The sequence below is a fragment of the Misgurnus anguillicaudatus genome, unplaced genomic scaffold, assembly GCF_027580225.2.
Source record: "Misgurnus anguillicaudatus unplaced genomic scaffold, ASM2758022v2 HiC_scaffold_29, whole genome shotgun sequence".
NCBI lineage: Eukaryota > Metazoa > Chordata > Actinopteri > Cypriniformes > Cobitidae > Misgurnus > Misgurnus anguillicaudatus.
The window spans coordinates 111,400-183,488 of NW_027395279.1; the positions used below are offsets into that span (position 1 = coordinate 111,400).

The window sequence follows — 72,089 nt, forward strand, 5'->3', positions numbered from 1 at the left end:
CCATGGCAACGCGTCAAACTTTACTTTCATTTTAAAGGCATATTTAAGCCTTTCAGTTCCATACAGTTAACTTTTAAATACTCCTTCTAGGATTTTCATGCGATTTACACGAGAAGTGGTCAACATGATGCCGAGACATTGTAGATGATAAATTGCGAAGGGATTTTTGATATCTCGAACGCGGCTCCCATGGCAACGGGTCAAACTTTACGTTAATTTTAAAGGCATATTTAAGCCTTACAGTTGCATGCAGTGAACTTTTAAATACTTCTTCCAGGAAATTGATGTGCTTGACTCCAGAAGTGGTCAACATGATGCTGAGACATTGTAGATGATAAATTGCGAAAGGATTTTTGATATCTCAACCGCTGTTGCCATGGCAACGCGTCAAACTTTACTTTGATTTCAGGCTTATTTAAGGCTCTTGGCGTGCTTAGATTAACTTTAAATTTGGCACACACATCAGATTTGTCGGCTGTTAAGTGTGCATAAAAAGGTCAGACATAGGCGTGTCTCTTAAGTGGCTCACTAGCGCCCCCGTTTGTCTAAAATATGGGGTTTCTTTTACCTACAGTCCCCAAATGGGTCAGTAACAACATAAAATAGTCCTCTGATATTTACCCACTTGATGCCCTTGCCCGCCGTGCATCGTTTTCTTGGACGCACAGTGTAGCGGTAAAAAAACGTGCGAGGGCCCGCCATTGCTGCTTGCAGCTATATTTTTTCTTCTTTTTCTTCTTCTTCTTTTTCTCCGAAATGGATTGCATTTTTGAGGGCCTAAACATACCCGAAAACTCATGAAAATTTGCACACGCGTCAGAAGTGGCGAAACTTTACATGTAGTATAGGCGTCAAAAGTGGGCGTGTAAAAATGGCTCGATAGCGCCACCTGCAAAATTTCAAGAGAACAGCCCCCAATACGAAAAACTTACAGATACGAAATTTGGTAGGATCATCTATTACTCCAAGACCTACAAAAAAGTCTCTTGGAGCTAAGCTCTAAACCCCACAGGAAGTCAGCCATTTTTAATTTTCTCTGTCATTTTTTACATTTCCAAGCGTTGTACTTTAACGAACTCCTCCCAGATATGTAATCCGATCATCATCATATTTGGTCAGTATCATCTAAAGGCCTTTGTGATGCTAAATTGCGGAGCTTTTGACTTTTCGTTGGAGGGCGTGTCCGTGGCGGCCTGGCAAAATGTAATGTTTTGCCATGAAACAGGAAGCTGATGTAATTCAGGTATACATTGTCCGATCTGCTCCTGACTTCACACATTTGATAAGGGTCCAGGCCTGAACAAATCCACATGGCATAATTCAGTAACACTCATAGCGCCACCTAGAGGCAGCAGGAAATACCATGTTTTACGCTGTGACTTACTGCTCTTAGATATTTAACCATATCAACATCATATTTTACCAGTGTAATTTCAAGACCTTGTGTGATGATAAAAAGCAACGACCTTGACTTTTCATTAAAGGGCTTGTCCGTTGCGGCCTCGCAAAGTATCGCTAAATGAATCGCATTTTTGACAGGCTAAACAAGCTCAAAAAGTCATAAAACGTTGCACAAACATCAGAAGTGGCGAAAATTTACATGTGGCATAGGCGCCAGAAGTGGGCATGTAGAAATGGCTCGATAGCGCCACCTGCAAAATTTCAAGAGAACAGCCCCGCCGCTATGAAAAACCTACAGATATATGAAATTTGGTCAGACTGATCTTAAGCCCTTTGCGATGATAAATTGCGAAGATCTTGACTTTTCGTTGAAGGGCGTGTCCGACTGGCAAAGTGTGATGTTTCACCATGAAACAATAAGCTGTTGTAATTCAGGCATACATTGTTTGATCTGCTCTAGACTTCACACGTTTGATAAGGGTCCCGGCCTGAACACGTCAATATAACAATAATCAGGCACCGTCATAGCGCCACCTGCTGCACACAGGCGTTGTGGCACATCAATTTTTCTTTGAATATCCACCTATATTTACCCACTTTAATTCATATCCCCCTGGTTCACTGCTTTACTAATGCCATAGGGTAGCGGTGCACATGCGTGCGAGGGCCATTCCATCGCTGCTTGCAGCTTTAATTCTGGTTTGTTTTTCCTTCTTACAATTAATTAGGTGCCACTAGGTAATGATGACTCCATCAGAGTGTCTGCCCATTGTTGGGAGACTGCTAAAGCACAACCTACAGCGAAAGGAATGGCCCGCACCCTCCTGCTGGGCCTGTTCAGCATTGATGTCCTACTGAAGTCCAACCTGACGGGAGGGGTCAACAAGGTTGATCCATCTGCTGAGAGACGCCAGCCTCTGGACCCCAAGAAGCTAACAGCTTTACTCAGTAAGACAATAATAATTTATTTTGAATGGATTAATTTATTTTGCAAAGTGATTGTAAATGGTAACAAACACTTTAGGACTGAAATGTACACAACTAATAGTGAAACAGATGGACAAATAAAAAGCTTTAACAGCTTTGATATTCTTTTATATAAAGCAATGTCTCTATATAGTCAGAATACTTCAAAAAAAATTTTAGCATTACAATAGATCCCATGTAGCAGCTTTAAAATCCCAGCACCAATTCACCTCCCATAGGCATACGCTTGGATACAAAGTACAGTTACTTTCACTGACCACAATACTTCCTAGAAAACAAAGTGGATACAGTAGTATAACCTCCTCACTCTAAAAACCCCTTGGAGAACCTTCCTTTCAGACTGAACTATTTACAGGCACTGAAGAGCGAGGACTAGGCATATAAGAAACCAGTATTAGGATCCACCTTATCTTTTGCAACAATCAACATTATGGATGTCTTTTTTATTGTTTTTTTTCCTTTTACAGATGCAGTTGTTCAGCAACACCCAGGGGTGAAGATTCCAGACATACGAACCGCCATAAACAAAAGGATCTGTGAGTTAAGACACCAAGAGAAGAAAAAGTCTATGGACAACTTGCCAAGGCTGGCCAATCAGAGTGGGTCTGGATAAGTTAACATGCTTGATCCATCAGACTGCACTGAAGGATTGCTATCCTGTTTTTTCCACTGAGGGATTGTTCAGTTTTTGTTGCACTGAAGGCTGTTTTATGTTATTACAATGAAGAACAGTTGTCCTTTAGGATATGTTTTATTAAGTATTTTTGTTCATTTGTAGTTGTTGTTGCCATCTATTGGATCACATAGAAATATAACATGTTTAAAAGACAAAAAAATATTTTATAGCCTTGAACTAATTATGATATGGCACATCCCTACCAGCATACCAGCCCTACCAGCGTTGCCGAGCAAATTATGTACATTATGTGTACATAAGCTTTAGATGGAACCATGGTGACATCCCTTTCATTTTGTTTGTTTTCTGGTCACTGTCCCTTCAGCTGCTGCTTTTGAAATAAAGCTCATTCAGTTACTGTAAAGTATATTGATGTCTTATTCAATATATTATATTTTAAATTATATGGCAGACACTGTACATTACCTTATTTCATATTTACCATGTATACAATGTATAATCTGATAATCATATATAATATATTATGTAATATAAATCAATATATTTTAGACATATCTTCCCATATAAATCTGATTATATTATCTTGAACATTGAGGTATATTATCTTATATAATCACACACACAATGCCTCTTCCAATATATATTTTCATATAATGTGGGACAATTCAACATACATAACAATAACTGAAATAGTATACTAATATGTATTTATTTAATATATGCAAACGGCAATAACAGCATATTGTCCCATATATTGCAATGTATTACTATTTAATATATTATGTAATGTAAATCAATATATTTTGGACATTTATTCCCATATTAATCTGATTATATTGTCTTGTACATTGAGGTATATTATGTCATATAATTTTACATATATATTTACATATATATATACAATGCATCTTCTAATATATAATTTCATATAATGTGGGACATATTTCAATATACAGATCTATATATTAAATAGTATACTTAAAAGTGTTTATTCAATATATGAAAACGGGAAAAATAGCAGTAGTGTCCCATATATTGCAATATATCACATATACATTATTTTATAGTATATCATGTAATATAAATCAATATATTTTGCACATATATTCCCATATAAATCAGAATACATTATCTTGTACATTGAGGTATATTATGTCATATAATTTTGCATATATATTTACATATATATACAATGCATCTTCTAATATATAATTTCATATAATGTGGGACATATTTCAATATACAGAACTATATATTAAATAGTATACTTAAAAGTATTTATTCAATATATGAAAACGGCAATAATTGCAGTATTGTTCCATATATTGCAATATATCACATACATTATTTTATAGCATATCATGTAATATAAATCAATATATTTTGCACATATATTCCCATATAAATCAGAATACATTATCTTGTACATTGAGGTATATTATGTCATATAATTTATCATATATTTTTACATATATATACAATGCCTCTTCTAATATATAATTTCATATAATGTGGGACATATTTCAAAATACATAACAATATATTAAGTAGTATACTAAATGTATTTATTCAATATATGAAAACGGCAATAATGGCAGTATTGTTCCATATATTGCAATATATCACATACATTATTTTATAGCATATCATGTAATATAAATCAATATATTTTGCACATATATTCCCATATAAATCAGAATACATTATCTTGTACATTGAGGTATATTATGTCATATAATTTTGCATATATATTTACATATAAATACAATGCCTCTTCTAATATATAATTTCATATAATGTGGGACATATTTCAAAATACATAACAATATATTAAGTAGTATACTAAATGTATTTATTCAATATATGAAAACGGAAATAATTGCAGTATTGTTCCATATATCGCAATATATCACATACATTATTTTATAGTATATCATGTAATGTAAATCAATATATTTTGCACATATATTCCCATATAAATAAGAATACATTATCTTGTACATTGAGATATATTATCTCATATAATTTAGCATATATATTTACATATATATACAATGCCTCTTCTAATATATAATTTCATATAATGTGGGACATATTTCAAAATACATAACAATATATTAAGTGGTATACTAAATGTATTTATTCAATATATGAAAACGGCAATAATTGCAGTATTGTACAATATATCGCAATATATCACGTACATATATATTACTTTATAGTATATTATGGAATATAAATCAATATATTTGCACATATATTCCCATATAAATATCTTCTACATTGAGGTATATTATCTCATATAATTTTGTATATATATTTACATATATATACAATGCCTCTTTTAATATATAATTTCATATAATGTCGGACATATTTCTAAATACATAACAATATATTAAGAAGTATACTAAAATGTATTTATTCAATATATGAAAGTGACAATAATTGCAGTATTGTTCAATATATGGTAATATATCACTTACATACATATAATATATTATTATATAATACATCATATGATATATTACTATGTAGATATCACAATATATGGAGACACATGAAATATATTGTCACGTAATATATTTAGAAATATATTTTTGTTGCGTAAGGGAAACACCATGTAAATAGATGATCGAGCATAGGACAGCAAACAAAAGGGCATTAAATAGGGGAGCAAATCAAGAGGGGAACAGGTGACCATAATTAAACAAAGAGGAGGATGACAAGGGAGCGGAGTAAAAGTGACAAGAACACATGGTCTAGTAAAACCAATACTGAGCCCACGTGATCCTGTCACACAGGTCGGAGCGGACCACTGACTTTGTGTGTCACGCCCCTCCCTAGGTTCCACCTCGAGGAGGTTCCAAAAGCACCCCAATGACCAGACACACGAGAAGATAAGTAAAATATAATATAATCTTTATTAAATCATTTAAAAGGAAGTGGGAAGTGGGGAAAGGGAAATCTAAAATCTAAAAGGCAAGAACCAACTACCTGGATCCGGCGTCCACGTTTCCTCTCGGGCCCGGCTCCCCTACTCTCCTGGTCCCTATGTGCGTGGGTAGGGCAACAAAGGTGGATTAGTTGTGGATCGGTACAAGGTAAGTAGCACACTTCCACAGGGTCTCGCTGGGCTTACGAGTCTTTACAGAGTGGAATTGGCTTAAGCTCGGTTCAAGGTAAGTATCACACTTTTGCAGGGTCTCTCTGGGCTTGCGAGTCTTCGTAGAGTGGACTTAGCTTTAGCTCGGTTCAAGGTAAGTATTACACTTTTACAGGGTCTCTCTGGGCTTACGAGTCTTTGCAGAGTGAAGTTAGCTTCAGCTCGGTTCAAGGTAAGTATTACACTTTCACAGGGTCTCTCGGGCTTGGGGGTCTTGGCAGAGTGGGTCTAGCTTTAGCTCAGTATGTGGGGCCAACAATGATGAATACAAAACCAAACGTCACCTCTAGCTCCTCCCGGACCGACACGTCCTCTTCCCTTCCTCCTGTGGACAGCTCGACATATACCACCAAAGACCAATGTAGAAGATGTTCGATTAATTTTGAGGGTATAATTGAAAAAACTAAAAGAATTTTGAACCATTGGCTTATAAGGGATCTTTCCTTAAGGGGTCGAATACTGATAACTAAGGCAGAGGCTATTTCTCATTTAACTTATGCAGCATTGGCTTTACATCTTGGTAAAAAAGAATGCAAAGAGATTGACAAAATGTTGTATAACTTTGTTTGGAAAAACAAAACGCATTATATAAAGAAAACTGTTATTATGAATAGTTATGAAAAGGGTGGCCTAAATTTTTTGGACTTTGCAACATTAAATAATACATTCAAAGTTAATTGGCTTAGACAGATTATCAGAAATCCCAATTCCATCTGGAATTTTATTCCCTCCTATATTTTTTCCACCTTGGGTGGCCTTCAGTTTTTCCTTGGTTGCAATTATGATATTGATAAAATACCAGTAAAACTAGCTGAGTTTCATCGCCAGGCTTTTCTTTCATGGTCTTTAATCTTCAAGCACAATTTCTCACCGCATAGGTATTATATCTGGAATAACAAGGACATTGTGTATAAGCGTAAATCTCTTTTTCTTGAGTATTGGTTTAAGAATGGCATAATTCTGGTAGATCAATTGTTTAATTCTAATGGTTTTCTTTTCACTTTTGGCGAATTTTTGGCTTATTACAAAATCCCTGTAACACCAAAGGATTATGCCAAAGTTTTTGATGCCATATCTCCTAAAATCTGTACTTTATTTAAATATACAACAAGAATAAATACTACACTTTGGTCCCTACCTAATATTGTAAATACCTATGAAGGTAGGATATGTTTGTCGTTTAAATCTCATAACAGTTGTATAAGAACTTTATTTCAAAGAAATATTGTATCCTTGCCTTATGTTCATTCGTTCTGGAACCGGTTTTCAGATGATATTGTTTGGAAAAAGGTTTGGTTACTTCCTAATCAATATTTAATAACAAATAAAATAAAGGAAGTTTCATTTAAACTAATTCATAGAATCTACCCAACAAAACATTTTCTTGTGAAATTTAAAAGCGATATAGATACAAATTTTACTTTTTGCAATAACAGCTTAGAAACTATGGTTCACTTATACTGGTACTGCCCACATGTAAAACCCTTTTGGGAAAATGTTTGTGAATTTATTTGTAAGAATATTGATGCTGATTTTATGTTATTTTGAAAAAAAAAAAATACCACCACACACAAAGTATACACAGCCGTTAAGAGTATCACAACACTCTCCACATCTCCTCTGACATAACGTTTTGAATACAATATTGCCACAGTACCTCACTCGATGAGTCCGTTTCACTTCCTCTGGCTATGGTCGTGTCGCGTAGTTGAAGAGTTTGGCGTCCACCGTCTCGGCAGCTCCTGTTGGTTTCCACAGAGGCCTGACCTTTCCTGGGGCGAGTACACACAACAGAGACACTGCACAACACTGCAAAAAGCTTCAGGTGTACTCACATCAAATAGGTAACTCACACGCTGCACAGCACACACTCCAGTGAATAATAGGGTCCATACTCTTCGCCTGGCTGGATTGGCTCTGGGGGGGGGGTTCTTTGAGTCGCTACACCGAGAGATGTCCGGCCCAGTCGCAGCCGCTTCACAACACAATGCCAGTCCAATTTCCAATGCTCCGGCTCGCCCACCCATCACACACACAAGGTGGGGCCCGCTATCAACAGGTAACAGTTTCACGCTGTTATATGAATTCATCACAGTAGTTATCTTTTAATGGTACTCACGGCTTGCCGTATTATTGACCAGTGTTTCTCTTGTTCTTCTCCCTCCAGGGAACCCACAGAACATCCAATTCTAATGTTGTGTTTCGTCCAGACTTTCTGTAAAGCACATGCAGTCAGTACGTATCAACTCACTCAAATGCTGCTATTCTCACCCTCATTTGGGTCCTTGCTCTCTTCTTCTTCCTCCTTGTCACAAGCGAATTCACAATGATTCAAAACAGTACCTTTCTCCACACTCGTATTTCAGCCCTCTGTTCACTCGCAATGTTCTTCCCAACACAACCGCACACTTCCTGCAAACAACCACCACGCGGTCCTTTCATCCGGACCAGCCACGCACTCTTTCCGCCTGCTTCCCAGCGGTCGTCGAAACAACGGGGCCTGCGGACTCTTCAGAGGCTGGTGTTGTTGCTCTGCCCAAGGCGGAAGTGAATTCGCCCGAAATCGACCTCCCTCCGGCATCTTCAAGCCTTCTTTTATGCTCCCCTCAATCATATGGGCCGCCCAATCAGTAATTGCTACGTCATTTGCACACCTGCGACGAATTTGGCTGGATTTAGTTGCCATGGAGAACCAGGAAGTAAAACAGGTGTTTTAAAATTTTGGTCCGGGCGGAACCTCTCCTCTCACTTATGGTTCCGCCCTAAAAGTCACTCTGTGACGATCCCACACAAAACATGAGTCACTAGACACGGGACATGACAGACTGACTGACAGATAGACAAACACCACGAAAACATGACAAAGAAAATCAAGGGCAGACAAGAATACAATATATAGGGGCTAGGATGACATAATAAAAATAACAAACAAGGGAGGGGGGGCGGGGGAACAAAAAAGTTCATATGAGGAGGTCCAGGCAGGGTGGAAGAGGGCGGGGGAACAAACAAGTTTGTAGGAGGTGGTCCAGGGCAAGGTTTGGGGTGGGGAGTCCAGACAGGTGGCGCTGCACCCGGCAGCGGAGGCAAGACAGGGGTTGAAACAGAGGGCGCTGCAGCTGGCTGTGGCAAAGGCTGCGCTGGTTGGGCAGACGGCTTAAGGGGCTGCGGTGAGGGCAGCGGTGGCTGGGCTGGCTGCGTTGAGGGTAGCGGCGGCTGGGCTGGCTGGGTTGAGGGCAGTGGCGGCTGGGATGGCTGCGTTGAGGGCAGTGGCGGCTGGGCTGGCTGCGTTGAGGGCAGCGGCAGCTGGGCTGGCTGGGTTGAGGGCAGTGGCGGCTGGGATGGCTGCGTTGAGGGCAGCGGCGGCTGGGCTGGCTGCGTTGAGGGCAGCGGCGGCTGGGCTGGCTGCGTTAAGGGCAGCGGCGGCTGGGCTGGCTACGTTGAGGGCAGCGGTGGCTGGCTGCTCTCCGGTGCCAGAGTGGCGACCACCAGGTCCTCAAACATCAGAACCCCTACCGCAAGACCCTCCGGAATAGGAGGCAAGGGTGGAGGAGGTGCAGCCTTGGCCGAGACCCTGGACTTCGGCCGGTTTCCGACGAAGCGGATCATGTCCTCCAGTTCCAGGGGTTTCAGCATCCTCATCTCACTCGGCTTAAGTGGCTCGACGAGACATCGATTGAGGATGACCTTCAGCTCATCTTGGGTGAAGAGAGTGTCTGCCACAAGATTAGATTAAACAAAGGACAAGATGGCAGAACCATGACAACTTTCACAATAAGCATTAACAGATCAGCACAAAGCTGTTTTGCCATGCTTAAATGACTTGTTAAACTGGAATATTATCCTGTATTAAACGCAGTATTCATATTTAATGTGAAACTTGTTCTTGTTTTGATGAGCACAAATGATATACTTGCTGGAATTGATGACAGTGACACACCCAGCTCAACAATCTGGTAATTAGCCTCGAGCACTTTTTCAAACACTGTGGCAGTGTTCTTTTTCCACAGCACATCAAACAAGTGGTCACAGCACACTAGTGTACCGCGGCACAGTGTTTGGGAAACACTGTCTTACAGTCTTATCATAAAAAAACATCTGGCAACCTCACCAAGTCAGCTTTTTGTCTTTCGTTTGTACACCAGAGAAATCAACACCACAGTGCATGTAAATAATTCATCAAGGACCCGTGTAGAAACCCCTTTGCAAAAGGTAAGAAAAAGTGAAAATGTTTATTAATTAACTGGGCTAATAAAATTATTTTGTACATTGATGTTAACTACATTGTAAAGCCAAAACAAAAGTTTGTTTAAAAAGTTTGAGACTTTTATTGTTGATTCAGACTGACATTGATGACGACAAAACATTAAATGACTCTGTCATACCTTTGACTACTACTCGATGTCTTTACACTTAAATGTTCTGATACCATATTTCATTGTATTTTAACTTAAGAGCCTGAGATTACACCAGCAAGATTTTTTATTCCATTATGGCAACCTCACAACAGGTAAGTAACATGGCAAGTGTTTTTTTATTTGCTATGCTTCATATTGGGATTCTATAGCAGCTTTTATTAATTAACACTTTGTCCCAAATCACAAGCTATCCATCTTAAAGGCATAGTTCACCCAAAAATAAAAATAATTTTTCCTACTAAGTGAATGGAAGTGAATAAATTTGGTTACAAACATTCCTCAAAATATCAGCCCATAGAAATGTATACAGGTTTGTAACAACATGAAAGTAAGAAAATGATGACAGTATTTGAACTATCCCTTAGTATTCTAGTAAGACAGGTAAAACAGGTAAACATGACGGAACATGGTAACCAAACCATTACATCGACAACAACTTACCATGAACAATAAACAGGCAGGGTATATACACTGAACAAAATTATAAATGCAACACTTCTGTTTTTGCCCCAATTTTTCATGAGCTAAACTCAAAGATCTAAGGCACATGGTATTAAAGGGATAGTTCACCCAAAAATGCTGTCATGATTTTCTCACTCCCACGTTGGTAGAAACCTGCATTTCTTTGTTTTGATGAACACACAGGAAGATATTTTGAGGAATGTTTTGAGTGTTAATGTAAATGCATTCCAGCCATTGTACCTGCATTTACAGGTCAATGTCACACAAAACTCCACCCTCTATTATTATTCCTCTCACTGACAGCTGTCAAAAAGAAAGGACGTTAGGTTATGGAGCAGGTGAGATGCACAAATTTATATTTGTGAAGCAATGCTAAGCTAAAAAGTATCTTAACACTTTCATCTTTTAAGAGAAAACGCTCTCTGCCAATGACGATAATTTCCGGCTTTCCGCAATATACAACCCGGAAGTAGCGCCTCATATGAAAGAGAAAGAACTCTGTGTATGCTCTGCATCTGATCTCAATCAATCAATCAATCAACAAAATTTATTTCAGTCCTCACACATAATTTCCGAAACAAAGAAAATGTATACATACATATCAATCGAAAAAGGTGCAGGCTGAAGTATTCATATACTCTTTCTATTTCCGTCTAACAAATCATAATTTTAGCTTTGATATTACTTGGTCGATTGCTGAATATTATGAACTTCGTTTGTCATATTCAATGAAAGTTGATTATCATCAAACCAACTTTTTAAAGCCATCAATTCAATTTCAACTGTTTTCAGGAGATGCTCCAAATTTTTCCCCGAACAGTATCAATTTGTGTCATCAGCAAACAATACCATTTTTGATTTTTTTTAGACACTTTACAAATATCATCTATATACAATACAAACAATTTGGGACCTAACACCGAACCTTGTGGAACACCAGATGTAACTTTCATTAGATCAGATTTAATATTCTTTATTTGTACAAACTGATATCTATCCTCAAGGTAACTGCTTAACCAAGAAAAGGCTTATACCATATCTCTCCAATTTCCTCATTAATAAACTGTGATCAATAATGTCGAAAGCTTTTTTTAAATCTAGGAACACCCCCACAGTATATTCATTGTTATCCATAGAAGTGGAAATCTCCTCTACCAGTTCCATCACTGCCATTGTGGTCGACCTATTTGCTCTAAAGCCATACTGATGTTCACTCAATAGTTTATTTTTGTCTATAAAATTATCAAGCCTGCACACAAATAATTTCTCTAAGATTTTGGAAAATTGGGAGAGCAGAGAAATGGGTCTATAATTGGAAAAAAGATGTCTATCACCATTTTTAAAAATAGGGATCACCTTGGCTATTTTCATGTTACTTGGAAATATGCCTGTTAAAAATGACTGATTGCAAATATATGTAAATGGTTTTACTATATATAATATAATATTTTTTAATAATGACATGTCAATATCATTACAATCAGTAGATTTTTTGTTTTTATAGTTATTGACAATGTCTATTATTTCCATCTTATCAGTTCCCCTAATAAATATTGAACATTTATTACTAGAAATATTTACTTCATATACCCTGTCTCCAGTTTGCTGTTCCACAATCTCTTTTGCTAATTTATATCCAATATTTACATAATACTCATTAAATTGATTGACAATATCCTTCACTTCATTTGTAATTATTGACTCATCATTTACAAAATAATTTGGATAATCTACCTTTACAGTTTTCTTTTTATACTGTTGAGTACTTTCCATGTTGCTTGAGTATTACTCTTATACCTTTCCAATATTTGTTGATAATAATCTTTTTTACTAAATCTTATAATGCTTATTAATTTATTTTTATATGTCTTATATTTATCTTCAGCTTGTTTGGTTCTAGTTATTATAAATTTCCTATATAAAGCATTTTTCTTTTTACATGCCTTCTCTATTCCCTTAGTAATCCAAGGTTTATCATCATTTTTGCACTTCTTTACAATTCTCTTAGACAACATAGCGGTGTTCTTTATTAAAGAAACATTTCAGAAATACACTAGTCAACATTCGAAGTGGATCAAAACCATTCAAAAAAGATTACATAAAACCAATCCTTAATACCCATTCTTGTCTTAGGACAACTTTGATAAACTTTTTTGATCCACTTCAAATGTTGACGAGTATAGTTCAAGTTAAATTTATGAGGAATGGCTTGTAAAAATATTTCATATTGCAAACAACTAAAATCAACCTTGTATATTTTATTTTATATCAAACCCGTAAAACCCGCAACTTCATTTCCAAACGTATCATGCATAAACTGCTCCATTGCATCCACTATATGCCTTCACTTTAAAGGATAATTTATATTAGGGGTTCCAAATATGTGCGTTGCACAGGGGAATAAGCCGGTGGGTCGTGCAAGTCACCTGGCTTGGCTGTGGATTACACTTAAAATATATAAAAACAAACTGTTGTTGTTCATTAGTTCACGCGTATGTATGCGGAAGCAGCGGGTTTACAATGCGGATAAAGCTTAATGGACGCATTTCTGGAGCCGCGCCTGTCTACCTCAAATATAACATATAAAAAATATATTATGATTGCTTTAGATTTTAGCTTTGATTAGTTTTTATGTGGAAAATTTGTACAAAATTATACAAGCAGTAATCAAGTGGAGCAGTTTAATTTGAATGCATTTGCCTCAAAGTTATAAAACATAAAAAAAATCATAATTAGAAAAATCAACAATTATGATTTTGTGATGAATGTGTGCCCGTGGCATGCGATTTTTACCTGATTTATTAATTTGCAGCTAAAATACTAGCCGGTAGATTAAAGATTTTGGATATGAAATGCACAAATAAAATAATGAGATTCGCTATATAGCTGCCATAGTTTCACCTGCTGCTCCACCCAAAATATTTAAAAAAAAGTCTTTAGCATTTAATAGTTCGAAGCTGATGTTCCTTGGGAAACAAAATAAAAAAATCGAACAACCATCAGTGTAATGATCTCTAATTGTGTGAATGTTTTACTCTTTAAATATAAAAATATTTGCCTAATTGAACACGGAGTGTATTGCTACTTTTTTTATATTTAGTTATATAGACTGCAATGTAAGCTTTTATAACGGTGATGGCCCCTAGCGGAGTCAAGTGGGATAAGGTATAGCTAAGAGTGCTCCATACCAACCTTCCGAACGAATGACTTACAAAAGTGATATGAACTAAGAACGTTTCGGGAAACACGTATTAACGATAAGGTACAGCTTAAGGTACAACTTAAGAACGACATAGAGCTAAGAAGGTTTCGGGGAACGCAGCCCAGAACGCTAACAGTAGCCGTTAGCCATGCAGATAACATATTAGTTGACGCTATTTAGCAGTATTTACATCACATAATATACACTTTTACAGTAATAACGAAGGCACTGTAATAATAAACATTTTGAAAATGCATTTACTTTGGGATAGATTCAGCATATTAATTTGCCTTCAACTTCAATCTCTCATTCGTTGCCTGGAGTGGGGAACTGGAGCATTTAAAGCTTAACGCCGCCACCTAGTGTACTGGATTAATTCATTTTTACAGATCTGAAAAGATTCGGGGCTTTTGACAAAACATTCGGGGCTTGAGCCCCAGAAGCCAGCGCCTCGTTCCGCCCCTGGTTGTCTGCCCATAGCAGGGGTGGCAAACCATTGCAGCACGATCAGCCAAAATAAAGAAACCTTTCCTGCGAAGAGCCACACAACAGATGTGTCTCACAATGACTTGTTACCAGGGGCGTTGCACAAGATCTCAGGCCCTATGCATAGGCAGTCCTGATGGGCCCCCATGCCCCACCCCATAATATATTTTAGACTTTTCAAGGGCCCTCTCTTCCTTTGGGGCCCTGGTAATCAGTACTGGTTTTACCCCCAGTCCGACGCCCCTGCTTGTTACTATTACAATTTATTACTTACTACAATTTGTAATTACATACACAATAGTTTTCATGGATTTTAATGTTTGTATCAGTTACAAACATTGTGTTTGACGAATATTTTGATCACTTTTTTTCTGAACACCTTTTACCAATTCCAAACCACAGTCATTTTAATTACTATTCATTTTGTACTATTCAACTTGCTGTCTGAATCAAGATTTCTTGTCTAATGGTCAGTTTTGCCATTTCCATGCATGGCATCTTTCTTATGGACATCAAATAATGAATTTCCAGTGTGTGTGTTTAAACTTTTATTTTGGCTCATTTTACCTGTAATAGAAAATGTGGCTAATAATTCTGCACACTTGAATATAAGGTGCTTTTTTCTCCAGCCAGCCATCATTTACAATAATGTATCACTTATAAATGCTTTATTTAGTAAATTGATGGTAGTTATTAAGATTAATTTGTTTTGGAATTAGTAAAATATGTTTGATTAAAAACTGATCAAAAGTTTAATGTAGCTACCTAATAATTCTTCCCACACTAATCACTGTCATGTTGCAAACAACCATTGGTCTATCACTTCTGTTTTTGACTGCGTTTTATCAAGAGGACATCTAAAAAGCAGTGTGCTTTAAAAGCAGTTCTGCTTACCGCACGTCAACTTGCTTCTCATCTCTTATATTGACAAATGACGCTGCATGCTTAAAAAAAAACCCAAAATGTTGTGGTTGGGCTTGCCAAATGTCAAATAAAAAAGAACCAATGGGCTGCTTATTATGTGTCTCCTGGTCCAGTCTGTCCGGAAAAAAAAAACATCTTACGCTAACTTTTTTGGAAAATGCAGTACATTGCCACCACGCCTTAAAGTTCCATTAATGAATTGCATAAAAACAGAAATAAGGAAAAAGAAAGCAATGGGCCACGATGCGGGATGTACTAGTATTACAGTGGGGCAAAAAAGTATTTAGTCAGCTACCAATTGTTCAAGTTCTCACACTTAAAAAGATGAGAGAGGCCTGTAATTTTTGTCAAAGGTACACGTCAACTATAAGAGACAAAATGAGAAAAAAAAATCCAGAAAATCACATTGTCTGATTTTTTAAGAATTTATTTGTAAATTATGGTGAAAAATAAGTATTTGGTCAATAACAAAAGTTTATGTCAATACTTTGTTATATACCCTTTGTTGGCAATGACAGAGATCAAACGTTTTCTGTAAGTCTCCACAAGGTTTTTACATATTGTTGCTGGTAGTTTGGCCCATTCCTCCATGCAGATCTCCTCTAGAGCAGTGATGTTTTAGGGCTGTCGCTGGGCAACTCAGATTTTCAACTCCCTCCAAAGATTTTCTATGGGGTTGAGATCTGGAGACTGGCTAGGCCACTCCAGGACCTTGAAATTATTCTTATGAAACCACTCCTTCTTTGCCCGGGCGGTATGTTTGGGATCACTGCCATACTGAAAGATCCAGCCACGTTTCATCTTCAATGCCCTTGCTGACGAAAGGAGGTTTTGAGTCAAAATCTCACGATACATGGCCCCATTCATTCTTTCCTTAACTCGGATCAGTTGTCCTGGTCCCTTTGCAGAAAAACAGATCCAAAGCATGAGGTTTCCACCCCCATGCTTCACAGTAGGTATGGTGTTCTTTGGATGCAACTCAGCATCTTTCTCCTCCAAACACAAGAAGTTGAGTTTCTACCTAAAAGTTATGTTTTGGTTTCATCTGACCATATGACATTCTCCCACTCTTCTTCTGGATCATCCAAATGCTCTCTAGCAAACTTCAGACGGGTCCGGACATGTACTGGCTTAAGCAGGTGGACACATCTGGCACTGCAGGAATTGAGTCCCTGGCTGCATAGTGTGTTACTGATGGTAGCCTTTGTTACTTTGGTCCCAGCTCTCTGCAGGTCATTCACTAGGTTCCCCCATGTGGTTCTGGGATTTTTGCTCACCATTCTGGTGATAATTTTTACCCTACGGGATGAGATCTTGCGTGGAGCCCCAGATCGAGGGACATTATCAGTGTTCTTGTATGTCTTTCATTTTCTAATAATTGCTCTCACAGTTGATTTCTTCACACCAAGCTGCTTACCTATTGCAGATTCAGTCTTCCCAGCCTGGTGCAGGTCTACAATTTTGTTTCTGGTGTCCTTTGACAGCTCTTTGGTCTTGGCCATAGTTGAGTTTGCATTCTGACTGTTTTAGGTTGTGGACAGGTGTCTTTTATACTGCTAACAAGTTCAAACAGGTGCCATTAATACAGGTAACAAGTGGAGGACAGAGGATCCTCTTAAAGAAGAAGTTACAGGTCTGTGAGAGAAAGAAATCTTGCTTTTTTGTTATTGACCAAATACTTATTTTCCACCATAAATTGCAAATAAATTCTTAAAAAATCAGACAATGTGATTTTCTGGATTTTTTTCCTCATTTTGTCTCTCATAGTTGAAGTGTACCTATGATGAAAATTACAGGCCTCTCTCATCTTTTTAAGTGGGAGAACTTGCACAATTGGTGGTTGACTAAATACTTTTTTGCCCCACTGTATGGGCTGGTCAGACAAAAATAGTGTGGGTGGGTATCGGCCCAAAGTCGGCCCCATCACGGAATTGCCCGGTCTGCAATACATAATGCAACGGCCCAACCAGACCACGGCCCATCTGGAATCTCCCGGTAGTCCCGATGGCCAGTATATGCCTGTCTTAAAATGAAATTTTTATGTTTATCAGTTTTTAAAAAAAGTTGCCAGCCAGCGCCAGCGTTTTTTATGCTTTTCACAAAAGTTGAATGCCTTCCAGAAAATGTTCTTCTTTAAATATATAAACATACAATATACCAAATGAAAGAACAGACCCTCTGCTTTCAAACAAAAAAAAACATTTCATCCTACCTTGAGTCAGGGTTTTATAATAATATCAATTTAATGTAATAGTTGACTGAAAACAAATTTGTTTAGTATCTACAAGATTGCAGTCAGTAATGCTATTGTACATTTTATTTACATTTCATGATATTTTATTTACCTGTCATACACTGTAAAAAGTTAAAGCTGCTCTACTTAAAAACTGACTTCAATTGATAAACCAAACCTAAGTGTGTGATACAATGCAGAGGATTATTTTAACATGTAACAGTTTATTTGGAGAAACATATTATTTAAACATATTGTTTGCCAAGCCATTTTTTTATTTTCTGGAGGAAATGAAAGAGGAGTCACTAGAAGTCATCACACAATACCAGGTGTTTCAAAACTTCTTGTAAACCTTCACTTTTCAGTGTCCAATGGCTTTGTTAGCTGTGATGTCCGTGGTGCTGAACTCAAGCGCATCAAAAGTTTATTCATCAGCTCTGCTTATTTACTGTCCTCAAAATTCTGTGTAAGATTTTCAAGCAGTGTTGCATAGCGTGCAGTACTCTTATTTACAACCTCTGCTGCTTGTCCACTTGCCTTCAACAAGAATGTTAAATGTGTTAACTCTCTCTTAGATGCATCTTGAACAGCTCGAGTTTGTTGAATGATAAATGTGAAAACACAGGTCGGGCACCATCTTTATCTTCCCATTCAGATAATGCAGTATGTCGACCCAAAAAAAAATCACATAGGTCGATATAGTGCTTCTGTTTCATTGAGGAACAGCTTAACTGGATTTAAAAGCTAAAAAAACGAGAAAGCACCTTTGAAAAGCCATCTTACAGCAAAGTAAAGACGCAGATCAGATGGAAGATCTTTATCAGTATCAACAACGACATTTTTGAACTGCCTGTGATTTGAGAGTGTGTGTGCGTGCGTGTGTGTGTGTTTACCTGGTAATTATCACCTTGAGGGGACCAATTGTAGCTCCCAAAGAGAGGAATAGCAGTATTTTTGTGAGCTTGTGGGGACATTTTGAGGTCTCCATGAGGAGACAAGCTTATAAATCAAACAGAATGATGTTTCTTGAAAATGTGAAGTAGGAGAAGGGTTTCTGTGATGGTTGGGGTTAGGGAATGGGGCGGGGAAGGGGAATAGAAAATACAGTTTGTACAGTATAAAATGCATTACGTCTATGGAATGTCCCCACAAAACATGGAAACCAGAATGTAGGTGTGTGTGTGTGTGTGTGTGTGTGTGTGTGTGTGTGTGTGTGTGTGTGTGTGTGTGTGTGTGTGTGTGTGCGTGTGTGCGTGTGTGCGTGTGTGCGTGTGCGTGTGTGCGTGTGTGCGTGTGCGTGTGTGCATGCGTTTGTGTGTGTGTGCGTGCGTTTGTGTAAAATTGACCATTTCCAGCACAGGTTTCATGATGTGATCCAAGTTCAGCTTTTTAGACAGCAAATGCTCATGGTGGATAATACAATGAAACGTCCAAAATTCATGAAAACGGTCATCAGCTTTACACAGTCCTACAAGGCCTTTCCCAGACCCCAAAATGGCTGGAGTTCTCTCAGTGGCTATTGCTGATAGTTTTGATAACTGCAGATCGGGTTTTTTAAGAACAGCCATAGTCTCTTTTAGGTCGATGCCATGAGTTCTGTCTTTTAGTGGCACAATGTTAAGCAGCTCTTCCTTAATTTTGCAGTCTTCTGACACAAATCATACGAATATTGCCAATTTATCATTTGTGAATTTTAATGATAATGTCACATCAAAAGGTATAGTTGTCCTATTTTAACTTGGGCTTTGTACAATCCGGCCAAGGAAAACAATTGAATCTTAATTTAAACTGCTTTTAATAAACTGGAACACAAACAGAGAAAACAAAAGTGGTTGAAACATTGATAACAACAATTATAAAATATAGCTGCAAGGCAGCGATACCGGGGTCAAGCCAAACATAGCAAAAAATGATTCATACGTGATGACTGTCATGATTTAAGATCTAAGTTTGCATTACTTTTATGAAAAAATAGCAATTTTTGTATCTTGAGACCACTAGGTGGCACTGTGCCGAAACAACAGATGGTGCCTCAGGTCATGACTATGTTGACACATACCAAATTTAGTGTAAATACAATAAAGCGATACGGAGATATAGTCTTAAATGACTTGACCACTAGGGGGCACTGACCAAACAATAAATTGTGACTCAGGTCTTGATTGTGATGACACCCACCAAATTTGGTGTAAATACGATAAAGAGATGCAGAGATATAGCTTCAAATCTCTTGACCACTAGGGGGCGCCGAAAAGTTTACAAGTCCTCCCAGAACATGTTGCTGATGAACCATACCAAGTTTCATAACAATACGCAATTGCGTTTCTGAAATACTTGAACTTAAAGAAAATATTCAAAATGGCCGACACACAAAATGGCCGACCAAAAACCATTTGGTATCGTTTGACTCTGCATGCCTCAGGAAATCTAACAAGACTAGTCTCATAATTTTACATTCAAGTTTGCAGTAGTTATAAGCAAAAATAGACATTTTTTATATCTCGTGACCAGTAGGGGGCAGTGTGACGAAATGGTGCATGCATCCTCAGGTCATCACTGTTATGACATATACCAAGTCTCATATTAATACGCAAAAGTTTTGCGAAGATACAGGCTCAAACACATTTTGGCGTGCTTGCCCTCGCATTCTTTGATGCGTTATACGACAACGGATAGGTCTACCGAAAAGCTTTTGATAACATTTTGTCTGGAGTGTCTCTAGATGATGCGTACTAAAAATCAAGCTAATCAAACAAGCGCTCTAGGAGGAGTTCGAAAAAGTAGGTGTTCAATATAATTCAAAATGGCCGACAGGAAGTAGATTTGACTGACATATTTGGTACAGTCAGACTCAGCACTAGCCAAGGAATCAATAGAGTGAAGTCTCATGTCAGTGTGGCAAATGAATCAAATGCTATAAAGATTTTAAACAATTTCTTTACATATCCTGACCACTAGGTGGCGCTGTCCTAAAGATTTATAGGTGCGTTTAGAATATGTCACTGATTAACCATGCCAAATTTCGTAGCGATACGCCATTCTGTTTGTGAAATACTGAAGTTAATGAGAAAATTCAAAACACATACGTTTTGCAAAGATACGGCCTCACGTCCATTTTGGCGTGCTCGCCGCCTTATATGTTGTCACTGTATACGAGAACCCATTGGTCTATCAAAAAGCTTTTGATAACTTTTTGTCTGGGGTGTCTCTAGATGCTACATACCATATGACATGCAAATCGGACAAACGCTCTATGAGGAGTTCGAAAAAGTAGGTTTTACGGAAAATAAAAATGGCAGAAAGATGTGCATGACACAAATAACATCACTGTGTGCAATTGAATCATCATGAGCCAAGGATTCAGAGGAAACAATAATTTAGTTTCTAGGACTCACGGATCAGAAGTTATGAGCATGAACATAAGTGGATTTTTGGACTGTTGGTGGCGCTAGAGGGTTTAAGTTAGACACACCAATGTTGCTATAGTAACTTCTAAGACTGTCCTCTACATGTGTGCCAAAATTCATATGTTTCCTATGTACGGTTCTATGAGCTGCCATTGACTTCAATGGCGGAAGAACGAGGAAGAAGAATAATAGGAAAAATAACAATAACAATAGGTGTCTACGCCACTTCGTGGTTTGACCCCTAATTATTATAAAAAGAAAACTAACAAATACAATAGGGATCAAGCCCCCATGAAAACTATAGGAAAACTAACAGATACAATAGGGGTCTTCGCCCATTCTGGGCTTGACCCCTAAAAAGAAGAAAACTAACAGATACAATAGGGGTCAAGCCCCGAAGAAAACTATAAGAAAACTAACAGATACAATAGGGGTCAAGCCCAGAATGGTGCGTTGGGCGGCACCTGCATCTGAGTTGCTGTGAAGAGAGAGTATGGTGATTTAGTTTGTGCGGAAGAGCTGGGAATGGTATAATCCGGGGCTGCAAATGTCGTCGGCGGCATTGTGCTTGAGTGACCTGCTGTGGTTTGAAAATAAAAGTTAGTTGGAAAGTGTGAAGGATAAAAGGATGAAGTGTGGGCTTGAGCTGCAAACGGGGGCGGGCCCACGGTTGTCTGAGATGGTAGAGCTGCATGTTGCTGTATGTGGGCGGGGTTGTAACCTGGTGGGTAGAGAGACTGTTGACATGGATAAGCCTGTGCTTCTAGCTTTTTTCATTTCATTTATTTATTTGGATGGGACAATGCATATTAATGAACGTACAATAAGAATTGACGTAAATACACCGGATTTAGCACAATGCTAATTTCCATCCGTAGTCCCACAGATAAAAAACAAACTCAAATTAAACAAACAACATACACAACAATTTATAAGCCTATAACACTAAAAACAGATAAAACACCTGAACAATGTAGAATCCTAATAGTAACACTTTTTTTTATAAAATACGGGAATATTATGCATTTTATTAAATACAAATAAATTTGATCTACCTAACTTTTTACCTAATGTTCACATTTATAATTATTATTAAGCCATCTTTTAAGCTGCTTCTTAAATGATGCAAAAGTAGGACTATCTCTAATTTCTATTGGCATACTGTTCCAATTTGTGCAGCCTTTAATAGAGAGGACGTTTTGCGCAAATGTGGACTTTCTAAACGGTGCTTCACAGTCCCCTCGAGTAATTGACCTCGTATTAGTCTTATTATTTCTCTTTTTTATGAAGTCCCCCAGGGGTGGTGGGGCCATTCCATTCATTGACCTGTAAATAAGGCAGCTGTGTTTAAAAACTTTAAGATTTTCAAAACTTAAAAATCTATGCTTTTCTAGAATTGAGCAATGGTGAATCATCTGTGGTTTCCTGTCAAATACCTTAATTGCTTTTTTATAGAGTTGATCTATGGGTTTTAATGCAGTGACACTGGCAAATGACCAAACTGTGAAGCAATACTCAATATGAGAAAAAAATCATACAATGGAGATAGGATTTTGCCGCCTCTGTTGTAATAAAAGACCTAATTTGTTTATAGTTTTGCAAATTAAATTTTATAACTTTGGTTACCTTTTTTATGTGCTTTGTGAAAGTAAGGTTCGAGTCTAGTATAACCCCAAGATACCTAAACTGATCCACCAACTCCAATTCTTCCCCTCCCAAAAATACAAAAGATCTACTTCTTGTTGATAGTTTTTTCACAGGTATCTTGCAAAAATGTTTTTTTCTAAACATCATCACAACCGTCTTTTTGGTATTAAGAAGAAGACACATTTGATTTAACCAATTTTGAACTTCAGTCAGTGGATTTGTAAGATCAGTAGCTATTAGTATTTATTAGTATTAGAAGGAACAAATTGCCTTGTTATTTCAGATATACTGTTTATGAAATAATTATTAAAAGTGTTTGCCACGATCTTAGAATCTTTAATCAGGGCATTATTCACAACTAACTCAATAGATTTATTTTCCTTCTCATTATGTTTACCTAATAACTTGTTTAAAATTTGGCATGTTTTTTTCCCGTTGCCTCTTGTACTTTCTATAATGGACACGAAAAAATCTGCTTTGGCTTTTTTTATAGTTTGTATAACTTTATTACGTGCATGTGTGAATTTTTCCCTGTCAGTAGATAAACCAGATTTCAAGTATTGTTTAAGCAACATATCTCTTATTTTTAAAAGCTTTTTACATGTTTGATTCAACCATGGTAAATTATTTCCCTTCTTAGCCCCACGGCTCACCCTACGGGTGAAAGAGGACATCACCTCTGTAAGCTTATTGATGAAAGAGATATAACTGCTTTCTATATTTTTTGTGAATAATGTTTCATTCCAATCAACCATTTTCAAGGCTGTATGAAGATTCTGTATTTGATTTTCAGGTATAAAATTTAATTTAACATCAGAGGGATGAGGAGCGGTATTTAATGTGTGATACCTCTGTTTTGATAGTTTCCTAGAAAATAAAATAATATTATGGTCTGATAAACCAGTTAAAAAATTAAAAGTCTTAATAATTCGGTTTGGCTTATTAGTGAACAAAAGATCTATTCTTGTCTGAGAGTTATTTGTTATTCTAGTTGGCTTTTCAATAAGTTGTTCTAGGTTAAAATAATCTGTGGATCGTTTAAGATTTTTCCTACCATGTTTATCATCCCAATTTATATTAAAATCACCTATAATTATTAACTCTTTGTTTTGGTCACAGGATTTCAACACATTTTTTAACTGGTCATAAAATTCTACCTTCATAGATGGAGGTCGATAAAGGCATAGTAAAATAAAAGACATTTCATTTGACAAAGTGATTTCCACACCAGCACAATCAAATGAAATATCAATTGGCAATTCAAGCTGTCTGCAAGACCAGGTATTTCTGACATAGAGCAATACTCCCCCACCTTTACCTTTTTCCCTATCCTTTCTAAACACATGATACCCAGGCATATTTACCAGGGCTTCAGCTGACGTTAGTTTTAGCCAGGTTTCAGATATTCCTAAACAGTGAATATTTGAATCACCTAGGAGATGCTCTAATTGTTCACGCTTATTTACAAGACTTCTCACATTTAAATGTCCGCATAGCAGTCCCCTAGGTTTGTAGGTAGAGTCCCAGACTGTTCTCGACTGATTAAGGGTATGGAATATTTTAGTTCTACGATGTTTTTTAACACAGGCTTTCTAAATTTTACCTTAATGTCATTGATGTTTGAGTTGCCACTGCAAGCTGCTAATGAAGTTAGCTTTGGCACTGGGCCACTGCCAACCTCCGGCGATGTTAGTCCCACAACCGACACCGATGAGGAGGAAAGACTTACAACTGCTGGGGTGACCTCCGTCGACGCCCCCCCGCTGGCTGCCGGCGATGTAATTATCCTCTGTGCTGCGCTAGGGACCGCCGATGATACCGCCTCCCCGGCTGCCGGACCGCTGAGAACCGGTGGTGTTGTCAGCCTCTGTGTTGTTGGTCCATCAGTAGCTGATGCTAACTTCCCAGCTAACACCGTCAACCTCTCAGCTGCTGGACTAGTAGCCGCTGGTGCTACCCCGACAAATGCCGCCAATGGTTTCAATCCGCTGTCCACCAGCTCCGATCCACACAATCCCGCTGGCGGTCCTTGTCCCTCGGCCAACAGCGCCCGTCTAACGAGGACCACCGACGATGTCAGCCTTGGTACCAGGCCACAAGGAACCGCTGGTATCTCCATTCCACTAGGAGCAACAGGTGCAATTAGCCTCAACACAAGCTCGCCGAGATCCGCAGTCATCCTCCCCCGAAATGCTGGTGAAGTTAACACCTTAGATTCCAACGGTCCAGGATTTAACTCGACATCACCAGCTAGTAAGAGTATTGCTGCAAAGTGTAATAGTCTCGTACGAGAGTCCAATGTTGATGCAGTATCATCCTTTGTTATTGTTTTTGCTCTCAAGTGGCCGTTGTTCAATAGGCTAGAGAACAGAAGATATTGACTTCTTGCGGCTGGAAGAAAGACTCCATTTTCCTCATGTAGCAAAAGGTAACGATACGAACAAATGATAACACACAGTATTAGCAGAGCAGAGGACGTCAAACCAGATATTGGAGTTACGGTAGGATATTTTGACTTTCTGCTTTGTTTAGTAAATGAAGAGGATTTAAAAATCTTGGGTTTAGGTTTAGTATGTAACATTCGGCGTGCTCCTGCTAAGCGTGGTTTGGCAGACATCTTTCAAGCCTGTTGAATCATTTGCCACTAAACAGCTTTGCGCTAGTGTCTGTGACAGGAGCTGGAGGCCACTAAAAAAGAAAAGGGTTATGAGGGTTATGAAACTGAGCTGCTAAAGGGAGGCCACTGGGCCCAGCCATTTGCGGTGCTGCAGAGGCAGTGGCGGAGGGCTGGGTCTCATCAAGAGGTGGAAAAGGACCTGTCGTGGCGAAAACTGGGGCATGGCCTAGACTTGCTTGAGCCCTGTTGCTGTGACTCGATTGGCGAAGCGAGCCATGTTCTGAATGGGCAGACAATGGAGGTGGCTGCACAGGTGAATCTTGGGCCTTGCGGGAAGTACAAATACTTCGTTACAATACTTAAGTAGATATTTTGGGTATCTATACTTTACTTGAGTAATTATTTTTCAGACGACTTTTTACTTCTAATCCTTACATTTTCACGCAATTATCTGTACTTTCTACTCCTTACATTTTAAAAATCGCCTCGTTACTTCTTTTAATTTCGGCTTGTTTTCGTTTTTTACATTCCGGCTTGTCATCGTTAAAAAAAAAAAAACCTATCTTGATAAATTGCATCATCCGGATGAATGCGAATGTGGTTGGATGAGAAGTATAAACATACACCATTCCGACACCCTATTGGTTTGTACGCAATCCCCGCCGTACGCAATCCCCGCCCCCCCAGCTGACTGCAGATGATCAAAAGTTTGTTCGATAGCGCTGCAAAGATAAACTTAAAAGAACCGCGAGAGCAATTAGAAAGCATGCGAAGCAGTTGGAGCAGTTTGCTCTCGCGATGCTTTGATATCATCCGCCATCCGTTTGTACAGTAACAGAACGCGGCATTCTGCCTTCAAATGGAAAAGGACGAAATAAAACTCGCGGATCACTTTCAGGTCAGTTCACATTCACAAGCCTGTGTAAATATATAGCTGGCTGCTGACACCAACGCATCTGTGTGATTTAAATAGTATAACAATGTACCAATTTAAATCATGTAACTTCAGTTGTTCAACTTAAATGACATTGTGCTGCGTTGCGTTTTGAAGCATGACAAAGATATCTATGCTAAAGACATCTGTTGTTTTGTAATAACTGCCCTAAATTTTATTTGCATTAACAAAACCTACTTAGCTAAATGCTTGAGTGTTAAATCAATCAAACACATACCCATACATACCAACTTTTGCTTTTGTTAATAGACATCAGGGGCCCGTACCATGAAAATGGTTAAACAAACTCAGGGTTACAGGATTAGTTTCAGGTTGACAAAACCAAGCCAATGTGCAGGCCTTGTTGGTAAAAGCTATTTTCATGGTACCCAAAACCCAGGATTTGCACAAACTAATCCTAAACAAAGCTGGCTAACCAACTAAACCAGCTTCATGGTATAGGCCCCAGCTGTTTCCTTAAACCTGACTTTTAATTTACTTACAAGAAAGACAGTCTTCAAAATTACTTGGATTTACACTGACATGTAAGATCAGCTTTGTCACATTAGATTAAGCTGAAGTCCATTAGCTACACTGGTACAGATGCAGAAATATAGGGTTTAATATATAATTGCATATGTGTGTAATTGTAGATTGTGTTGCTGTGAAAATACAATTATAAATGATAACAATAGCATATTTCTATCCTCACACATACTATAGTTTGTTGTTTTTTAACTAAAGAGGGCACCACTGTAAAAGTTTGGCCAGCAGCGGCCCTGCTCTGAATTTTGACTTTTTGCACCATTATAATATTTGAATATTTATATATAATGCTCAGTAGTACACATATAAGGTTCTTTAATGCAGTGGTTATGAAACCATTTTTTTTGCGGCCTCCCTTGTGTACAGTGGATTCCTTCACAGCCCCCCCAAAAAAAATTTATGACATAAATCATTCTAAAACATAAATTTTGAATTAAACAAAACATGTTAAATTATACAAATGTATTGATTTTGTTTAGTAGCCTTATTGTTCTGAGGTTTAATTACACAGAATTTATAATAAAGTAATGTATTTCATGAAATATTATAAAACTGGGGCCCCTGGCACCATCTCGCGGCCCCCAGTTTGAGAACCACTGCTTTAATGTACTTGTTTGCATTGTATTAAAAAGCATTCATTTTTAATGGGCATATACCGTATGCAGTTGAAACAGATATAGCCTAGTGCAGGGGTAGGCAACATGGAGTTCCGATGTCCTGCAGAGTTTAGCTCCAGGTCTAATCAAAAGCCCCTGAAAAAGTTACCTGAAACTACAGGTAGCCAAGGTTTTGTAAGGGTTGGAGCTAAAATTTGCAGGACATCGGCACTCCAGGACTGACATTGCATACTCCTGGCGCTAGTGCATCCCACATTTTTTAACATTAACATTTTAATATGACACTATAGTTATTATGGCCTTAAGAAACATTTTTAGAGGAGATAGGGTAGTGCACAATAGGCCCCTGTGGTGCGGCCTAGGCTTTTTTCCGTAATGACATTTTTTTCCTTACATTACTTTTACTTTTATACTTTAAGTAGTTTTGAAACCAGTAATTTTTCACTTTTACTTGAGTAAAAAGCTTGAGTTGATACTTCAACTACTACAAAAGTCTTTTTAAACTCTAGTATCTATACTTTTACTTGAGTAATGAATATGAGTACTTTTGACACCACTGCTGGGGATGTTTACGTCTTCGTCTGATGAAGAGCTTGGTTGAGATATAGTAGCTGAGCCAAAGTTTCTATTAATGCTGCAAACTGCCAACAGATCAAAGGTAAGACTGCTGAGTCTATATGTACCCTCTCATGGTTGATTGCTGAGTGTTTCCACCTGTGTATAATTGCTGAGTGCTTTCACCTGTGTTTAATTATCTGAACGTGCACCACCCGAACTTTGTTAATAAAACATCATAAAAATTCAGAAACAGTTTAAAAGTAGCCAGGGGCGGAGTGGGACCAAAAAATCTACCGGGAAATTTCGTATACCACTGGCCCTCTGTGGTAAAAAAAATGTCTCGTAGCCTATTTGTAGTAAAACTAGGGTAATACAAATCGTAATAAATTTGCCCAACAAATAAAAACATTTTCATAATATTAATAAAATCATTAAATCATGGCTAATTAGTAAAATTATACCTGTTTGAAAGACGGAGTTGCGCACCTGTCAATCAGCTATTACATAACAGAGCGAGACCAGATATGAATGTGTTCATAAACGGAGTAATATGGAATAATTTGTGCATCTTTGAATAACTGTAAGAATATTTCCTTTAAATATAATTTTTGTCATATAAAGTTTTGAGGGATAATAATGTTTTTTCCACGGTTATTGCTTATTTATTTTAACATGTTTGGCGCATTACCTCAGAAATTATTTCAGTAATATTACTTTTTTTCCGCTAATAATAATACAATTTACATGCCAATCCTGCTTCCTTGTCTTTTTATTAATTTCATTATGCTGTAATGTTAATTTATATGTGGATATTTAATGGCATATGAGACGTTAATTGCCGTTATATTATCTCGTCTAATAATCAAATCATATCCGGAATAATGTGTGCACCTAGAATACAGATTCATTTGAAAATAATTTTTGTCAAAGTTTTGAAAAATAATAATGTTGTGAGGATATTTATATACTCTCGTCTATTAATATGGAAATCTAATAGAAATCTAATAGTAGGAAATATAAAATGTGATACTGCAAAGTTACCCTTCTAAATTTTATTTATGATATATAGCCATATGGAGATAAACCTTTAAAATTGTGCTGATTTATCCATTCAAGTACTGACCACCAGGCTAGAGATTTTAAACATCCTTAATCCACACTTTCTATCAAATAGTCTCCGCTTGATGGATCAATCAGACCGCGTACTAAAATAAACAGGCATTTGGCGACGTGGCTTTTCACATCAAAGGCCGACAGGCTATGCAATTTGGAGAGGGGCCGTTCAATAATATTTAAAAAAAATCCTAAACATGGTTAGACCTGCCGAACAGGTTGAGCACTTTTATATAGCCTACTGTGTTGAGCAAAGAGGCTGCACAGTTTGACCAGCGGGAAGCGGCCGCACATCAGGCCGCCAGATGGGGTTGCTATATAACTTGCAATGTATCAGACCGGCCCTCGCAGCCTCAAAACACTACCGGCCCACCAGGAAATGTCCCGACTCTCCCGATGGCCACTCCGCTACTGAAAGTAGCCCAAATCTGAACTCTGCCAAAAAGCAGGAAACTTGGCAATGCAGCGCACAGCATCTCATGTCGAGTAATGCTCTGGATAAATGTACAAAGTCAAAGTTGAGTTGGAGAAAGACCCATTAGTGTATAATCACAGGATACACGAGCAGTGTGCTTTTATGCATGCAGAGTAAGAGACGGCACCAATAAATTATATCCTAAAATACATCAATATTTACAAAGACACAGTAGAGGACTTATAAAAAGTGTATGAGCCATATTCATTTTGTATTATTCCTTTTGTGTTATGTAATTTTGCCATGTGCCACTAGAGGGCGGTATGAGCTTTGTGTCTCAGCTGATCTCGGGTCAGCCCGGGTGATTTAACCTAAAGGAAATCCAGACACAGGTGTTGGGAATTTGGGAAGCAAACAGTTTTCGACTGTGCTTTGGTGTTTAGCTTGCTACAGGGAACAATAGGTTTTGTTAAGAAAATAGATCCAAATGTGCAGATATATTTATATAGACAACCTCTGGAAAAAGTTAAGTTATTTAAATATCTAGGCTTATGGATGGACTGTAAATTAACATTGAAAAATCATATAGATCATATTGAAAAGAAGTGTAATCAAGTTCTTAATTTAATGAGATGTATAATTGGACAGGAGTGGGGAGCAGATAGACAGGCTTTGATGGGAGTCTATTATGCTCTACTTCGGTCCATATTAGATTATGGGTGTATTGTATATGAGTCAGCATCTCAAACACAACTAAAGAGAATTGATGTCATACAAACTAGAGCTTTAAGATGTATTTTAGGGGCTGCTAAAACCACACCAATAGCTGCTATGCAAGTGGAGTTGTCAGAAATGCCTCTACATTTAAGGCGGAACAAATTATCAATGGCATATTGGATTAATTTAATGGGTCACAATAAAGATCATTTAGCTAGGAAAATTCTAGAAGAAAGTTGGGAAACTAGACAGATTAAGGGATCAGGTTTTGCATGGAAAGCTAATATATGGGCAAAAGAAATGAACCTGCACTCTAAAAAAAAAAGGTTCCTTGAGGTTCTATATAGAACTGTGGGGTTCTATACTTGGCCAATAGAACCTTTTACCAAAAAACAGGTTCCATATAGAATCCTTGGAAGGCAAAGAACCATTTAAATGGTTCTTTGCCTTCCAAGGGTTCTATATGGAACCTGTTTCAGCCACTTCAGTCACGTTTTGTGACTGAAGTGTAAACTAAAGATTACACAATAATTGCAGACCTACCCAACTCATTTACAAACCTACACAACTCATTCACAAACCTTTTTGTGTCAATAGGTTGTGGTCAAATAAAGAGAGAGTCAACAAATAGGCTACTAATATTTAGTGTACACTGTAAAAATCCAACTAATGACATGTTGGACGGGCAAAAATATATAAGTTAAACCAATTCTTTTGTTTGAGCTAGTTGAGAAGACATATTATTTTAAGTCTAGATAAATCTGTGTTTAAAATATTAAATGAATGGTTATTTTCAAATCCAGTCAAGATTCAGAATGGCTAGTGTTGACTGAACTAATTAAGACAAATCAGGTAAATATGTGGACTTATGACAGCTATGTTTCCTGACAACAAAATGCTCATAATATTACTGTTATTTGGTCACAAAATGTAATTGTAAGAGTTGTTCATGCGTGAATGTATGTGCTTAAAGTTTAAATATGCGGTCGGTTAATAAAGATAGCGTCTATTTAAAAATGTGCTCGGACACTTTCGGACGTAGATGAGCTCCATATGAGCTCCAGAAAATCACAGACACTTAAGCGCTCACACCCCGCCCAGCGCAGCCTCTCCTCGGCAAGCCCATCAGAAATCGACTGCTGGCTCTGGTATCTCTGTGGCGTTTAAACGTGATTTCATTCATTTTAATTTCTCATACTTAACAATGAAAGGGTTATGTTTTAAATCATATTTTAGGATTGCACTTAATTGATATTGCTGTTGAGTGATGTTTCATATCTTTTACATTTGTTATAACCGGACTGCATGCGAATTTGAACTTCAGAGCTGAAGGAGCGGGTGGAGAAATAGTCCCAATATCATAACAATCTTAAATAAAACTTCTAAATATACCCGTGTGTGTACCCGTGTGCGCGCGCGCGTGTGTATGTACAGTATGTGCGTGAGTTTTTAATTTAAAATGTCTTAACTTAAGGGTAGGGTCATTTCATCCATAGACATGATTTCATCTGAGATCATTCCGCATGTAACAGCTGGAATCACTCACTGTTTCCCACAACGACACAAGTCATCAGCGGTTTCCTCAAAGTCACGTCAGGTAAGTGTTTGTAAATAAATGTTAATTTTAGACTATATTAATTGGCAAAGACGCAAATACTCGACGTTTTTGTAAACATATAAGTTATATAAAGGTGTGTTATGTTATGTGTCCGACTTAAAGTGTGTGTTATGTTATGTGTCCGAGTTAAAGTGGAGCTATTTTAGTTAAGATAATACCGGACAGGGTTTAGGACTCCGTCTTAATTATAATTGGGACATTTTTACAAACAAACCTTATAAAATACAATTCTGGCGTGCATTTTGAGACAAAACAATAGCACTCATATGTTAACAGATGTCAGTATTTTAGTCAGTGATAAGTCCTGTCCGAGAAAACCGCCCAATAGTGTTTAATTCAATTACGTGTGATGTCTGAGGGAAATTTGGCAATTTTAGGGTATAAAATCTTTCACCGTCAAGCTTTATTATATTAAACATGTTATTTATGTATGTGTGTGTGTTTATATTCCTCTGTTTATTAAACCAGAGCGGTGGTGATGTGGAGAGGGAGACCAGACCACCACCATACGCGAAGATGAGCCTCGAGGCGTGACAGTTATTTTTTCAAACTGAGGAGTTCGGACTCCGGACCGTCATTTCTGCTTGTTTGTACCCTGAGGTAAGTAAACTTTCTACATTTTTGAAACGATATTACTGAAATATTTAGTATAATTAGTTAATATTTATTTTGTTAGAGTAGGTCTTGTGCTAAATAGTGATACTAGAAGCTACATTTATAATATTTACCTCAGTTAAAAAATACTGCTGGTAACGTTAAAGCACTGACGGGCTTCGTCAACCGTCAGTTATAAAAGCTCTGTTAAATACATTTTGTTCCGGGTTTTAATGAATTACGTTACAGTCCTGCTTTATTTCTTTGTCATTTTAAATTAAGTTGCCAAGCACAATAAGACACCTGTGTAAGGAGACGAAATTCGAGACAGGGGTGTTATTTCAATGAAGCGCGTGGTCAAAGGAACCGGGTGGAAGACGGTGGAAGGGAAATTATATGTTTGTCGCAGTTTTACACATATTCCGTGAGTATTGTTCGCTTGTTCACGAGTGTTTTATCAGGGTTGGAGCTAAACCTTGAAGGAAAGTGGAAACTGCTGGCCACAGTTAAGAACTTTCTGCTGGTCTGTATTATAAATGCACGATTGCAGTGCAGCGTTCGTATCCGCAACACGTCTAGATATGCATGTTTTCTGTGATGCACACAATTAATTAATGTGATGGTAGCTGTTAAGACACTTACATTTAACATTCAAATGTTTTAAAAACCAAACGTGTTCAGGTTTTTATGTGTATTTGGTTTGTGAAGTGTAATTTAAATGCTTTTTTCCTCTCCCTCACAGATAACCATGGTTAATAAATGGTCAGACACGTCACTGGCTTTAAAATATAAACCCCATTGATGCAAAAAGGTAAGGTGCTTAAAAGGACCTTGTAAGACTTCGTCACTAATGTTCATTAAAGAGAAAATAAAAAGAAATCTGTGTTTTGTAGCTTTAATGATAATTCTTACTGTATGTATTTCATTTAGAATTTAGCATTAAAGACTGTAAAGTGTTTGAGGATTTAATTTAAATTCTGTATATTTCACACTATTTTTTTATTGAACATTTTGTTTTGAAAAATACATCACTAGTCAATTGCAACCTCAAGTTAATGTAGACTTTAAGGAACTTGTTTGTCTGAAAGTGGATATATAAAGATTTTGTGTTTTAAGATGCTGCATGGAATGACAATGAGGTTTGGAACAGACTTGGTGAAGAACATGGAAACATCTCTAGGGCCCTATAAAATCCGTTTTATTTTTTCCCAAATTCCGTTTTATTTTTTCCCAAATTCCGTTTTCTCCGTTTTAATTTTTGCAAATTCCGTTTTATCCGTTTTAATTTTTGGCAATTATATTTTTTACCCTTTACTGTTATTTTAGTCATAAAAACAGTGTGCCTTTAATGTTAATGATTAAAATGTAAATGCTTTAGGGAAAAACTGGATAACAGGATTACTTAATGACTATAAAAGATGCATTTACACACGCACACACGCCGCGCGCACACACACACACACACACACACACAACTCAATTCAATGCATTGTTTAGTGTTGTTGCAGGAGGCTACAACAAGGTGTCAAAGCAGTGGTGCCTTCGTGCCTTAAACACATCAATCCAGCGGAACGCGATCCATATTTTATACACAATCGCTTGAAATGCATATAACTTTACAAACATACACAGGATAGTGATATGACTTAGGAAAGCATGAGCACGCAGCTCTTTGCACGTGCGAGCGAAAGAGAGACGGAGAGCGGCACCATGATGCAGATGATTATAAAATGCGAGGGATAGTTAGTTTGCCTCAGCTCGCTTGAAATGCATAAAACTGAACAAATACATGAGGATTTGTGTTCGCACTTCGGACAGATGCGTAAGCGTGTGCATGTGAGAGAGGTAGGCTACAGTGAGACATACGTGGATGAGAGAGTGCATGTATCTTTGCGCTCACCGTGAACAGAGTGTTGACAAAACTTCCAAAATAACAGTTGTCCGGTCACATAAAAGTCATGTGAGACCTGCTCGGAACCAAGTGCTTAGCGTCGAATTTCTTTATTTTTTCGCTGACAAAAGCAGAGTCGTGGAGAGCCGCTTCACCATGGTTTCAGTGTTTTGGAGGGGGTCTGAAACGACGGGAGGGGGCGTGTCGCCCAGATTTACTTCCCCGGTCTGCATTTCCCCCAGACATACGTTCGTCTCCCACACAAAAACATAATTTTATTCAAAAAATGTAAAATTCCGCAAAATTCCGCGTTAATACTAGATTACGTGTTAATTAGCCAATCCCGTGATTCCGTCCGCGAATTTTGAAAAAGTATGGTAATCGAACAACAATGGTGCCCATTGACCTGCATTGGTTTTGTGTCCATTAAATTGCTAGTGTAACCCCTGTCTCAGGGCTTATCTAAATCTAAATGTCTGTTCCTCTAAGTTCGTTCAAGGAGCTTTTAGGGCACGTGTCAATCAAGTCAAGTACTCTGATTCTCAAAGAACATGTGAAAACACCATGAATGGAAATATATATAAAAAAATCAATGGCACACACGAAGAACAATTAGCCAGGAATATATATATATATTGTGGCAATATAGGTGAATGGTTTCCCCTTTTTTTTTCTTCTGGCACTTCAAAAAACACTCAAGTAATGAAAATAAATTGACAATTAGATTGAAACAAATATAAACAGTACAATTATAACCCAAGTATTTCAAAAAGCATATCCCCAATATTTAAATGTTCAGTTTTTCCTTCTCCTTTGGATACAGGGGAATATGTAAGGAAAAAAATGTCTCAGTCCCGGGCAATGTGTATGAAATAATGTCTCAGTCCTACCGCTTCCCAGAAATAACACTCCAGGTTCTCAAGAACAGAAGAACAAGAGCGGAAGAGTTGAAACACAAGGCAAAATGACAAAGAGATATCCAGAAGAATCCACTCAGATGATTCAGGGGTCAATCACATCCTCCAACAATTTGTCCAGGAACCAAAAACCAGTCTGCACAACATACATTGTAAATTGATTAAATCAACACATTATAACACTTAAACCATCCCTAAAAAGAGAGATTACATGTCTTTAACTATAATGTTTTTTTCCCTTTTTCCTTCTTTGATAAAGTTTATAAAACAAAACCTTATCTTTTAACAATCTTTAACAGTTTGGACACTGCTAACACACTTTTACATCATTTAAATTAGCACAGTTTAATTTTATACTTTAGCAAGTACATTCTACATGTGAAATTAACAACAACAACATGAGCATTGCACGAGGCTTCACACGATTAGCAAAACTAGCATCGTGATGCTACATGGCTCATCTTAGCATATTTAACTCTTCACATTAACAATTTAAGCACATTTTTGTTGACATTTATACATTCTGACTGGTTTTGCTCAAATAATAACACGATATGACGAAAAAATAATCATATACATAAAATACACTCACCAGAATGTCTCAGTAAACAATCACAGAAAGCAACAAGTGCTTTTCGACTTCAGCACTCTTCCACAGTTTTTCAATTCAACTTCACAGCAAGCATGTAAAACAATAAACCAGCTATTCAACTTAAATTTGCAATATACAAGCTCATTTTAATCGAACAAGTCAGCATTACTCACATTGCATGCGTTCTCTCCCTGCTGTTTACACATACACTCTGCCTTGCAGCGTGCACGCACTCTCTGCGCAAGCTCACACTTAAAGGGGCAGTACACATTTTTAAAGTAGTGCTTACAAAGTGTTCGTTTGGGATAAAAATTAAAGGGGTTACACTCTCCCCCTCTAAACCGCATGAGTCCCTGCATGCGTATTGACAGGAAGACTAGCTGAGAGAATGCTTCCCAGGGAATCAAAAAAAGCAGTAAGTGCAAGCAATATGGGCTTTCCCATTTCCTCATATTCTAATGTCTTTGGTGGGCGTCTTTCCCGCCCTGAACGTCTGAGGGGAATGGTTTCAGTGTCAACTGAACCGTGGAATAATTCGTGAGGTTCTGCCCCTGCATCTGATACCATCTCCTCTGGGATCTCAATGGCTATATAATCTGGGGCATTCTCAACAGGCTCTGAAACCAAATTGACTGGCGTACTCTCAGTACCACCCTCAGATTCTTCATGTGTAGGTTCAGTCATAAGCTGGACAGACTCTGTCATTGGGATAGTCAAAACATGTGGAGAGAACTCAGCTGCATGAGGGTTCAATAACCCGGGAGTTTTCTCTGAATTAGCATGAGAGGTAAGTGGCCCACCATTCACTTGTGTAACAAGGGGATCTCTGGTAAACACTTCAGGAATGGGTATTTGGAAGTAACCTTCTTCCTCATCACTGGACAGCACCTCATAATCTTCACCCTCCTGCATTTCAGTATTAATTCTTGTTCGCACCCCACACTTCCTGTTAGCTGTCTGACTTTTTTCAGAACCCTGTTCTTCTGAGCTCACAGGCAAAAAACCACAAGGCAACAAAAGATCCCTGTGAAGGGTACGATGCGGACCATCACCCTTTTCTGGCTTCACTATGTATACAGGGCTATTCGAAATTCTCTTGACCACAGTATGCACAGTTCTTTCCCATCGGTCTGCAAGCTTGTGTTTCCCCCTCACACTCAAATTTCTCACGAGGACCCGGTCACCAGACATCAGTTCAGCTGCTCTGACTTTTAAATCAAACCTTGCTTTATTCTTTGCGTTCATTTTGCGAGAGTTTGCAACAGCCAAATCATAGCTCTCTTGAAGATGCTCTCGTAGCTTCTGCACATACTCAGAGTGTGTTTTGTGTGTTTCACTTGAAGGGCTGATGCCAAAAACAAGATCAATTGGTAACTTTGCTTGCCGCCCAAACATTAATTCATATGGGGAATAACCGGTGGTGTCATTCCGTGTACAATTGTACGCATGTACAAGGGGTTTTACAAAGTCTCTCCAGTGATATTTGTCCTTTTCATCAAGGGTTCCAAGCATACTGAGCAGAGTTCTATTGAACCTCTCCACCGGGTTTCCGCGTGGATGATAAGGCGTAGTCCTGACTTTGTCAGCTCCAATAAGGGCACACAGCTCTCGAATAGTGTGCGATTCAAAGTCCTTCCCTTGGTCGCTAAGGAGGCGACTTGGGAACCCGTAATGCACAATGAAATTTTCCCAGAATGCTTTTGCGATGGTCTTTGCTTTTTGGTCCTTTGTCGGTACCGCCACAGCGAACTTGGTAAAGTGGTCGGTCATAACCAATATATTTCTGGTGTCACGGTTGTCAGGCTCAAGAGACAAATAATCTATACAAACTAACTCAAGGGGATAAGAGGTCTGTATAGATTGCATAGGAGCAGCTTTCTGAGGGCTTGCTTTCCTCCTGAAACATCTCTCACAGGTGTAACATCTATTTTCAATATCCTTTGCCATCTTCGGCCAAAAGAATCTAGTACGAGCTAGGTCAAGGGCACGCTCGTAACCAAGATGGCCCACCTCATCATGAATGCCGCTCAGTGCTTTCTCTCTGCACTTCTGAGGCAGAACCAGCTGGTGAAACACAGTCCCATTGGTTGTCCACTTCCGGTATAACACTCCATCACGTAGTTCAAGTCGGCTCCATTCCCGCAAGAGCAGGTTAACCTCAGGAGGTTCAAGCTTGGTGTGTCGGAAATTAGGTCTCTGACCTTGTTCCACAAAAGAAATTACCGTTCCCAAAGCTGAATCTTCTCTTTGAGCTTGGTACCACTCATCACGGGTCAGTCCAGGAATAGTCTCGTAACCTGGAGTGGTGAAGCTTTCAGGGACAGATGACGCATTCAAAGCCAAGGATTCTGCAACGACAAGCTCCGACACCCCTGAAACATTGTTCAAAGGGACAAGCAGATGACGTTCACACACTGCAGAGATTAATTCAGGGCAGATCACCTCAGTTTTTTCACATAGGCGCTGTTTTAAGTCTCCAATTGCCTTTTCCTCTTCCAGGAACTCATAATCCTCCTCTGGTGGATTCTGCGGCCTTCGAGACAATCCGTCAGCATCTTTATTAGTGGATCCAGCTCTGTACTTTATATTGAATCTGTAGGTGGATAATGCTGCAAGCCAACGGTGTCCTGCTGCGTCCAGTTTTGCTGAAGTCAGCACATATGTCAGTGGGTTATTGTCTGTGAGAACCGTGAACTCAGTGCCATAAAGATAATCACTAAACTTCTCACAGACAGCCCATTTCAAGGCCAAATATTCCAACTTATGGGTTGGATAGTTCCTTTCACTCTTTGAAAGTCCCCTACTGGCATATGCTATCACACGAAGCTTGCCCTCCTGCTCTTGATAGAGAGCCGCTCCGAGTCCGTCTCTGCAGGCATCCGTATGCAAGATGTAAGGGAGTTCTGGGTTTGCAAATGCAAGGATTGGGGCGGATGTCAATTTCTCAATCAGGGTCTTAAACGCATTTTCACACTCAACTGTCCACTGATCACCGATGAAAGCATTGGGATTAACAGGAGTGTCTGTTCTCTCTCTCTTGTAAACTTTTCCTCTTTTTCTTGGAGGATTATACCCGGCAGTCAAACAATTTAGTGGCTTTGCTATTTTTGAGTATTCCTTGACAAACCGCCGGTAGTACCCAGCAAAGCCTAGAAAACATTTTAGCTCTCGCCTAGTTGAAGGACGAGGCCAATCTCTTAAAGCGGAGATCTTCTCTGGATCAGTGTGAACTCCGTCAGAATCTACAACATGTCCCAGATACTTGACAGAGGACTTGAAGAAGTGACATTTGTCAGGAGACAACTTCAAACCGCATTCTTTCAGACGAGTCAACACTTTTATGAGCCGGGCTTCATGTTCTTCAAGTGTTTTAGAAAATACAATGAGGTCATCCAGAAACACGAGTACTTCATTCAAATGCAAATCTCCTACACACTTCTCCATAAGCCTCTGGAAGGTGCTAGGTGCATTTGTGACACCCTGAGGCAAACGGTTAAATTCAAAGAATCCTAGAGGACAAACGAAAGCTGTTTTATGTTTATCTTCTTCGGCTACTTCGACTTGATAATATCCTGATTTAAGATCCATGACAGAGAACCATCTAGCTCCACTGAGTGCAGAGAACGTCTCCTCTATGTTAGGGAGTGCATATGCATCTTTTATGGTGCGCATGTTGAGCTTTCTATAATCAATACAAAGTCTGATTTGTCCATTCTTTTTGCGAACCACTACAATTGGTGATGCGAAAGGGCTCTCAGACTCTCTGATTATCCCAGCATCTAAGAGCTCCCTGAGGTGTTGCTTAACAGCTTCTCTGTCATTTGGATGAATTGGCCTAGGTCGTTCCTTAAAAGGTGTCTCATCCTGTAATCTAATGTGGTGCTTTACTGCAGTAGCATGGCCGTATGACAAGTCGTCAACTGCAAAGACCTCTGACATGGAATTGAGTTTATCAGAGACACGTTTTTTCCATTCCTCTGGAATCGGCGAATCATCAAGATCAAACACAAGCTTTCCACATGGCACCTGAGCAGAACAAGACAAAAGCTCAGTCTTCAAAGGTAGAACATGAGCAGCTGACATCTCAGCGATCACACGCTTGGGATGAAGAGTAATGTCATGATCAGTTATGTTCTTTAAGATGACAGGGATTTTGGAACGCGCCCAGTATGGGACACTGACCACAGCACATTCGAGAATAAGACCACCCGGCAAGGGAAAAGACTCAGGTTGCTCTAAAACAAATACATCTTTTGTAAGGTCTTTGATCCTCACTTGACCAGGGATACATGCCTCTTGTTTGGCAGGGATAGTGATGGGGCCTTTCCCTAACGCTCTCACTTGAAAAGATTTCCTCTCACTTTCATAATTCTGAGCAACCTGCTGAAAAAGCAAAGCATAATCACGGTTGGCACCAGGGTTTTGTAAGAACTTGGCCCCTTTTCTCTCTATGCCCTGTTGATACAAGCGGTCAAGAACATTTGTTCCAATCAACAGGGGGACTTTACTGTTGAAGTGATAGTCTGGAACAACGAGTACAAGGGATGAGAGCTCCTCCTCTATACCTGTGACAGTACAGGGGAAAGTTATGACAACTTGGATGTAGCCAAGGTATGGAACATTCTGTCCACCAGCACCTTCAACCTCGAACAAGGAATGAATAGGCTGGATGGGAAGAGAAGAAAGGTATGTCAGATAAAATGTCTCGGAAACAGTTGTAACTTGAGACCCAGTATCTAAGAGAGAGTCACACTGAATGCCTTCAACAAGAACAGAAGCAACACAACGTTGGCCAATAAGGTTTTTTGGCAAAAATTCATCTTTAATCCTGTTTGCTTGGGTTTCTCCAGCATAATTGGCTGTATCGTGTAACATCATTGTGGGACGAGTATGAGTGCCGGCAGCTCCTGAATGTCCCGTAGCAGGGGCTGCTACAAGTTTAAAGACTGTGATGTTTCATGTAATTTCCTGTACTTCTCTCGTCTTTCTCTCAGCTGTGAATTCTTTTTACGAACAAGCTCAGGGTTGGGTTCTTCACTGCAGTGAATTGCAATGTGTCCATCCCCACCGCACTTGAAACAGAACCAGGGTTTTGGCATGGCCATAGAGTTAGATGTCTCTCTGGAGCTGGCCACCAGGCATTCACCAGTAACTGTACTTTCGTTAGAGTCTTTCACAGATTTTATTTCACTCCGTTTTGTTTCAGCTTGCTTTGATAAGTATGCAACTTGTTTTTTCAGTGCAGCTATTTCTCCTTTGAGCTTTTGAGTTTCATCTTGTGATTTATTTGTTGACTCAGGTGGGAGTTCTACATTAACAGGTATACCATACACAGAGTGAGCATGCGCAGCTGCTTTTGTGCTGCCAAGATGTTTTTTCATTCGGTCTAGCTTAGCTGCCCTTTTATCTTCCTCAGTCCTCACAGAGAGCAAAAGTTCAGGAAAAAATGGTGGATTGTCTTTACAATGTTCAAGCTGAAGTCCTACGATCATGGGCTGATCCCAGCACCCTCGACAGAACTGGCGAAGCAGATGTTTACGGGAGTCTGCAGCACTGGCTCCCCCTCTAGATATTGCACGGGTAAGAAGAGTGTTCAGTCTTTGCAGGTAAACCGAAGGCTTTTCCCCCGCATTTTGATTTGAATTCAGGAAGGTGGCAAAGAGCTCCTCTCCATCTTCTACGATGCCAAAAGCAGATTCAATCTGGTTGAGGTAAGAGCTAGGTGAAGAATTTACACCTAAGGGCTTGACAATGTCAGCTGCTGGGCTAAGCAAGCTCTCTAAAATCATTCTCGCTTTCTGAGGGTCTGAGAAGAAGGGGTCAGAAAGTAAGAGATCAACTTGGGCACGCCACGTCTCATAGTCAACTTCCCCATTTGGCTTGGGGGTCCTGCCGGAGAACGTGCGGATACGGGTATGTCTCAAAGGTGAGTGAGCAGTTTCGTTACGGATTACATGCTCCACAACTACCTTCTGTACATGAGGTGGGTTAATCATACTTTCATCAACATGTATTTGTTTAGTTGGAACGTACAATGGGGAAACATTTGAAGTCATTGTCTGAGATCTGATTGACTCGGCCGAGGCAGACTCTACATTGGCTATTTCAGAATTGTCATGTCCAGGGCTACGAACCATAGTATGGGGGTTTGCTTCAGCATCTTGCATGTCATTTGATTCAAGCTGGAGGCTCTGGAGCTCATTCTGAAGAGCGAGCATGAACCCCACTCGGCCACTGCCGGCAATAGCATTCAGCTCCTCCATGTATCTCAATGCAAGTTCTCTGCCCAAACTTTCTTGACATAAGTCACGGACTGTTCTAACACACCACGTCATGGAGGGGTCTTTAGGATTTGGCAGTTCACCGAGACTATCAGGGTTGATCCTTAGAACTGAGCGTTCAGATGAGTATTGAACGAGAACTCTGCCTGTGGGCTGATCTGGCTCATCAGGCACCCTAATTATTTTTGCAATCTCCCCATTTACTTCAAAAAAACTTGTTATATCTTCATTTGTGCAGTTTTTGTCTACCCCCGTGACATACAAGCAACTTTGCCCATGCACCCTATATCGGTTACAAAGATCCATTCTTTTTCTTAGGATATCTAATTAACTCAGAATAAGTTTAAAGTGTAAAAACCACTTTTAGAATATTGAATGAAAATCTTTTAAAATATATATTTGCTGATATAATTAAGACTTCAAAAGAAATTAAAGAAATTAACCCAAGCTCCTGGTCGGCTGGCTCGCCACTTATTATGTAACCCCTGTCTCAGGGCTTATCTAAATCTAAATGTCTGTTCCTCTAAGTTCGTTCAAGGAGCTTTTAGGGCACGTGTCAATCAAGTCAAGTACTCTGATTCTCAAAGAACATGTGAAAACACCATGAATGGAAATATATATAAAAAAATCAATGGCACACACGAAGAACAATTAGCCAGGAATATATATATATATTGTGGCAATATAGGTGAATGGTTTCCCCTTTTTTTTTCTTCTGGCACTTCAAAAAACACTCAAGTAATGAAAATAAATTGACAATTAGATTGAAACAAATATAAACAGTACAATTATAACCCAAGTATTTCAAAAAGCATATCCCCAATATTTAAATGTTCAGTTTTTCCTTCTCCTTTGGATACAGGGGAATATGTAAGGAAAAAAATGTCTCAGTCCCGGGCAATGTGTATGAAATAATGTCTCAGTCCTACCGCTTCCCAGAAATAACACTCCAGGTTCTCAAGAACAGAAGAACAAGAGCGGAAGAGTTGAAACACAAGGCAAAATGACAAAGAGATATCCAGAAGAATCCACTCAGATGATTCAGGGGTCAATCACATCCTCCAACAATTTGTCCAGGAACCAAAAACCAGTCTGCACAACATACATTGTAAATTGATTAAATCAACACATTATAACACTTAAACCATCCCTAAAAAGAGAGATTACATGTCTTTAACTATAATGTTTTTTTCCCTTTTTCCTTCTTTGATAAAGTTTATAAAACAAAACCTTATCTTTTAACAATCTTTAACAGTTTGGACACTGCTAACACACTTTTACATCATTTAAATTAGCACAGTTTAATTTTATACTTTAGCAAGTACATTCTACATGTGAAATTAACAACAACAACATGAGCATTGCACGAGGCTTCACACGATTAGCAAAACTAGCATCGTGATGCTACATGGCTCATCTTAGCATATTTAACTCTTCACATTAACAATTTAAGCACATTTTTGTTGACATTTATACATTCTGACTGGTTTTGCTCAAATAATAACACGATATGACGAAAAAATAATCATATACATAAAATACACTCACCAGAATGTCTCAGTAAACAATCACAGAAAGCAACAAGTGCTTTTCGACTTCAGCACTCTTCCACAGTTTTTCAATTCAACTTCACAGCAAGCATGTAAAACAATAAACCAGCTATTCAACTTAAATTTGCAATATACAAGCTCATTTTAATCGAACAAGTCAGCATTACTCACATTGCATGCGTTCTCTCCCTGCTGTTTACACATACACTCTGCCTTGCAGCGTGCACGCACTCTCTGCGCAAGCTCACACTTAAAGGGGCAGTACACATTTTTAAAGTAGTGCTTACAAAGTGTTCGTTTGGGATAAAAATTAAAGGGGTTACACTAGCAGAGTTGTTCGATTACAGACATTCTTCAAAATCTTTTTTGTGCTAGTGTTCTGCTGAAGAAAGAAAGCTGTGAATGTTTGAAATAACGAGTGAGGGAATGAGTTTTCTTTTTTGAGTAAAATGTCCCTGTAATTGATATCTGTACCAAATGTACAATAATTTTTATCTTTGTAGGTCTGGTGAGGAATGCTGCACTTATGTTATTGCAAGCATTATTTCAAGAAAATCCCAGCTTCCTTGACTGTGTAAATAGGGTAAGTATAGTCTTCTGTAATTTAGTTAGCATTTGAGGCACTTTATTTAAAGTTACATTCAATGCAAATATAAAAATATTACTCTGTTTACCCTTAAATAGCATACAGCTCCACATCAATTATTATGAGTCTTGTTGGTTCTTGAGTGTCGCTTGCCTAGTTGTCATACTTTATTTGTGTTATTATGGGGTAATTTTAAGTCTATTTGATGGCTTCTGTTAATTGGTAAAAAGCACTTAAAAGGTGAAATGTTTGTTTTACAGGAACTCAAAGGTCCCACATCAACCATAGTGTTCAACGGCTCTCCTGATCTTTTCAAATCTGAATGTATCAAATTTATAATGGACAATGTGAACATAATATGTGGAAGACATTGACATCACAGGCTGTGGAATGACTGTTTGCGTTTTTTTCTCCTCAATGTTCAATACCCTTTTGCCATTAAGCACACAGTGACTTTAATTTATAAAATATATGCTTAAGTTTTAATACCTGTACAAAACAAATGTACAATCAACTTGTGTAAATTGTCATTCTATTTAATAGATTGTTCATGAATTGTCTTTAAATGCATTGTGATTTCGGTAACACTTTACAATAAGGTTCATTAGTTAACATTAGTTAATGTATTAACTAACTTGAACAAACCATGAGCAATACATTTGTTACAGTATTTATTCATCTTTGTTAATGTTAGTTAATAAAAATTTAAGCTTTAATTGCTTGTTCATGTTAGTTCAAGTCAGAGTGCATTAACTAATGTTAACAAGATTTTAAGTAAGTATAAGTAATTGTTGAAATTAACATTAACAAAGATTAATAAATGCTGTATAAGTGCAGTTCATTATTAGTTCATGTTAACTAATGTAGCTAACTAATGTTAACTAATGAACCTTATTGTAAAGTGTTACTGTGATTTCTTTTCATAATTTGAGACACATGTAAAAGTTACTAAAAATTAGTACTGCATACAGTATCTATGCGTAAGGGAAATAACTTTAACAAAATTTTTGAATGTATAGTGTAATTAAGAGTTTAGCTGTTTAATACAGAGATGCAATTTATATATATATATAAACGTATGTATGTTTATTAAAAAGTGAAAATGCTTAATGGAAATAATTAAATAACTAAATGGTTGAATGTAATGAGACATTTTAAATGTAAACTAAAGTTTTGCTGTCTAAAACAGAATAAAGAGATGTGATTTTAAGTAATTTTTATAGATTTATATTTCTGTATAATACAATTAATAAATAGTAAACTTTTATAATTTTCTGGATCGGTTATAATTTCTTATCAATAATAAATTACTCATAATAATAAAGAACCTTTAATGGTTCAAAATAGAACCATCTAACTTTGATTTAAAGAACCATTTTGGGTTCTTTTTAATGAACCCATTAAAGTGGTTCTATATTGAACCTTTTGGGGGTTCCATATATGAAGCGGGTGATAGAACCATTTCTGGTTCGATATAGAACCGTTTTTTTTAAGAGTGTGGATAAAAGAAAGTATGGGCCAACTATTACAATATCACCAATTCCACCTTGGTTTTTTTGTGAACCACAAATAGACCTCACAATACATGAAAAAATGCAAAAGGGAGAATGTGGAGGGGATATAAAAACAATGGCAATAGAGCATATTAAAACTGTTCATTATTCATCCGTTCACATTTATACTGATGGGTCGAAAAACCCTGAGTTAGGGATCACTGGTGCAGCCTTTTATGTCCCAGAGTTAAAGTATGGAAATAAAGGGAGATTAACTAATGGAGCGTCAGTGTACACGGCAGAGTTAGCGGCTATACAAATGGCACTACAATGGATTGAGGAAACAAGGACGGTATCTGTTAAGAGGTGTTAATATGCTCAGACTCAATGGTGTCTCTCTTAAGTCTTCAAACTTTTAAATCTTGCAGAAATGATATATTAACAGAAGTTTTTAATAGTTTATATAGACTAAAGAATGAGGGAATATTGGTGAGATTTGTTTGGGTACCAGCCCATGTTGGGATTCAGGGCAATTAGATGGTTGATCAAATGGCTAAAGAAGCACTTCAATTGAATAATATCAATTTAACAGTAAGTTTGAGTAGGGTAGAAGGGAAATCACTTATTAAACAAGCATGTAAAGATATGTGGCAGATATCTTGGGACTCATGTATGAAGGGAAGACATTTTTATAACATACAAGGTAAATTAAAGCAAAGCAATATAAATCATAATATAAGTAGGAGGTAATATATATTATTTACAAGATTAAGAATGGGACATATTAGGCTCAATGCAAATAATTACATCATAGGTAAACACAATACAGGTCTTTGTGATGGGTGTCAGGAAAGGGAGACAGTGGAACATGTTATAATGACATGTGTGAAATACCAGCAGGAAAGAATATTGTATATTAGAGAAAATCAAGAAATGGGGATTACAGAATTTACAATGGGCAATATTTTAAATGAAGGGACATATACGGGTAGGCTAATAAGGGCATTAATGAGGTTTTTAAAAAACATTGCGGTAATTCATAGAATTTAATCTGAGTCATGCAGACTATCCTTGTCACACTCCAGTACAGTAGGTGGCGGTATGCACCTTTTCAGTTGGTTTGCAACCCGCCAGTAAACCCACGAAAGAAGAAGAAGAATAGGTTTTGTTGTTTTTGGTATGTATTATGAGTCAAGTTATTGCCGCTGTATGATATACATAAGGAAAATAAACTTGCTAGATAATAAAATACGCAATTGTCTCAGTGTTGATTGGTGTAAGCTGCACGGGCACACGTCAAAACTTTATACACTCTATTTGCAACCAGTACTAGACTTTGTTAGGACATAGTCAGTACAAAAAGCTTTCATTTAAGTTAGTTTTAATCCAGAGCTTTTAGAATTAATCAGCAAATGATTACCCTTTGTGCAAACTGTAAAGGTTTTCGTTTAGTTAATATGCAGGTTGTGTTTGATGGGTCTGCATGTGACACATGCATCTTGAGGGAGAGCGCAGTGGTAAACGTGAGGGGGAAAGCTTTCATTTGTCATCTATTCGATGGCGGCAGTTTATGTAAGTTTATAACTAGTAACGCAAATGGCTTCTCAATATCGTTGCGGTTAAACGCATATGCGGGGACACCCATTGTCTATGCTGAGCATAGCTGCTAGTGGTCATAGTTTCAGATGGTGCAACATGCGTAAATATTTTTCACAAAGTCGAACGTAGCAGACATAGGACTTACACACAACTTTTTTACATCCAGCTAGTGCAACCAGCCTCTGATCTGTATATTTTTTGTTTGATATCTCTGCCTTTTCATATTTTAATTGACCCTATGTAAAAATATGACACGCTATGGTTACATTAATCTCCATAGCCCTTCACACTGCACTCAACCACCTCGAACGGCAGGGAACTTATGCAAGAATGCTCTTCATTGATTACAATGTTACCTCATATTAGCCTCATATTAGCTTTTCCCGGACCAGCATTAACTTAATCCAGGACTAGGCCTTAGTTTAATTAGGAAATATAACTAGTTTTAACAAACATGCCTTACTAAAAACATTACCTGTGTGCATTTTGAGGTAAAACAAAGGGCACTGATGTATTTAAAGATATGTCAGTGCAAGTTGTTTTCAGTTTGGAGAGCTCTTAAAAGTGTTTAAGTGTAGGACTAGTCTAATCCCTGTCCAGGAAACCGCCCCTTAAAGATTTACACACAGACTGTACTGTATACTTGTATAACTAGCAAAAATGTAAATGTAATGTATGTTTTGGCTAAACTGTGGAATGAACCGATCCCTCTTGTCTAATCTGTTCATTTTACAATGTAACTTTTAAAATATTTTTCTGGAAAACTAAATCCTGACATTTAATCCCAAAATTTACTGAAATGTGACGTTTTCGTATTCTTCTCTACCTCTCAACCCTTTTTTGTCCTTGATTGATTGATTGATTGATTGATTGATTTCAAATGTTGATCGTCGCCACAGTCAAACAAAGACTTCTTTTGATAGTTGAAATGAGATGTCTATCAGCATCAAACTTTCAGGGGTGGTTTCCCGGACAGGGATTAGCTTAATCCAGGACTAGGCTTTAGTTTAATTAGGAAATATAACTAGTTTTAACAAACATGCCTTACTAAAAACATTACCTGTGTGCATTTTGTGGCAAAACAAAGGGCCCTGTTGTATTTTAAGATATGTAAGTGCAAGTTGTTTTCAGTTTGGACAGCTCTTAAAAATGTTTTAGTCTAGGACTAGTCTAATCCCTGTCCGGGAAACCGCCCCTCAGTGCTATTAAATAAAAATTCAGAGTGGCACTCCTCTGACTCTGCCCCTGTTTCCTGGACAGTGTATCGATTAATCCAGTACTAGGTCTTAGTTATATTAGGAAACTTAAGTAGTTTTTACAAACATATCTTACAAAAAACATTACAGGTGTGAATCTTGAGACAAAACAAAGGCACTGCATACAGTATGTATTTTAAGATATGTTAATGCAAACTGTTTTTAATTTAAGATATCTCAAATAAGCATTTTACCGCCTTTCTTCCTAAATTTTACAACAATTGTATAAAATATATTTTTCATTGTTTGTTTTCTTTCAGAATAATGGAGATGAGAAAGATGTTTCATCTGAACTTCCTGTGGACATTAATGACTGGAATAAAGATCATGTGAGACAGTGGCTGCTCAACATAAAAGTAGATGAAGATGATGCTGAGATTTTATATAAAGAAAATGTTAATGGAGCTGGTCTTCTCCATTTAGAGACATCTCATCTCACAAAACTAGGGCTCTCGTTTAATGGAATCAAGCTGATTATTAAAAACAGAGATGAATTAAAACAAGAATTGTTGCTAAAGTATGGTATCTTGAAGCCGTACCCATTTAAAAGAATTGATGCTGCCCACAGGTACAAGGAAAATGCCATTTTTGATATAAATGAGAGTGGTCCTTTAGACTTCATACAACCATGCCATGAATTCAAAGCATTCACCAACACAACAGAAGAAAATGCAATGGAAAAATATAAATTTGAAGTCATTAGATTTGCAGCAGCTTGTATGAACAGCCGCACAAATGGCACCATACATTTTGGAGTGGCAGATAATGGACAAATTCTGGGTATTAGTGTCCATAAAAAAGACAAGTTTGAAGAACAGCAGTTAGTAGCAATTAAAAAACATTTTCAGGAGGTTGAAAAAGCGAAGAGGTGTATTATGACCCCTCGCTTTGTTGAAGTTCTCAAAGCTGACATGACATCCACAGGAAAATTTGTAATTGAGGTAGACATAGAGCCATCCTTCAATGTCTGTGAAAATTCATCTTTTATCACTCAAAATATTGACACAGACAATAGGAATAATGGCATGTCTTTTTTCATTAGAGATGGCAGCAGCACAAAGAAGCTGACTGATTACTCAGTTTATATTGCTAACATGCCAAATTTGTCCCAGTCAAGGAAGGATGCTGAAGAAAAGCATCTCTCTGTTATCAGAAACAGTGTTGAAGGATCAAAACTATGTGAGATGTTAACAGGAGGAACACACTCTTTGGACAAGTCACACTTTCAACACTACATTCTGGTAGCTAACAAATCCCATCCTGATCAGCTAGAAAACCTGAAGTTTCTGACTCACATGAACCTCGTGGCTGTTTTAGATTTTGATCCAGAATCTGGTGAAAAGGGCTTGAATAAACGTTTTAAAGCCAGTAAAACAAATAATCATTTGCCAGCTGAATATCAAATTATACAAGCAGTTGAAGACACCGCTGAGAAGTTAGAGCTGACCAGAAATACAAGTTGGGTTTTCTGTAACGGAGGCTGTAAGAAGGAAAAACCCTCAGATGTCTTGAAATGGTCAATTCAGAAAGGAGCCTCGGTACAGGATGTTGTTACTTTACTATGCCGAAAAGATGTGCTGCACAACAAAATAGTTCTCATCATATTCTTGTTGTTAAGTCAAGTGACTGATGGACCGGACCCTTTTTTGGAAACCTTCAATAAGTTTTTACAGGGGCTACATGGAACAAATCAAATCTTATGTATCTGTGACAATAAAACAACCTACACCTACTGGAAGGATCTCATTATGGGGCGTTATGGAGTTGATATCTCTAAAAGATGCATTTCTGAACTGAGTTTTGCTGAAATCAATGGAACCGTGCTCAGTCTCTGGTCAGAGAATCGTAAATCAAAAAGGTTTCTGCCTGGTGTTGGTGGCAGTAAGGTTGAGTTGTCAAGGGACACTGAGAAAACCTTAGATATGCTGAGTATTCTCTGTGTAAACCAATGTGATGGAGGACATGAGAACAAACAACAAATTGAAGAGAATTTTTACAGAGGAGAGAAAGTGTCTTGGTGGAACTTCTATTTCTCTGAACAACCGGGGTCAGTGTCACTCATCAAATGGGACAGGTTTGATTATATTGTTAATACCATCATTCCAGACCTGCTTACTGAGAAGAGAGCTTGTGTGTTCTTCCACATCTTGCATCTTCCACAGCGTGGGGCTACGACTCTGGCCATGCATGTTCTCTGGACATTTAAAGATAAATATCGTTGTGCAGTGTTGAAGGACCAAATAGATGATTACACCAAAGTAGCTGAACAGGTAGTGGAGTTACTAACATACAAGACAAAAGAGCAACCAACCCGACCTCCTGTTTTGCTCATGATTGATTTAAATTTTGAAGAAAGTGATGTAAAAAATCTTCAGCTGCAAATTGAGGAGGAATGTCTGAAACAAAACATTTTCTCAAAGTCTCCACAAGTCATTCTTATGAATTGCATGAGAGTTAAGTCCCGTGAACAGGCTGAAGAAAATGACGAATCTGTTTTCTTAGGTGACAGATTATCTGAGCGGGAACAGAAATACATGGATGCAATGCAGAAAGAGTTTGAGAGGACCAAGACAAACACAGAAACATTTCATGGTTTCATGTTTCTAAAGACAAACTTTTCATCTAAGTACATTGAGGATGTTGTTAAAAATACTCTGAAAGACTTTAACTTTGAACACAAACATGCTCAACTGTTTGCCATTCTTGTCCTCTTGGATGTATACTGCAGGAATTCATCACTGTCAGTTAGCACATGTGAGGAGTTTCTTAATCTACAAACAACAGAAAACTGTCAGTCCTGCACGATTGAAGATGGATTTGAGAATCTCTCCTCTTTTTTGACCAGATGTACAGTCTCTTCTAAAGTTATTTTTGAGGGTGTGAGGGTGATTAATTCAAGTGTAGCTCAACACTGCTTGGAAGAACTTACAGCTACTCATGGAGTAACAAAAGCAGAGATCACAAACATTCTGCTCACAGCAGACTTATTCAATGATTGCTTTCTGGGGAAACAAAAACTAATGTCTGATGTGCACAGCATGTTGTGTGATGTGAAGAGGCAACATTCAACTAAGAATGAAGGCCTTTTTTCACCTCTTATCCATGATATCATGAAGGAGACCCCAGAGTTGTTGGAGGAGATTTTGAACAATGCTGCAAAATTCTACAGAAAGGATGCAGTAATATTCCAGCTCCTCGCCAGGTACTATTACATAAACAAAAAAGATTTCCAAATGGCTGAGGAATGGGCAAAAAAGGCAAAAGACCATTCAAATGACAACTCAGATATATGTGACACAGTGACAAAGGTGCTTAAGAGTGAGCTAGACAGAGATGATCCCATAAAGCCAGACAGTCTTGAAAAGGATCTTACATTGGCTAAGTCTGAAACAAAAGCCTGCAAGGAAACACAGGATAATTTGATAAAGGATGCAGAAGAAAAGCATCTCTGTGTTATCAAAAACTGTGGCGAAGGACCAAAACTATGTGAGATACTTACGGGAGGTACACAGTCTTTAGACAATTCACACTTTCAGTGGTACATCTTGGTAGCTAACAAATCCAATCCTGTTCAGCTAGAAAACCTAAAGTTCTTGACTTACATGAACCTCGTGGCTGTTTTAGATTTTGATCCAGAATCTGCTGAAAATGGCTTGAATACACTTTTCCGAGATGGAAAACCCAATAAACATTTACTTGCTGAATATAAAATTACATTGACAGTTGAAGACATTGCTGAGAAGTTAGAGCTGACCAAAAAAACAAGTTGGGTTTTCTGTAATGGCGGATATAAGGAGGAAAGCCCTTCAGAGTTTCAGAACTGGTCAGTTCAGAAAGGATCATCTGTACGAGATGTTGTTTCTTTCCTGTGCCGAAAAGAGGTGCTGCCCAACAAGAAATTTCTCATCGTATTCTTGTTGTTAAGTCAAGTGACTGATGCCCAAGACCCATTGCTGGAAACCTTCAGTATGTTTTTACAGGAGCTAAAGACAACAAATCAAATCTTATGTATCTGTGACAATGAAACAACCTACGACAACTGGAAGAGTCTCATTATGCAGCGTTATAGAGTTGATATCTCTACAAGATGCATTTCTGAACTGAGTTTTGCTGAAATCAATGGAACGGTGCTCAGTCTCTGGTCAGAAAATTGTAAATCAAAAAGGTTTCTGCCTGGTTTTGGTGGCAGTAAGGTTGTGTTGTCAAAGAAGACTGAGGATACCTTAGATTTGCTGAGTATTCTCTGTGTAAACCAATGTGATGGAGGAAATGAGAACAAACAACAAATTGAAGAGGGATTTTACAAAGGAGGGAAAGTGTCTTGGTGGAATTTTTATTTCTCTGAACAGCCGGGGTCAGTGTCACTCATCAAATGGGACAAACTTGATTATATTGTTAATGCCATCATTCCAGAACAGCTCAATAATAAGAGAACTTGTGTGTTCTTCCACATCTTTCATCTTCCACAGCGTGGTGCTACGACTCTGGCCATGCATGTCCTCTGGACACTCAAGGATAAATATTGTTGTGCAATGTTGTTTGAGCAAAAGGACAAAACAGATGAAAGCTACACCAAAGTAGCTGAACAGGTAGTGGAGTTACTAACATACAAAGCAAAAGAGCAACCAGCCCGACTTCCTGTTTTGCTCATGATTGATTTAAATTTTAAAGACTGTGATGTAAAAAATCTTCAGCAGAAAATTGAGGAGGAATGTTTGAATCAAAACATTGTCTCAAAGTCTCCACAAGTCATTCTCATGAATTGCATGAGAGTTAAGTCCCGTGAACAGGCTGAAGAAAATGACATCTTGGTTTTCTTGGGTGACAGATTATCTGAGAGGGAACAGAAATACATAGATGCAATGCAGAAAGAGTTTGAGAGGACCAACAAAAACACAGAAAAATGTCATGGGTTCATGTTTCTAAAGACAAACTTTTCACATAAGTACATTGAGAATGTTGTTTAAAATACTCTGAAAGGCTTCAACGTTCATTACAAACATGCTAATCTAATAATTTCATTCTGAAGTCAGTAAAGGACAGATATGTTAACAATGCTGTCAACTGTAGCTAGACCAATGTAATTCTCACCAAAATCAACCCAGAATCTCAATACATCAGGCCACATTTTGTCAATTATTCTGTAATACAATCAAACACAGCCCAACCTTAGGTGACAGCCTGCCATTGTGCTTTTATTGAATGTACCTGTACCTGTCGCACTGGACAGACAGATTTTGATCATAATTTCAGAAATGGATGTTTAAATTCACAAAATATTCCATTCTATTCACCAATAGCACACATTAGGGCAGTTTAAAGGACTGAGATTGGAGATGATAAACCAAAGCACAGGGGTTGTGTCTACAGTTATTGTTGTTATAGTCCTAAACAAAGACTTATATTTTTATTGTTTATTATTCTCAATATTCAGTTTCATTTTAGAGATTTACACTGGAGAAATTCCTAGATGTAGTTTCTGAAATTATTTTGATGTTCATATAAACTTGTTTGTTGTGTATTGTAATGGGTTTTCCAGTGGTGATTCGTGTACAGTGTTTACTCGTTTAACCAATTTCAGAGAGTTTTACTTCATTTATATTTTACTAATTATATGTTTATTTCTATAGATAGATAGATAGATAGATAGATAGATAGATAGATAGATAGATAGATAGATAGATAGATAGATAGATAGATAGATAGATAGATAGATAGATAGATTATTGTTTGTTCAATATCATTTTTTTCTAATAATAACCTTTAAACGGGTTGATATGGGTTTTATGACTTTATTGCTTTAAAAAATTACAAACTGTACCAGAATGTGCCCTAACCTTTTTTTACTCTTCTTTTCTCAAGTCTTCATATGCATAAGACATTGTTAATATTAATAAATAAGTTTGTTCAGAAGAATTCAGACAGAATGTTAATAAAGATGTGATTCAATAAACTTGGTTTTCTTGCTCTTCCTCGCATCTGTCTCTTGGCTGATAAAAGAGTGAACCTGGCAGCTGAGTTGAGTGATTTGCTCAAGACAGGTTATAACATTGTATAAAGTACTGCATATACACACACATACACAGTTTTACTGATAATAAAAGCAACATCAGACGACCATAATCCCATCAACACTAAGGCCCTCTTCATAACACAACAGTATAACTGTGAAGAGACAATAACAAGTGTTAAACTCTTTCCCCCAGTTTCACAAATAAGGCTTAAAGGTGCAGTAGAATGTCAAACTGTATTTACTTGGGCATAGATAAATAATAAGAGTTCTGTGCATGGTAATAGCATATCATGATTCTCAAAAACAATTGTTTCCTCCATAATTTTATGTAAACCTTATGCATGCAAAAGACAGCTGGTAAACAGGTCAAATCACCGACTGTGATGTTACAGTAGAGATGCACCCCCAACATTAAATTACACATTAAATTAAGTACAATGTTGTTACAATGCTAAAAACAAAGTTGTGACTGCTAAGTTAGCGCTATATTTTAGTTAATGCTATATGCTAGTTAATGCTATATGTTAGTTAATGGTATATGCTAGCGTTTAGGCTGAAGTTCTACTATTGACATTAGTTACGTTCCACAAACTTACCACTCAGAAATTACCATTAAAAATCTCCAAACAATTGCTTATTCTTCAAAATCTGTGTTTTCGTCTGATAAAGGCTCAAACATAAGATCTGTTTACACACACAGAGAGCTACTGAAGGAGCTGCTCTGTGAAACAGCCAATCAGAGCAGAGCTCAACATTATTATTCATGATCCTTTCAAATAAGGTAATAATAGACCATTTCATTATAAAAGGCAAATCCTAGGGTTGTAAATGGACATGTAAAACCGACTCTGGGTCATTTTTTGTTTAGTAACACGGTACCTAACATAAAAAAATTGTGTGATCAGCTAAAATCAGAGGACACATGGGTCAAAACAGAATACTTGTGTAAGTAACACGAACAATTAAAAACTATTAAAGACAGAACAGTACTGTCTCTTTGCAAGTTTAACTTTTTATTTTTAAGTAATTGTCATATTATTTTTTTCATGAATTCTCTACCATCATTGTCAAATGAGAAAATAAATATCAAGTTATATGTGGGATGTTTGTAACATGGAAAAACATAATTTGGTGTTGATCGTAGCGTGTGTATATTAACCTTTGTTTGGTGAAGGTCAGTACAGACTACATGATGCTGATGTGCCAATGTCCTTTTTTTCTGAAACCATACTGAAGTACAATTCCACGAAATGCCCCACAACTGTTATTCAATTTCAATTCAATTTTATTTATATAATGCTTTTCACAATTGTTAATTGTTGCAAAGCAGCGTTACATGAGAAGATGTAGAGGAGAACACAGAAAATCAATAGATAATATAAGAAGTAGAGATAGCGGCTAAGGTTAAACCGTACAAGCGAGCATATTAATAATGTGACGTATATAGTAAAGTGCTAAGTTAAGCCAAAGTTGGCTTATTGTAACAACTGTCCTCCTTTAAAACAACAAGTTACAATATTACGACTTCATTCTCTGTCTGTTTTTTTTCCTCTGTGGCCCTAATGTTCTATCATTTTATATATAGCCATATAGTCTATTGGAAACTGTAAATGATCTAATGATAGCAACATCATCTAAAAATCATAATTTATCCAAAATTATTGAAATTAATGATCACAAACACTTCAAAAATGACAGTTGGTCTAGTTATAAATGTTACGTTTGTGGTGACTGCTGACTGACATAAGGGATGAGATTGAATAGATCCTGGAATTTAGCCTGGTCTGGAGCAGGCTAGCTCCACAGAATAGATCTCCATGGTAATTTATACCATATCATATCCTCCTGCCCCCATCCAGCTTTAGTGCAACCGGATCACGGATCAATTGAGCCAGGATCACCAAGATATTCCGTCTTAATCCCTTATCCTAGTTTTGTGCAATAGGCCCCTTGTCTGCTCAGCTTGTCAATAAACAGCTTATCTTCCATTGTGAATTCCACAACACTGTTTATCTAACACAAAACTCAGTGTAAAACACAGCTTTTTAGCGATGCACTGGGCCCATAACCTATTGCTTTCACTTGTTTATTCAAAAGATACAACCAGAACTTCAAACAGACACCAGATGGCAGTACAACTCAAAGTAACTCAATAGCACCACTCATTGTCAATATTACTGTATTACAACATATTGTGTTGCTAATGTTAACCTTAGCCTGTCCTACACTCTAAAAACAAACGGTGCTATATAGCACCAAAAGTGGTTCTTTGCTCGTAATCATAGAAGAACCGTTTTTAGTGCCATATAGCACCGGTGAAACACCGGTGAAGCACCTGTGTAGAACCATATAGTGCTATGTAGAACCAAATGTGGTGCTATAGTGGTGCTATATGGCACCTATATGGTTCTACACAGGTCCTTCACCGGTGCTTCACCGGTGCTATATGGCACTAAAAACGGTTCTTCTATGGTTACGATTCAAATCAACAGTTTTGGTGCTATATAGCACCGTCTGTTTTTTTAGAGTGTAGCCTGACCCGTTTTCTAATGCTTCGAAACGCTTCATTTGGCCATCACTACACTCTTAAGAAAAATGGTTCTTCAAAGGTTCTGAAACGATGGTAAAGGTTTTATATAGAACCATAGCTTACTGAAGAACCCTTTTTTCCCGAAATGGTTCTTTGTCTTGGCAAAAGGTTCTTTATTTCCCTCCTTTTTGGATTTTAAATTTAGTCAGTTATTTTCAAGCTGCCTCCTGATTATTTCCACCTGTAAAAGCCCTGAATCATCAGTCCTGCTGAACCGCCTGCAGATTAACAACACAAACAGGTAAGAGAGTAAAATAATCATCATTTACTGTTAAAATCATTATGAAAATTGAAGTTTTGTGTGTTCTTATTGTAATGTATTTCTTTTATAGCAGATAAACGTTATACTGTAAGCTTCATTCCCTTTACAACAGGTAAGCTTTATACTTTTTTAAATAATATATTTAGAGGACTCCGCTTTAAGACTTAGGATAATGATTTCTTAAAGTTTTAAAAAGCTAATACATGTATATTGTACATTAAGTTTATTAAACTAATTATCAAAAGAATGTGGTATAACATGTGTTTAGTTTTTTTATTGATATTTCAGAGTGTTCGTATGTGAGGTAATCTTGCTGAGAGTGAAGGCAGTGCTTGATATGAGAGACACATCCTGCTTTTAAAGGTGATGTATGCATGTTTCTTTCAATACTTAAAATAAAATAATGTTTTTTACTGTTTAAACATTATGAAAATTGAAGCTTTGTGTGTTCTTATTGTACTTTATATTGTTTATAACAGGTAAACTTTATACCGTAAGCTTCATTCCCTTTATAGCAGGTAAGCTTCATGCTGTTTTAAATTATATATGTAGGGGACTCTGCTTTAACAATGATTTAGGATAATAATTTGTTAAAGTGTTAAAAAGCATATACATGTATATTGTACATTAAGTTTGTTAAACTAATTATCAGAAGAATGTGGTATAACATGTGTTAAGTTTTTTTTTATTGATATTTCAAAGTTTTTCTATGTGAGGTACACTGTAAAAAATGCCTGTAAATTGAACAGTAAAATACCGTATAAATGATACAGTATAAAACCGTATTTCACAAAACATGTGATAACCGTAGGATTCACTGTGAAAAACTTTAATTAGTTTTACAGACTAAGACCTTACATTTAACAGTAAAAAACATATAAAAATATGGTTTATTTCAGTAAAATTAACAAGATACTAGCAATATCAGCGTAATAGATATGGCATTATGCGTTATTGATGTAACATTAAAACTTTTAGAGAATATATTTGTTACCAATATACTGAACCATCAGTTTATATTTTACTAAATCCTTGTTGATAGAGTTTAAAAATTAGAATAATATCAGTCTGCACTATAGTGGTCATCATGCAGGCATTTGGCATCAAGTTCCTAATTTTATCACACTAAAATTACTTTTAAACATAAAATTACAATTATTTTCTAAACATGGACGATAAGTTTATAACTGCTGTCAAAACAAGATACAAGTGCTCAACTATTCCAGCATCCACACACGTGATTTAGTAGACAAATCTTCTTTCTGACGTGATGTAATCACAAGTCAAATGGATATTTTCCACCAAATTTATCCCATTAAATCTCCAGTTTGTGTTTCACCATTATTGTGATTAGTGTTTCCTTTAGTTAGGCATTTGTCCTTGTGACCTGCATTGACCTAACTCTCCTCTTTTAGCAATTGCAACAGTGCTTTATAAAGACCACTTGTTTATTGCTAGAGGGATTAAGAAAAACTATCATGTGATCTATTGATTGCTTGTATGTCATGCATATAATTTTATATGCATAAAATGTTATTAATATTTTATGAACATAAAATGATAAAAGAACAATAAAGATATAAAGCACAAAAAAGTGATGCTCTATCCAAATGACACTGTTTAGAACAAGACTGCTGAAATGCTTTAGTTAGTTTCTTTTTTTTAGTTTCTTTAGACATCAACACTTTGGATACAAATCTCAACGATGGTGACAGTAAATGGTAAGAAAGTTGCACAATTTTGTCATGTCACAATGCATGATGGGAGTTATGAATGAGTTTTCTACAATCCTGGTACCCAGCATGCATTGCAGCATGAAGCTTTGTTGTTGAATGTCACCATAGTTGCGTTTCATAGGCGGATTAAAGTGTCTGTAAAGACTACGGAGAATGTACTGTAAATCTACAGTATTTTAAAGGAATTAAAGGAAATGTCTATAAACATAATGGAAATAGTACTGGTAATCTATTTTACAGATTTTTTTTACAGTGTAGCATTTAAATTAGACAGTTCTGAGCTGTAAAATAGATGGTACTGAACCGTCATTTGTACAACATAAACCTTTACAATAAATAGTTTTGAGCTGTAAAAAATGGTAATGAACCATAAATATTATAATGTTAACCCTTGAATTTGACAGATATAAACTGTTTTAGCAACATAAACATGTTAAATAGACAGTTATAAACTGTAAAAAAAAACATTTAAAATTTGTAAAATATACAGTACAATGGGTGCAATCCCGTAAAACCAATAACATTGCTACCGTATTTTTGACGGTAAAGATCTGGCAACCACAGCTGCCGGTTTTCTACTGTAAAATGCACGGTTTATTTTTAACAGTGTAATCTTGCTGGGAGTGAAGGCAGTGCGTATGACCGATTGATATGAGAGACACTTCCTGTTTTTAAAGGTGATGTATGCATATTTCTTTCAATGCTGACATTAAAATAATAATAGTTATTTACTGTTTAAACATTTTGGAGATTGTGTGTGTGATCTTGTGGCACATTTACATGTAATAGCAGAATTACTGATTATTTTTGTCTAGCTGTTGTAGGTGGATCATATGTGAAGCTCTGCAGGTCGGCCATTGACTTGATAACAGTGGTTTATGTTTATTCAATTTATGAATAAATCTCTCGCCAACCATTCACCTATTTACTGACAAAACAGGTAGCTTGAGCAGAATCATATTAAAACTTCTGTCAAATCATGTTTTACATACAGTATGTAAGCAAACTCCAGGCTAATATTAACTTGTTTTGTCTCCATGTCTTATCCTTTCTCCCATCTCCAACAGATACAAATCTTGTTCAGCCTGATGCTCAACATTGTATGATGATGACCACTGCAATGTGATGGAGATCTGTGTTAATCACAGCCTGCGTCTCAAGATCAACATGACAACAGCAGATCATCTCTTATCTTACTCTTATCTGACTAAATATTCAACCTCATTGCCACAAAACAAAGAACATTGGATGGAGTATGTACTGTACAATGATCCAGCAAACAAAATAATATGGACTTTTTTGGCGAGATTCTACAAACATTGACACAATCCTATTGACTTTTATATTTACAGTTAGTAATGTATTATTAACATCCCATTATTTTGTATGCCATTTATCTGTTTGTGCTAAAGTGTTTACATCTGAATGTAATGTCATAATATGTTAATATTCAGTATTTATTATCATTTGCATGTTTTGATGTTGCATTTGTCATGATTTTATTGATTTCATGTTATTGTTGTCTATTTAAAATGATTGTCTTTGCCAAATTTTATTGTTCATTTATTTAATTTGAATGAATGAAGCTGTCATTTAACATCCATATCTTATTTGAGTAGTGATTTGTTATATTTGCATAATAATTCATATATTTATTTTGATTGTGATTTTAATGCACATATTTATTATTGTATGATATCTCATGTAGTGAAAAAGTGAAAATAAAAGTATTTTTCTGATGTCTTGCAGTTCTGTTTCTGTTAAACCTTATGAAGTGCTATAAATAAAAAACAAAACAAAAATATAAACAAAAATAATCCTTCTGATTCCGAATAAATGAAATGGTTCTTTATAGCACCACTGTGGTTCTATGTAGCACTTTTCAAGGCAAGGTTCTATATAGAACCATCTAAAAAAGGGTTCTATATAGTACCAAAGAGGGTGCTGCTATTGTTACGAGCTGAAGAACCCTTATTTGGTACTATATAGAACCATTTTTCTTAAGAGTGTACTTACAGACAAAGCTTCTTTAAATGATTGCAAGATGATGCAAAGGATTGATAATAGCTGCTTTAACCGTTGACTATCGGCATCAACTGAGCAAAACAAAAATCGCTGCTATTCTTCTTTTTCTTCAATGAATTTTATTGGCAGTGTAGGAGCCAAACACAGGTGTTTGTGTTTGTACTGGGAAAGCTCACAGTTTTTTGACCGTGAAACATGACTGCGAACTTGATCTTTTCCATGATTATGTGAGATTTTTTTGAGCATACACCATTTTGGAATTCTGTTTAGCTGCACATGTGATATTATGTTCAGGATTGGCATAGACTATAAACTGTAGATGAATGAACAATGGAACTATGGTGACTGTATCAAATGCTTATTCCAATACAAGATGCACAAGTCACCATAAATAACATTTGCCTTTATTGACACGAGTCAATTAATTGCTCACTCCCCAAACACAATTCGTCTCTGACTTTAGTGGAAATGTCACAAGGTGACGATCTTTTTTTCTTTTGGGCGGAACCAAAATTATGGAAGTTTGGTTCCGCCCGGAAGTGTTTCCGCCCGGACCGGAAAAGACGAACACCGGACTTCCAGTAAGCGCCGCGAGCGGGAAAATCGGCAAATTCGATGCACCTGTGCCTAGTTAGGAACAGCGGTTGGCGATTGGAGGATACGCCAAGCAAGGCAGTACTTAAGGCCAAGTTTATTCACAGTTTGGGAAGCTTTTTGGGGTGTGTTTGAAGCGCTGTGTTGTGCCGTTTGGTGCGCTGCTGTGGGCTGTCTAAAACTCTCTCTCTCTCAGGCTGAAGCCGTATGGTTGTGGAAGGCATCGCGAACCTTAAAGGTTGAAAAACACACGGAGTATTTGGTGAATTGAGACCAAGAGAAAACGGGGATTGAAACCGACATTGTTGTGAGTACCAAGTGCGAGTTGTAAATGCCTTGTGTAATGATCTAGTCGTATGTTAGATTCCTCCAAGAGGAAGACGGGAGTCCTTTTTGTGCACTGAGCGTGGTGGGTGAGTCTTTGTGCTGTGAAAACCTTTAAGTTTGACGTGGTGTTGTATATTGCTGTGGGTTGCTGTGGATTGCTGTATGTCTTGTCTGACAGACCCCCGCCTTCACGCACTTCGCTAAGGGAAGACCAAGAGGCTGCTGGCCTTAGCTTGACTTAAAGCTCACGTAACACACGCTGTTTCTGCATTTCTGATATCAATCTGGAGTACCTATAGAGTAGTATGACATCCTTTATATCTCTGAAGAGTCTTTAGTTTAATCAGATTTATAAAAGAAAGATTAGCTTTACCGAATCTTTCCGATAACGTACGAAAAAATTAAGAAGGAGGAGTTATAACACGGGAGGAGCGAGTACGAGTCATGCAACACTATACAACACTTATAACGTATGATTCACTACATGTTCGTGTCATTTATATAATATACACGCGCCTATTTCCAACATAAGACAGAAGTTTTACTTACCACGTGTAACTCGTCATGACCCGGTTCTGAAAATCCACAGCATCAAACACACACGCAAAACTCCGCTGCTAATCCGGATAATAAACTATATCCATTGTTTCCATAAGGCTGGATGTCTTCTCCTTACATCCAAAAACACACTTCTTGTTGTGCCATTGTTGACTTTTGAAATTAAACAAAGCTGAGTGGCGTGATAAGCTGTTAGCAAGCTCTAGCGTCTCCCACTGACTGACGGCTGGGCGGGGTTTTCCGGGGGAAGTTTTCCGGCGGAAGCCCATATAAAAAGTGATACGTATCGAAAACCCCTGAAACGTCAGTTAGAACCATAATCGAAAAAAATTAGCCGAAACTTGTACGAACCCTGGCGAAGTGCATTCGGCACAGAAATACTCTGAAACACGCCCAACTGCATTTTTGACACTTTGCCTACGTTTAGCATGAGGAAACAACTCTATAACTGTGTTAATAAGTCAGAATGCTTGAAATACCATTAAACCCCCCCTTTAAGCCTGCATATGTTGTGAGCGTGTTTCAGATCTCAGAAAGTAGCACGGTGCCCTGGGACGATCCTTTCCCGCCTAGACATTTGGTGGGTTGTGCGAGCGACAACGAAGAGCTGGAGAAGCAGCAGCATTGTGAGTACGATTTGTGGCTATTACCATTCAATACTGTAAACTGTGCGAGTCTTATTGTTGCAGATAGCGAGGTGAAGTGATTCTCATCGTCCCGTGGCCTCTACAAAGGGGCGCCCCTGTCCAGAGTTCGAACGCCTGACGGCAGCGAGGAAAGGGAAGCGCTCGGCCCGGTGAGACGTTGGGTTATCCCACCCCCCTGCCACCGCACGGCCGTCGAGAGGGTTCGTCCCCGACGCCACGTAGGGACGACTTACTCCATCAGACGTTTCGCCCGAGCGGATACCTGTGGAGGGAAGAACAGAGAAAGTGAATAACCTGAGGAGAGATCGAAGAAACCTGTACTTACGGTACGCTGTGTCCAGCAGAGAGGTGAGAGCCATTCAAAGCCAATTGACTGTGCTTCTGTGTCCAAGTGGATACCTGTGAAGGAAAGAACAGAGAAAGTGAATAACCTAAGGAGAGATCGAAGAAACCTGTACTTACGGTACGCTGTGTCCAGCAGAGAGGTGAGAGCCATTCAAAGCCAATTAACTGTGCTTCTGTGTCCAAGTTGATACCTGTGAAGGAAAGAACAGAGAAAGTGAATAACCTGAGGAGAGATCGAAGAAACCTGTACTTACGGTACGCTGTGTCCAGCAGAGAGGTGAGAACCATTCCAAGCCGATTAACTGTGCTTTGTGCCTAAGTTGTTACCTGTGGAGAAGAAAGAGGAAATATTGAGTGATTCGACGAAACATTGTGAGAGTGCGAGGAAGAGCCCACACCAGGGAGACCCAGGTACGCAGCCTAAATAAAAATCCACAACACTCATTCACTTTTGATTCTGCCTCCAGGAGGACAAAGGAGCGCGCCACGGATAGTATAGACCAGGTTGGAGCCTGAGTCTCACGCCCCCCCTGATCCTCAGTGTCCTGGACATTCCGTTGCCCCTTGTTCCCTGTCCGTGGCCCACCTGGAGGGCAGAGACAGACATTAGTTTTAATTCCCCCCTCCCCATTTCCCAAGAACATTTTAAATATTTATTAAATCAATAAAGAATTAATTTTATACTTACCTGCCCTTGTTGTTGTCTGGTCATTGGGTTGGCTTTGGGGACCTCCTCGAGGTGGAAGTTGAAGAGGGGCGTGGCTTTAGCCTATTGACAGCCAGCCCCTGGCCGTGACAGAAAGTTATTACAGGCAGCTTACAATCTTTGTGCATTACCGCCATCTACTGGATTGAGTAACAGAGTTCTTTGTTACCCTCTTCAATTTTTCTCTCTCTTCAGAGTACTGCCAACGTATCAGAAGTACATGCTTCACGGTTTCTATTTCCATTCAATATGGGCACATTCATGTCTCATGTTTCCCCATTAGGCTATGTGTAAGCCGCTGTTCAGCCAGGTTTCCTCCCGTCGTGAAAGTGAGCTGATCATTTTAACTGTTACATTCTGTTGAATACTATATAAATGTCTACATTTTTCCCCTAATCTTGCCAGAGTTTATGAATACCATCTTTTTTTATATATATATTTTATTTATTTACATTTTCAATTTCAACAAAATACAAACAAACAAAACAAAACAGGGCTCAGATGCAGTAATTGCCAGTTATTACAGTCACATTTGGTACAGCAGTAGAAGGAAAAGTTATTGATTGTAGAACAATTAGTTGCTACAGTTTGTTTTTTCAAAATGAGTTAGAAATGGATCCCAAGAACGTGAAAACATGTCCATTTGAGTAATGCGAAGTCTTTTCAACTATCCATACCTTAAAGGAGGGAGGAGAGGGGGATTTCCATTCCTTCAATATCAGTCTCTTGGCAACTATCAATCCTAGTTCCAATGGTTGCCGCATTGAAGTTGGAATTGCCCTTGTTGATTGTGAACTGACAAAAATAGCAAGTCCAGATTCAGGCTGAAGGGGATGAATACCATCTTTAATGATTATTTTAAATTTTGATTTGCCCTTAATAACTGTGTGCGCTGGAACCCAAGTGAACTGTAATATTAGTTTCTGTTAATTTATCCTGAAAATCATCTGATGAACTTCATCTAAAAGATCCTGTCTGCATGCAGATTTCCCAGTCTGGATGCTAGTTAGAGAAGACAGAGTCCGAATAGATAATACATTTATATGGATTCACTTCTTCAAACCACCTATCAATCTTCTCTGCACTTCAGTGGATAGAAGGTCTTTTTTGTAATATAATATCATATTTAGGAATGTATATAGCCACACCCGTTTTACCTGCTGGTTCTTTGGATGTTTCTGTAAATTTTTGTACTGTGTCATTATACATTAGGCTACTTCTAGATACCGCTGTACACTTTGATATAATCCCGTCTTGATTCAATTTTAGCTACAGGGTAGCAGAAAAACCATGGTGGAATTGGGCTCAAGTTAATATTTTGCTGCAAGGTATAGTACTGATTCCCATGTCATCTGCTTCAGTGACAGTGGTTCAGTGGTTTGTCTACAAATCGGAAGGTTGGTGGTTCAATCCCCGGCTCCACCTGACCAAGTGTTGAGGTGTCCTTGAGCAAGACACCTAACCCCAGCCGCTCCCGACAAGCTGGATGACGCCTTGCATGGCTGACACTGCCGTCGGTGTGTGAATGTGAGGCAAATTGTAAAGCGCTTTGGGTGGCCATTGGTCTATGAAAGCGTTATATAAATGCAGTCCATTTACCATTTATTGCTGTTCCATCCAAAACTGCTGTTCACAGTGTGACTATATTCCCAGCATTCTTTTTACACCAGTTTTGTAGGAAATGGCTGATATTAAGGTCAGAGGTTAATTTCAACATAAAGAATACCACCACCCAGTGGCTTAGAAATTAAACTAGAATAAACTACACTGAAAAGTAGTACTGAGTACAGAATGTCTACAGTGTATGTTGTCTCCCAAAACTAGTGTCATGCATGTTTCACTTATCTAAGATAGAAAACTTGAGTATAAAAACTGATATATGTTATTTGGACTCTTATCATCAGGGGCCGGTTGCATAAACATAGCCGTGATGTTAAGACTGTGTCTTAAATTAAATTAAATCTACCTTAAATCTATAATTATGGGAGATTTTAATATTAATTGGGAAGATAAAACCATTAGAAAGAATCTCAAACAGGTAACTGATAACTTTGATCTGAAGCAAATGATTAATGGGCCCACAAGATTAACTAACACAACAAGGTCTCAAATTGACTTAATTTTTAGTAATCGAGCAGAGAGAATTTTAAAGACTTTTAATATGCTAACAGGTCTTTCTGACCACAATTTGATTTTAGTGACTAGAAAATTGTCTAATAAGAGATTCAATTCATTTAAAAGGAAATATGATTCTTATGGTATTCCAAAACGTAAACTAGAAGATTTCAGAAGGGTGATCCATCAGATTAAATGGGATGATTTATTAACTGGAAAAGACCTAGAGGATGACAGTCAAATATTTTCCAAAAAATTAGAGGGCACAATCAAAGATTTCAGTTGTAAAATTAATCCTAAAAATAGGAAACATATGGTTCCCTGGATGAGTTCAGATAGTCTAGAACTAATGAAAAAACGGGATCTTGCTTTAAAAACTGTAAATCAAAGTTAAGTCATGATAGACAACAATTCGTTATGTTACGGAACAAGGTGGTAAAGACTTTAAGAAACTTAAACTTTTTTTAAGAATAATTGAAGAAGCAAGAGGTGATTCTAAAACAATCTGGAATCAGTTAAATTACTTAAAAGGAGATAAAATAAAAGATAGGTCATCAGTTGAATTATTGGTAAATGGGAAGCTGACTAACAATCGAGCTGAAGTAGCTGAAGCACTTTATTATCACTTTGTGGACTCAGTAGTCACAATTGCACAATGTTTCTCTCCTAAATATACCGAGGTTTATCCAGCTAATACAATGGAACAAGCCCTTATTTTAAGGGAAGTCTCTGAATCAGATGTTAGAAGAACAATTGTATCTCTTAAACAATCTAGAGCAAAGGATATAATTGGTATGGATGTGGTAATGCTTAAAGATCTTAGCGAGTCCTTAGTTAATCCTATCACAAAACTTATTAATCTTTCAGTTTCTCAGGGTCTGTTTCCTTGTGCTTGGAAGTCATCTGTTATTGTTCCTATATTTAAAGGTGGTGATCCTCATTCTGTTAATAATTATAGACCTATTAGCATTTTACCTATTGTAGGACAGGTGGACAAGTTTTGTTTTTGGAGCTGGACCATAAAACAATAAAAAACACATTCTGTGTCTATTTTTGAGAGACGTGTTGTCTCTCTCAACAGGGGTCACGGATACCCAGGAACTGATCTGTATTTCACCCCCTCTCTCTTCTCCTTTAAGGTTTTGGTTACTGGAAATATACTAAACACATGTAACATTGGGTATATCATATGTTGTGATGCTACAAAGGTTTCATCTTCATGTTTGGTGTTGTTTTAAAGGTCATGGTGCGATGGTTAAAAAGGTCTAATTTCTATAATGCTAAGAGAAAGTATATCAAAGTTTAAAACTTAAGACATAATCTGTACTCCTGTGATGGGTGTCAACTCATGAGGAGATCTAGATTACAGATGGTTAACAGTCCCATTTGGTGCTCCTCTTCAGGTCACGAGAACCGACCAACCAAATCCTGATTTGAGATGTTACTATTCTTTGTCTCATTCTGTGTATATAAGGTGGCTTGGCAAGAGACTCTGGGAAGTATTCTTTAGCAAGAATCTTCCCCACACTTTGGGTGTGTGCATTCAGACATTATGGAAGTATTCAAGAATCTTCCCCACACTTTGTGTGTGTGTATTCAAACATCATGTAAGAAATCTTTAACAAGAATCTTTCTAAACCATTTTGGTGTGATGGCTAAGGCCACACTATTCAGTTTATTTTTGTTTTTCTTTGATAATTGTTTTATTTTGTAGAGTGTTTTGTGTTGGCATTAATTTGTTTTATTTAAAATGATGCTGTGTATTTATTAGGTTTATTGTGACCCTTAATACTTATAAATTGTTTAATTCTCTTGCTAGAGTGCAAGCTAGTAAATGAAGAAAATAATGAGTTGAGATTTGGGTCTTATTTTCATGTTTATTTCATATATTTATTTTTATTTATTTTTGGGTTGTGCCACGGGTCATGACTGCAGCGTGAGTCGGAGGTCGGTAATTTAAAAGGTTTTCTTTTAATGTTTGAGTTGTAGTTTTTCAATAATTTGTATTTCTTTTTATAAATAATTATATTCCTTTATTTTTATTTTCATTTGATGAATTTGCTGTTGATATTTTCTTAGTTTTTGGAATTTTGTGTTCAACCTAATTCCAGAATGGTTTGGTCCGCCAATTAGTGAATGCATAAGCTGCCGATCATTAGGAAATTGTTTGGTGAGATCCTGGAAGAGCAATGCACCCAGGGTCTAAGTGTGGCTAGATTTCCCTGTTTCCCGAATTTATGGGAATCTTTTTGATAAAAGAAAGATAAATAAATTGAAGTCCAAACGACATTGATGATAAGCAGTGGCTCCTGTGGTTTTTGGGCGAGAATCCTCACAAATATGGTGTCAGAAGTGGGATTGCCTGATCAGGAAAAGGCCACTGGTGAAGAAATCTAAGGAAATTGATGGACATGGCGCCTAAAAAAGTGCGTGCTGTTGTACCTACTGATACGGAGCCCGTTTCGGATGATGGCGAGGTCCGCTCAGGGGCGACAGGTGCAGCTGGGCCGACGGCCGAAGGAGAAGCGGAAAGTGATGTGGTGGAGCTTAAGCGGATGTTTCAAAGGTTCCTGTCGGATCAGCGTGACCGAGATGCCTGGCAGGCACAAGAGGCGAATCGACAGGATTCTAGATGGAAGACGCTCCAGCATCAGTTCCGTTTGCTGCAGGAGGAGGTGAATCAACGTACCCCGGCGGCGGATTCGCGGGATGTCGCGGAGCCGGTGGGTCCACAGGGAGCTTCTGTGGGCTCCGCAAATATTAACTTTGGACATGTGTTGAAAGAGCCGAAGCTGCAACAGTTGTGTGAAGCGGATGATATTGAACATTATCTAACTACGTTTGAACGCATTGCTGAGGTGTGTAAATGGCCGAGAGAGGAGTGGGCCATCAGACTTATTCCATTATTGACTGGGAAGGCGCGTAGCGCATATGTGGCTATGGATGTAATAGCTGCCAGTGACTATAGCCAAGTAAAGGAGGCGATCTTGAGGAAGTATTCTATCAACCACGAAACGCATCGACAAAGGTTCCGTTCGTTGGAGGTAATGGAAGAAGAGACTCCTAAAGAGTTGTATGTTCGATTAAAGGACTTGTTTCATAAGTGGGTGTCACCGGACGAGAAAACTACGGAGGACATTGCTGAGGTAATTGTCCTAGAACAATTTCTGCGAATGCTTAGCCCAGAGCTGCAAACGTGGATAAAAGAACATGATCCGCCTTCTGCTGAGGAGGCTGCGCGATTGGCTGATGTCTGTAGCTGCGCGACGGAGAACTGAGCCATGGAGTCTCAATCGCTGGAAAACGGTGCGGGACAAGTCTTCTCGTCGACTGCCGTCGACACCTCAAGGTAGCAGATCTGCAAGTGAGTCAAGTTTTAAACGAACTGAGAACTCTGTCTCTGTGTCAGAGATTAAGTGTTATAAGTGTGGACAATTGGGGCATAAAAAACCGATGTGTCCGCAATTAATGAAAACATTTACAAATATGTGTTATGTTCCACAAGTCTCTGTACCTGAACCTACTAACATTACTGTACCCGATCAAATGTTAAGAACTGTAGAATTGAATGGGGAAAAAGTCACTGCTTTACTAGATACAGGTTGTACACAAACCCTTGTGGAAAATGAACTTGTACCTGAAGTAAATATCTGTAGTGTCCCTCAGGTGATAGTGAAATGTGTACATGGGGAGGAGCGGCATTACCCGATCGCCAATGTGAATGTGGGAATAGAGGGACATTCCTATTTGATGAAAGTAGGACTTGCACAGGGTTTACCTTACCAAGTGATTTTAGGTCATGATTTCCCCGCTTTAGCGGACTTGTTAGCTGTAAAAAACACATGTAATGTAGTTTTGACTCGAGCGCAAAAATTACGAAATGAATGTGATGATACAGATAACCCTTTGATGTGTATGCCATTTTTTGATGCAGAGTTGACGGTGAATCCGTCAAAAGAAAAAAAATCAAGAAGGGAAAGGAAGAGGGAAAAGTTTAAAGGAACTACAGTACAGGGTACGGAATTAAACGAACCTGAGAAATTGTTGGATATTGAGCAAGCTTTAATTCCTGGAAATTTAAGACAGCTGCAGAAAGATGATGCTGAGGTTTCAAAAATTCTTTGCATGGTGATAGAAGCAGCACAAAAAGGGTTAAACGAGTGTGTGATACAAGGGATGTCTTTTTGTATACAAGATGATTTACTGTATCGCAAAACGGGTGAAAAATTGCAACTGGTCGTACCATCTCAGGTACGTAATACAGTCATGACGCTGGGGCATTCCATTCCTTGGGCGGGACATTTGGGGAGGCGCCGAACTCACTCTAGAATTAGCAAACATTTTTACTGGCTGGGTATGAGTAAAGATATTGCTGAATTTTGTAAAACCTGTCCTGAGTGTCAACGTAGCACCTTGCGCAAACCCCCTAAAGTACCGTTAATACCCTTACCTGTTATCGATGTTCCTTTCCAGCGGCTAGGGATGGATATTGTAGGGCCACTCGAGAGAAGTAAAACTGGCAATAAGTTTATGTTGGTCATTTGCGACTATGCGACGAGGTTTCCAGAAGTTTTCCCGTTAAGAAACATTAAGGCTAAAACTATTGCTTTCTGTCTAATTCAATTCTTCTCTCGAGTGGGCATCCCGAAGGAAACACTCACCGACAGAGGGACGAATTTTATGTCTCTGCTTTTACAGCAGGTGTATCAGCTGTTGGGGATTAAAGGGTTAAAAACTACTCCTTATCACCCCGAGACAGACGGTCTAGTAGAAAGGTTTAATCAGACCTTAGTGCAAATGCTTCGCAAATTCGTGAACGAGGTGGGAAACGACTGGGATCAGTGGTTACCATACGTTTTGTTCGCTTATAGGGAAGTCCCCCAGTCATCAACCGGGTTTTCACCTTTCCAGTTGATGTACGGGCATGAGGTGAAGGGACCGTTGTCACTTATAAGAGAATTGTGGGAAGGGGACACGATGACTCGAGACAAACCGAATGTAATTGATTATGTGTTAGCCATGAGACAAAAATTGCAACGAATGACTGAACTGGCTACCACCCATTTGAGCGAAGCGCAGAAAAGGCAAAAGACGTGGTATGATAGAAAGACTGAGAGGCGATCCTTTGAACCAGGTCAAAAGGTTCTCGTAATGCTTCCTACGTGTGAAAACAAACTTTTGGGTAAATGGAGGGGACCCTATGATGTGATAAAAAGGATAGGCGCCACCTCATATGAGATCGCTATCCCGGGACAAGCACGCTCGCATAGGGTGTTACATGTTAATCTTTTGAAAAGGTGGTACCCGCAA

At 38.0% G+C, this 72,089-nt stretch overlaps 1 protein-coding gene and 1 long non-coding RNA gene across 2 annotated transcripts; both read left to right on the forward strand.

Moving 5' to 3' along the window:
• Positions 1-10,245: 10,245 nt before the first annotated feature.
• On the forward strand, positions 10,246-54,445 carry LOC141362777 (sterile alpha motif domain-containing protein 9-like). The gene is made up of 3 exons (XM_073865005.1): positions 10,246-10,400; positions 10,644-10,698; positions 49,122-54,445. The coding sequence occupies exons 2-3, from the start codon at positions 10,681-10,683 to the stop codon at positions 53,826-53,828; spliced, it is 4,725 nt and encodes a 1,574-aa protein (XP_073721106.1). The 5' UTR covers positions 10,246-10,400; positions 10,644-10,680; the 3' UTR covers positions 53,829-54,445.
• LOC141362760 (uncharacterized) lies at positions 32,067-33,875 on the forward strand. The gene is made up of 3 exons (XR_012368342.1): positions 32,067-32,702; positions 33,439-33,507; positions 33,813-33,875. It is a non-coding gene; the product is annotated as an uncharacterized lncRNA (long non-coding RNA).
• Positions 54,446-72,089: the final 17,644 nt, after the last annotated feature.